Below are 60,948 nucleotides of genomic sequence, written 5' to 3'. Positions count from 1 at the left end.
TAGAGGAATGCCATTAGCCTGCTTCCTGTAATGTCTCCCTCAAATCCCGGTTAGCTCCTTGATCTCTTGCCAAATGTGCTCAGATATTTGACTTCATTCACATCATGGTCCAGACTCTTCTAGACACTGCTGGGGTATCTGTTGGTGACACAGTTACGATACAAAAGCACAGGGACAGCTAATCAAATTTTATCCTTATCATAGACATACAGAGCTGAAGATGAAAAATGGCAGAATGTTTCTTTAAAGGCATACATGCTTTGATGTGAGCATATTGGGAACTGGAACCCTGAGGGTGTGAGTGCCTGTGTGTGTGTGTGTGTGTGTGTGTGTGTGTGTGTGTGTGTGTGTGTGTGTGTGTGTGTGTGTGTGTGTGTGTGTGTGTGTGTGTGTGTGTGTGTGTCCCTGTCCCTGTCAGAGGTAAAGCTCATGTTCACATGATGACAAATTGTCTCTCTGGCAGACTGTGTGTCCATGCAGTGTCACTCATTTGTCTCCTACACACACACACACACACACACACACACACACACACACACACACACACACACACACACACACACACACACACACACACACACACACACACACTCACACACAATGTCAGGTCTCTGGACAGCCTTGACAGTGTTTGTGTGTCTCACTATAATGTAATGGCTTTATTGACCCGAGGCCCAAGGACACCACAGCACTCTCCACCTAAACCAAATGGTTGCTTAATGGACGACTGTCCTCCTCCTCCTCATTTCATCCCCTAGTTTTCCTGTCTGTCTCCTCCCATCTCATAGTCTCCATTTCCTCCTGATCCTTCCTCCTCTTCTTAATCTCCTCTATCTCTCTCCGGCTAATATCCCACTCTTCCTCAGTTCTACGTAAGTGAACAGGGAGGAGGAGTGGGATGAAAGTCAAAGAACTGTAATAACTCCTCAACATTATCCAAAACACACACTCGATACACTCCATTTCACTTAAAATGGAGTGTCTGTTGAAAGCCACCCTTCGTTTTGTCAGATGAAACAAGGGGACGCTTAGATATGTGTGTATGCATCCGTGTGTCAACCCTATAGAATTTGCGTGTGAGGTTGCAATCACATGCAAGTATATAAACCACATGTATGCATGCTTGGTTGTTTTTTTAATCAATCCCAAATTCAATTCTTTCACCTTTCAAGACAAACTTGCAGGTGACAATGAATATCCACAAATATGTCACATAGCAAATGTTGATTATAGGATGATGTGTGTGTTAAGTGCTTTTTGTGATTTGTAGTTTACTGTAATTTGCTGTTTTGTTTGCTTTTAATGTGATAATTTGAGAATTTTGTCCATGTATATTCTGTGGCGGTTCTATGCATGTCGATTTATTATGAAGAGGACTGTTTTTCTGGGTTTTTGGTTTCATGTATTGTTTGCCTCTGCTCTTCTACACACCTGCCCTGCATTAAGCCTCATTAGCCCTGCCCTGCGCTGTATTCTCCCCACCTGCACCTCATCTTCTCGTTAGTTCAGTTCGTATGTAAGTCCAGGTTTCAGTTCAGTCTTTGTTGAGTTATCTGCTCAATTTGCCAGTTTCGTCTTGCTTTTCAATAAATAGTTCTGTTTTTGATCCGGTCTGCCTACCATCTCCTGCATGTTGGTCCACCTGCTTCACTCTCCTTGTGACAGAAACAATGTTGTGCTTACAAGCCAAAACCAGAAGTATATCCACATATCTTATTCCAAGATGGCATGAGTGTTATTTCCGTTAAACCGAGAGCATAAATTATTAAATCGACAGCACAAATTAGTCATTCTTTTTCTCCATGGTCCCTCCCGGGCTCTGTACTCTACTAATTGCTGGGGCAACATTTTAATCTCCCTATTTAAATCACTTTTTACTTTGATCTCAGAATCCATGCCCCTGAATTTGAGTCGTTTTAATTATTTTAACATAGCCTTTATTGTTTTATATCATTTTTGTCATATCTGGTCTCTTTTTTAACCTCATTATGAATATTCTTGAACTGACTGTTGTCCTTGTTTGTCATCCTGCGTGTCCTTGCTTTGAGTTCTTAGACTCCACATACTTATTTTAATTTACAAGCACATCCATCCCTCTGCCAACAAATACTCACTACAGTTCTGTCACACACATAGGCATAGACAACTTATGATACAACAGGCTCCTGGGACAAATGTCTGAAAGTGACCTGATGGCATGTCAAAAGCCCTGTCACCACCAGGCATTAACATGCATCTTGGGTGATCTGATCATAAGTGGACAGCCGAGACACATTGCCATTCACACCAGTCTCTATTATGTGTCACAAGCTGACTACTAGTGTCTGGATCTTGTTGCTGCCTACGTCATTTCTGCTAGAAGACCAAAGGCCCTCATGCACAGTTATCACGTCAAGAAGCACCAGATTTGTTTTTAGTGCAGGTTAAAGAGCCTACAAAAAGATTTAAAGAATTAAAATATATGTACGGGCTATTCCAACTGTTCAGATTACTCAAAAAAAAAGCCACATTGATGACATATTTTCCTATTATGTCTTTGCCAGGGACACATCAGGACACATAAGCCTTTACACTTCAAAAGATATGTGATCAAATGCGTCCCAGACCATCTCAGCAAGTGGTATGAGTGATTGGATCACAATGCACAGTGGTCTTTTACACTTGTGATCAGATCACCCAAGATTAAACAGGACTAAAAGAGTCAGTATGCCCCAAAAAATGTGCTTGTCGGATGGTCAAACTGTTTCTGAAAATCAGGAGAGCACTACAGTCAACTCATCCTTAGGGGGAGAGTACTACATTTCATGTCAATCCATCCAATAGTTTTTGGGATATTTCAGAAATAAAATGTGAATCTCATGGAACACGAGGAATGGCCTGGGGATAACAAAAGTCATTAGGATTCATCCTGCTGTTCTTAGAAAATGATACCTAATAGTTGTTGAGACTTTTCAGTGTGGAAAAAAGACATTGCCTTTCCCAGAGCCCCGCAGCCAGTGCAGCTAAAATATATAATTACTGCTTTAAAAATATTTTTGAGTCATTAGCTTGTGTGTGTGTGTGGTTTTACACGTGTGTACTTGCATTTCACAGATAAAGTGTATGTTGGAAGTGTGTGTGACAGAGAATACCAGGCTTTGGCCACTTGCAGAAAGAAGTTCTCTCACCGCCATCAGTGTCTGGAGGAAAATCCCACCAGAGGAATATAGTCATCTGCTGTCTTCACAGGTTGTTAATTAATTTCAGGATGGGGTCTAATCACCAAAGTCTGCTGTGTAAATATTTCACTCCTCTGAAGTTTCAGTGACTCAATCAAACGTGTGAGAAATCCCAGAGGCAACCTCAGTCTTAAAGACAACACCACAGTATTTTACTTCCTGTGCTGCATTCAGTGTATATTCTCAACACAAAGACCTTCCAGAGACCTTGAAATCTGGGTCACACAGTCAGACAATAGTCCAAAGCAGTAACTGTAAGGAGGGAAGTGTTGTTTTTGTTCCAATAAATAACTTTTAGGCAATAACTTACCAGAAACTTACAAACTTGTTCTGTCAAATATTTGTCATAGGGAAGCAGGAGCAGATTGGTTTTAATGGATTTCATTTAGGCTCCATCATGAGCTGACTATCAATCAGGTGAAAACAGCAACCATCCTTCGCCCTGAATGTCAGAGGTTCTTAAAGACTGAGCTTCCAGTTTGATACGAATTGTCAAACCCACCACAGAGCAGCACGTCATCATCTGCCTTCCTTAATAAATGGTGATGAGACTCAAATAAACAGGCTGCACTGACTGCATGCCAACCTGGACGGCTGACAATTATGGAAATAAAGAGTTTTGTTGTCAATAGGCCAAGACTGTCGGTATTTAACCTGAGCTCCTCTAAAAGTACACATTGTGTTCAAATCAATGAGCCCTCCTTAGCTGCTGTTTGTTAGTCAGCTAAGGTTTGGCTCATCTTTATTTTAGCCCGTTTTCTCCTGAATCTATTCCAGTACAGCTCTCCATGACGTCTATCCTAGCCTGGTGTCTTAGAGGATAAGGCTGGTGATTTTCTATGTTTTCCTTACTGTCAACAAAAATGTGCAGAGCCAAACCAACAACAAACTGATCCTGCTTACAAACATTGTGTGTGTATCCAAAGCCTGTTCTATCTCATTCCTCAGTGCCGTACATGTCCTTTGTTGTCCAAAAACTATTGAAAACACGTCAATGAGTCACACTGGGTGGTATGCTCCTTATAGAACAGTTTGTTTCTTTAGAAATGGCTCTTTTTTCCCTTGCCTTTCTAATGAAGTTTTCTGAGAAAGGTACGATGTAGCACAAAGTCAAGAGCTTATGATATGTAGCACAACCAGCTAGTGAAGCTCAGTTAACAGAACCACGTTCGTGTTTGCCTTACACAGAAATACTCTCAAGATTAAAAACGTGATCGCTGTTATCAGTCTTTGGAGCTGTTTCTAAACAAACCAACATGCTCAAAATCTTGTGATGAAGGAACATGTCACCCAGTTGAACAATGTGACTCACTGACATGTTTTAATAGTGTTTGGACAACAATGTCAATGAGATGGCACAGTAGAATTAGAAATATTAGGTTTTAAACGAACATTATTTGTAGGTAAGATCATTTTATTGTTAGTTTGGCACATATAAAAAAATAAAAAAAAAATTTCCAGCCTTATGGAGTATGGAGGGACAAATAGTATACTGTGGTATCCACCTCTAACTGCCCTCTCCTGCTTCCAGTCTTGATCCTAAACTAGGCTAAACATGTCCTGGGCTTAATAAAGATAACTGATATTGATCCTCTCATCAGACTGTAGGATTGACGTCAAACAAATGTATTTTCCAAAATGTCACACTGACACTTTGACGACATCTGCCATATAAAAATAATTTACAATGTTAATGCCCTCTGACTCAACGGTAGCAATTTAGAGATTGCACTCTTCATCATGAACAAAGCCACAACCTGTTTTTTATTTTTTATTTGCTTTGGCAGCTGATGACTTAAATGACACAATGCGGCCCTTGACTGTATTCAATTCATGTTTCACGCTGAGCATTGATTCCACTGTAATAGTTTATCGACCGTGATGACATGGTATCGGCTTGGCATACGCAAGCTCCAGGAGCTCATATTGTCTTAGAAAAGATGGATTGCCAGGTGTGAAATCAGCCGGCATTGTAAGCGCTGTGCATTGTTCATTGAGTTTCAAGGACGTTGTAGGACACGGAAGTGTTTTCCACCCACAGAAGAAAAGGAAGGACGGATAAGGGATAAGCCAGCCACCTGAGACAGGAGAGGAGATTGTCATTCAGCAGGCGTCTGATAGCTGTCAGGCAGTTCTCCTCTACTGCAGATGTGACGCAAACGTACACTCCTCTTTCTGTTCTCTCCGCTGTGTCATCCTCCTCCCCGCTTTCACCTCCTCTACACTTTCCTTCATCTTTTTAATTTCCTTTCCTTGTCTTGCCTGCTGTTTTTCTCTCTCTGCATGCCTCTGCTCATACTCTGGGCATCTCTCTGTGTTTCTCTTTCTTCACTCTCTCTTTGCTGCTTTTATTTAAATAGCTCTCTGCCCTCCCACCTCGCTATTTTCCCCTTCTTTCTTCTTCTGTCTATCCTCTCAGCGGAGATGAGTGGGTGGAGTGGAGCATTGTGCCCTCGAGATTGTTGTGCCATCCGCTTTTTTAGACGGGCCGAGCCAAGTGCATTTGTGTGTGTGTGTGTGTGTGTGTGTGTGTGTGTGTGTGTGTGTGTGTGTGTGTACTTGTAGAGCCCACACAAAGCAAGAAAACATTGACACTCCCTTTTACATGGGCTTAAATAAATGATCTCAGTTATTGGTTCATCGCTGTTGTCCTGCAAATATATAAATCTTACTTAGAAAAATGACAGCTCATTTTCAGTTTCTCCGGCCTTGCTGCATTTCTTGATTTTTTTGTGTGCAGCCATTTTTCTTTCTTTTTTTTCTCCTTTTTCTCTCTGATTTTGATTCTTTTTCCTTCGTCATTTTTCTCTCCCTTATGACTTGTCCTCTTCTCCCCTTATTCCTTTCCATGTCAGCTCTGAGAGAAATGTATCCTCCTCCTCCTCTCTCCCTTCCCCCCTCCAAGTCTTTCTACACTGCCACGTATCTTCTCACTTACCCTGCTTTCGTCTCATCCCCTCCTCCTCCTCCTCCTCCTCCTCCTCCTCCTCCTCCTCCTCCTCCTCCTCCTCCTCCTCTTCCTCCTCTTTGGCCATTTTTAGACAGTAAATCCCATCCTCTCCTACAGTAAATCTCTGAGTGTGTATGTAAGTGTGTGATAGAGATAGAGAGGGATGCACATGCAGCGACACACAAGGTGAGCCACCAAGTTTGCCACCAATCACCTTTTAAACACACATAGTGAAAACACACTGACTATGACTGGATATGACACGTACATGCCACTGTGAGCCATATCGAAAAATATTTTGCCACATTGAATTCGATTTGCATTTACTGGAAAAGGGAAAGTGAAAGCAGTGATACTGATTCTCCAGCAGAATAATTGGTTTTGCACAGCAGTTGGCTCATTAGTCGAATGAAAAAAAAAAAGATGCATCAGTGGACAAATCAAGGCAGTTACTGAATAAATGAATGGAAATGTGACTTGATTAGTTCTGTGAAACTCATTTATGGTGTTTTTGAGGCTTTAAAAAAAAAAACCCTATGTCACACATTTCCCACGCTGTTATTCAAGTTGTTGTTTTTTTATTGCATGTAAAAGAAAAGGTAAGTGCGTTTTTTTCCCCCATTACTTTCTTTCTCTCTCAGCAAGGTGAACCACTGGGTTTGGGTTATAGAAAATCAAAGCTCATATTTTTCCTTCTGAAGCTACAAATAATTGATTTTTTTGTGTCTGTTTTTGAATATAATGTTCAAGGTTAAATTTGAAGCTTCTTCCATATAAACAATAGATCATCATGGGGCATTAAAAGGTGAACTCAAAGACCATGAGGAGCTTATATCCAACATTGAATTAAAGCCCAACAATCAGCCCGCTTTAAACCTGTGACTGGCTGTGTAGAGAACCTCTGTGTAGAGAGAGAGAGTGTCACTCTTGATCCTTTAATCAGTGAAAGGGCAGTAAATGTATGCTGCTGGGGTTTAATTATATATTATAATAAATCATTTTTTAATATTTATATATGCATACAGAAGCAGCCTTTTGTACACATGTAGACAGACAAGTCTGTAGGGGATAAAGCAAAAGTTGAAAGAAAAAAACCAACTCCCGAACACTGTCAGCACATTCTGTTAATTTATTGAACGGTAACATTTTGATCACATACAGTAACCCGTTTTTCACATTCTTTTTGTTTTCAATATTTATATTTAACCACACTGATTTATTTGTCTAATGATCTCTACTGAAGATGATCTCAGCTCACCTGACATGAAGTTATTATCAGCTGTTGCTTAAAGTAGCAAGGCACTGATCTGTCAGTCAATTATTAGCTTCCCACATCCCCAGGAAAACAGATGTTTGGAGCTTCCTGAGATCCAAACTCGCAGAATTAGCTACTAAAATGTAACAGATGAAACTGAACTTTAAAGCATAAGGCTTGTTTTTTTCTATAATTTTTTCATTACAACAAATCTCATGTGCAGAGTCCACGGCACAGAGTACTACAATTATCAATATGAATCAGGCTTTGGATATTCACTGTTGGTTTGGATCTGCACTTGACAGACAGAAAAACAGAGATAATCATTAGCCTTATCTTTTCATACTGGTGCTGCAGATTGTGCTTGTTTTTAAAATATGACAGCAGCTGAACTAAAGCACTATCACTACCATTAATATGGTCTGAAACCAGTGTAGGTGTTTTGACTATAGGAGATACAAAAAGTTTAGATTTACAGACTTGAAACTTTCATTTGTGGTTTGGAGGAACTATAATGGCTTACAAAGTAGAGCCCAACAGATGGGAGCGATGTCATAGACGAATAATTATCCTCCTCCTCTACTGTATGCATAGCATTATTTCCGCTTTAAGTGCTACTAATAGCATATGGCATGCTGCATTTATATTTATCAAAAAGAGACAAACAAATACTTCAGTGACTCATACATCCACTATCTCCCTGCAAATCTATATATAACACAAATATATGACTTCAAAAATAACCACTGACACTAACACACTCTAAAATATAATGATCGCCATCTGTATCTCCACTGGCCACACTCCAGCCGCCACCGACCATAAACCCGAGTCCAAACCAAATCAATCTGGCCCCAATCAGAGAGCACAGAACAGTCCATGATTAGAAATAGATTAACTGAGATGCATAGCAAACTCTAACTTCACTGAATGAATAACAGCATGGGCTCTACGCCCTGTGAGGTGATGAATGGAGTTTTTTATTTGAAATGGATGCCTTGCAGAAACCTGCTCCAGACTGTGAAGAAGAGTTCGACCTCTGTGTCTTGTCTGTGTCTGGAACGAGAAGCAGGCGACTGAAGTTAGACACAGAAAAGCAGGTTATCAGATGAATGACTCAAGCATTTTGAGACACAATTCCAGTGAAAAAGAAATGAATATAATATAAATTAACATACTAATTTCTTTGTTATTTTTGCTTCTAAATATCTCTATATTTAGAAGCTATATCTCTATATCTCACTGTGCATCCTAGAAGTAATCAACTATATCTAAAAAAAAAAAAAGAAGATCTGCATTATGGCTAAATTAAATACATATATAGTATATTCAAAGATGGATGTGACCACCCACTGATACGAGCTAAAGTTGATGAGATATTCTGAGATAGTCTTATTATTTGGAGGATTGCTTTGGCTGTGTTTCATAAATAAACATTGAAACCTAAACTATGTCTGCAGTAATCTCAATGGCCTTTCTTAATGGCAGGTGACGAGGGTGTGTGTGTGTGTGTGTGTGTGTGTGTGTGTGTGTGTGTGTGTGTGTGTGTGTGTGTGTGTGTGTGTGTGTGTGTGTGTGTGTGTGTGTGTGTGTGTGTGTGTGTGCCCTTTTCTCCACCCACCCATCCATCCCTCCATCAGGAGCCCTGACAAGTTCCATGTATCACTTAGCCCTTGGCTGTCAGGCCTTTCCCAAAAGCCATTGCTGCCTAGAAGATTAATGACTGTTTTAATCTCACACTTAGAGATGTCTAATAGGTGGACCTGAACACAGACAGGTCGCTCTCATATTTCAGAGGAAAAGAGATCCTCATTTGTTTTGTATGCTTCATCATTTGTTCACCTTCCTATGTAAACATCCAGTTTTGGGGGGATCACTCCCAAGTTTAGTCAGTTGATTCATGAGATGAGAAATGAACAAAATATGAATAAAACATAACATTTTATTTTACAGCTCCTTTAAAGGACAGGTTCACATGTTTCAAGTCTGTTTTAAAACAAGAGTCAGCTGCTCAGATGAACAATGAAGTTTCCTCTTTATTTCCATAATTGTCAGGTTTTTCTGGCCATAATTATTCATACTGACCATTAGAGGATCCCTTCATTATGCACTTTGAATGAAAGTGATAGAGTCCAAAATCCACAGACATCCTTCTGTGCAAAAATATATTTAAAATTTAATCTGAAGCTAATATGAAGTTTCAGTCACCAGAGTTCAACAGGGAAACACAAAGAGAGAATTCAATGCTTAAAAGGCTGTAAATGTGTCAGATATCCACTCGATATGACTAACTCAGACTGATGAAGCCTCATAGAACCTTCTGATAAACTTTTAAATGCATTTTCCTATAAAATGACAGTGTGGACACACTGTGGCCCCCATCACTTACACTAAAAGCTCAAATGTGCTTTTAATATTGAAATTAAAGTCAGTTACAATTGTGAACCTTTCTTTATGTTATAATAATTTCCTGGTTTGCAGTTATTTAACAGTGGATTTTTAGGGCAGGGTGGGGTAATTTGCTACAAATTATAAGAAAAAAACAGAAGAAAGTGTGAATGTTCGTTTATTTGATCATCACTGATTCATTATATTTTGGGTTCATACCAAGTTAGACATCTAACAATTCCTTAAAAGTAGGTTCTCCAAGTAAAAAAAATGTTACTGTACCTTTCAGCAACACATTCTAATTCCGTTTGTGAAATTATATCAAATTTACCAACAAAACGATTTTCCTCTAGTTACACTGTCAAATTTTCTGAATATGAGAGTATAAACTGAAGTGACCCCCATCACCTGATGTAGCTTCTTCATTACTGGTGACTTCAAACGTTTAAGTAAAAGTAGCAATACTGCAATGAATCACTTACAAGTAAAAGTACTGCAATCGAAATCTCACTTAAGTAAAAGTACATAATTGGACTAGAAGTAAGAAAAATAAAAGTCCCCCTAATGCAAAATGGATTAATTTAGAATGTTATATTTATCATATGTGTATATATTATTTGAACATTAAAACTGATTGATGTGTACATGTAAGCTGCATTTGAATGTTGTCAAGGTAAAGCCAAAGTTAACACCTTATACTGTTGGATAGTCTAATCTATAATAATGCATATGGGTCAATGACGTATAAGGATTTATTTAAAAATAATAAATATGGGAATATATATTGCAGTAATTCAAACATTAAGAAAGGTTGAGTACACATAAATACATATTAAAATAGTAAATTAGGTGTTTTATGTGTTTTTCCATCTCGATGAATTAGAACTGACCTTAAAAAAGTCATGTGGTGCGACCGTGATCTATCTTAAAATAAATGAATTTAAGTGTTTCGAAACAAATTATTTGCATGTCCTTTAAGTTTTTGTAAATAATAATCTCATATTTATGTTCTATTATGTCACAGTTGCCTTCTTAAATGTATGTAAGACTTATTTTTCCTGTAAATTGCTTAAAAATGATTGAAAAAATTTAAAAATACAATTCAGTTAAGCATACTGTATCAGTGATTAATATTAAAATTGATATTTTACTCTGAATTTAATACAGTTATTGGTTTTATTGGTCGCACCACATGATGTTTTGTCACTTTAAATAACAGAAAAATTACTAATAACTTGTGGTTTTTGAAAAGTTAAAGTGATTTCATATAAATGAAAGGTACTACATATATATGGTATTTTTTAAAATCAATTTAAACCTTTTTCTAACTGAAACAAATGCAGTTAGACTGAACATGTCATAGGCACGTCATTGACCCATATATGACAACCTGATCGTCTGTTTTACATATCAAATATTGATCTGAAAAATAACCATAGCTGTGAAATATCTGCTGTGGAGCCAAAATGGCAATGAATGTAGTGGAGTAGTAAGCATGGCGTAGCACAAAATGGAAATACTCAAGTAAAGTACAATTACTTCAACACTGCACTGAAGTAGATGTACTTAGCTACATTCTACCACTGGTTTTAACAGATTTAAACAGATTTGTGGTGAATGGAAAAATGACTAACCTGCTTTTTGCTTTCGTGATCATTTACAGAAGAGGAAACTGACTTTTAGAAGAGCTAAGACAAGGCAGTGACCAATTCATTCTAGTTTATGTTAATGGGAAGTGGTGACTTGGAGATAATCAATTAACGCCTCTGTAAAGCAATATAGTCAGCAACTTAATATTACTCTTGAGATGAATAATGAGTAACCAAACTATATGCATCAGCACAATAGCAAATGTTTCAAAAACTGTGTAGGTGTAGGTAAAAAAAGAAAGAAGGTGAGTGTGAATAACCTGGTCCCTCTTGAATACTGCTATAAATAACATTGCCTTCTCAGTCATTTGGCAATAATTACATAAATTGAAGCCACTTCCTAGTTTATGAGTATGCATTCATTGAATCTCCCATAAGGAATTTATAGAGGGAAAGCTGCCACTTAATGGTTGGATAAGGACCTATTAAGTGTGTTTGTAATGCTTTGTGGATCATACTCATTGTTATAAACCATAATCTGTACCATGTATGTGAGCGTCAATTACCAGGACATGAATGGGGATAATCATTCTGCCATTTCAGGTTGCTTTTTTCTCTCTGTGTTCTGCTTGAATGAGCTCAGATGTCAATTAAGTAGAAACATGTCGATGTATGTGTCCCTGTGTTTCAAAGAGCTGATGAGACACCACCTCAGGTATTTATTCTAACAAGGCAGCATATACATGATTTACTTCTCCTCGCCTGCCATTTAAAAGCACCACAAGGAGTTGTCTTACATTTCTCCAGCCTTATTCCTTCTTGTGCTGTGATTCTTGAGGCTCCGTCATGTTGGCTCAGCTGCCTAATCAGATGTCTAAACAGCACTTTCCTTTAAGACAAGATGACAGCAGCTCTTCTCTGCCTCTTTTAATAGAAACTCTTGTCACACAAGCACACTGAGAGATGTCTGATTCATGTTGTTCTTACACTGGGTTCAAGGTTTGCATATTTAGTGGGGAGCAGAGGGCAATTTATGGAAATAGCTATGATGTGGGAAAGATAAGGTGTCAAATCTGTTTTAAAAAAAGTGTAAATGTGATGTATATAATGTGATATAAACCATGAATGTGAACCCAAATGCAGACTACAGAGGCAAAAATCACAAATTGACCTCTGATGAGAGATGGAAATTGACTGTGCCGGTACGTTCATATTCCTGAAGCACTTGTAACAGAGGAGGGTTAAGTATTCATTTGATGGCTCTCAGATCTGAAAACCACCTCAATGTACAGTATCAGCACACTGATGAAAGTTTGTGTCACACTGAAAAAATGAACCAATGAAAAGTGTTTCAGGGTTCAACAAACACTTACTACCTGTGGACTGAAGATGCCCATGACTGACTTTTTATTAACTGATTAATACAATCTGATAATTTCATTGATTTATGGTTAAATTGAGAGAATTCTCATTGTCTTTTTGTCCAAGTGGAACAAGACGCATTTGAAACACATCTATACTTGTGTGGATTCTGATTTTAAAAAGACCAGTTCAGGTTTTTCTCCCACAAAAATTGATAAATTGTAGGGTTAGTGGTTCACACGTCTGAGTGTCCCAAATTGCTCCTCCATGTTAACTGCTTTTGTCATAACATTCAGCAAAACTAATGTAATGCAACAGTAATTTAACAGCAGTGTTCAAAAATCTGGTAAAACTAAATCTACATACTGCAGATGTTGCGTTTAGTCATTGAGGTTAAGGTAATTTATTGATTATCCTTCTTTGTATGATCTAGTTCATTTCACTCATTCTTTGATCTTTATACTTGGCTTTTTTAACCTTTTTGAGGATTTACTGATTAATGTGATCAAATTAAATTGCTGTTTGTTTTATTATGATATGGACCCCTGGAAGACTAGCAACCACTTTGTAGATGCTTATGGGGATCCAAATAAGGAATAAATGTATCAGAGATGAAGCACTTAGTAACACAAATGTGACATTTAATGATAGGAAAAACTGAAAAAAATAGGAGTTCATCCTGGTGACTGGATGGTAAATGTGTGTTTGTGTTTGTTTCACTGATGGATCTGAGACTGTCTCAAAAGTTCAGACTGGGCCCGAGGCTCGGTGTCTCACATCGAGAGTCATCAGACTGACAGTCTCTCACTCACACACAGTGTAAAAGACAGAGAGGAAGAGTGGCACAATGATATGTTTATTGAGAGGCTTTGGATAATAGAAAAGGTGGTGGCTGCTGCTGGAATGTCACAACCATCGACAAAAAACATGGAAATAAACTCCCTTATCTAAACACACACATGCTCGCACTTACACACACGCACACACACGCACTTACACACACACACTCCTCACCTCCACTCCCATCACTCCAAAGAGAGAAAAAACTTACGGCAATGCACGGGACAAGACGGTTTCACAGCTTCTACAAGTTCATTTCTACATGAAAAATTCACAGTTACACATATATGAGGGAGATTTTCTTAGGCACAGCAAAAGCAATAAGATGTGTATCTCAACAACAACAAAATTATGATAAAAATAAAACATTTTGCACATTTCATAAACCCATAGGGGCCCAGATGGACTGAATGTTTACACTAGATTTGAGGCGGAAACATCCTTTATTTGAAGCCAACACTTGCACCAAAAGGAGAAAATGGTATAGGAGTTATGTATTAAAGGTGAAAATGACAGGGAAAGTGTGTTTTCTCTCAAGGGAAACTGCTACCAGAGTAAGGACTCAGTTCATCTGGTTGCCCCTAGAATACATCTTTATATGTTCTCTCTTCCTATACATATACACATTTAGGATTTGCAGAACTTGGGACTGGAACATTTAATATAAATGTAATCCCAGGTCAGTCAGAAGAGTAGCTATTAGAGCATTTTTCAGTCTACATACAGCTCCACTGGTCCGTGTCCAGCAGCTTTGAAATGATGATATACGAGTAAATCACATTAAGACGAAATCACAGACAGTTACTTGAGCTGTTTTTTTTTTTGTTTTTTTTTGCTGTTTTTTCTATATTTGCAATTCAAGTTCAGAGAGTTCACTGTGTCGTTCTGTGCCGTCTGTGTGGAACACTTCAGGAGAGAGCTAAAATTTTAACAAGGTAATTATTGACAATTTAGCATCCCGTCTCTGCACACTGAGAAAACCAAGAACACCAAGAGAGACCCTTGTACTCCTCCTCACCTTGTCTTTGGAAAACCAATATATCTACCACAGAAGCTGGACTGTGAAAAACACAATAGCTCACACTGCAGCCTTGTACTTTTTAAATGGGCACTGCAGAGTAGGAAGCTGTTGTTTTCATTTGTGTAAAGGGGGAAGCAAACACTTTTTTTTTGTCTTTCTATCCAATGGGACTCGGTTTGGATGTTTGTTATTTAGTCAATACTTTAAAACAGCCTCAGGAAACCAACCAATCAAACAAGCAAGCACTGAGGTAATAAGCAGTGTTTGTTTCCGAGGAGCCTGACAACGCTGAGAAGAAGAAAAATGCAGAAAAAATATTGCTGTCATGCAGAGTCAAATCCAAAACAAGTGCTACAGTAGAAAAAACAACAAATGTGATGAGGTCTGCTTTAAATTAGAATTTGAAACAAGCCATTTAATTTCCTTTTCCAATATATTCAGGTTGGTATCATGATATTGTTGCTATGTATATTCCTCACGTAGTTTATGGTAGTTAAAGTAGCTGAATTGAATTCTAGTTCAAATACTACAATATAGCTTATGTGGGAAGATTTCAGTAATTCTACAATGGAGCCAAGACTAAGCTGTGATGTGTTTTCTATTGTCATATCAGAGTAATTAGAATTATTACTGTCTGGCTTGTAAATAGTGTCCACGTCACCATCCAAATAATCCAGTACTTATGATTGGAAAACTTAGCTGTAATTAGGTTGCCTGAAAACCATATAAACATGGCTGCCTCACATTATCTGAAGTCATTCAAGGTTAATTAAACCCTAATTTGAATTTCCGGGTGTAGTGCTGTATTTTCAGTTTGTTATTATTTTTAGTCCTCATGCAGCCAACTCTTGGAAAATGTGAGAATCTTCTCCATCACTACCATATTCTCCTTATGACAGTAATGTGTCATTAGTATAAAGATGGACCCTCCAGAGTCTGTATTTCATCTTAACAAGCCAATAAGGCCTGTCACATTTCAAAAGCTCCTCTACACATGGCCAAGAAACGCCGTCAGCTTTTACCCAAAATTTGGAGGTCCTCTGAATCCCACAATCTGTTCTGTGCAGGTCAACAGCATTCAGACAGTCTTTGCCAACTCATAAGTTCTGAGTAACATCACATCATTGTGACCTATTTAACCAGCCTTTTTATCATATCACATGACCAAGACCAACAAATAAATGTAAATAATGGAAGCCAGGCTTGAACTCCAGTATTTGCAGCATGGACATGTTAGTCACAGGGCGTTACAAATAAGTGGAAGTTATACAGATGTATTTATCATTCACTTGGCCCATCAGTTGTCGCAAATGTAACAGCTTGTACTGCAAATTTTGTTGGCTGTATGAGGAAAAAATCATTTAATGGGGACGTATCATGCATATTTCCTGTTCTATATTTATACTCTGGGGCTCTACTGGAATACTTTTTGCATGATTTATGGTTCCAAAAACTCCTGATTTATCTTATGACTCTTTATGCAACTCGTCAGTTCAAATCAAGTTCAGCCTCTGTCTCAAACAAGCCGTTTTAACGCCTGTCTCTTTAAGGCCTGCCCACTCTGTTCTGATTGGTCGGCTCCTGAAAGCTGCCCCTCGACAGACTTATGGCAGCTCAAAGACTACGTAAACAATCAGAAGTTTGCAAAAGTGGTGTTAAGAGAAGGCTGAACCTGGGCTTTTGATTCGCAGGGAGCATTTTTTCATATGTTCACCTCAAGTTTTGGCTCTCTGGCCACATTTAACAGAGACATCATAACAGCATGAAAATACCTAAAACCCTAGAAAGCACGATATGTCCCCTTTAACAAACTTGGAAAGTTACTTCATGAACTGATGAGGAGCGCCCAAACACACCACAGTCTAGACTCTCAAAGCAATGGCTTGATTCCAACAGTTGCACCTGTGTCGCTGTTCAGCTGTGACGTGGCCGCCAGAGCTGATAGCGGAGGCTCTAATGAATGCTTGTGATACCATCACACAGGCTGCAGCGTGTTTCAGAGGCACTGAAGAAGCAGCTCTCCGCTCCAATGAAAATACGCACCTAGTCTATTTTTAATGGAAGTCGCATCACGCTGCACACCGGTGGCACTGCGCCAGAGGTCATTGGGTCAGAAGGTCTAAGAGGACATTTGACACCATGGACGATGAAAGGTTCATCATTGAAGTAGAAAATCACAAGACTTTATATGATATGACAGGCACAAAAATCGAAGAAAAAATAACCAAACGTTGGACAGCTAAACTAATGTTGTTTATTGTTTTCTTTAGATATCCATGGTTGTTAAATAGATTATTGCATGATCTTGCAATTCTCACGTGATCTCATGAATCCAAGCTGCCTCCTAAAGTACAGGCAGTGCTCCACTACCCAGTGGGGTACGACGGAATAAAACAGCGTCGCAGCCAGTATGCGACACATCCAGTGAAATCAAGGCGTAACACGGTCGAGTGGCTCTTTCTCCCTCAGCCTGAACTTAAGAACCTCTGACTGACTTTTTTGAAAACACAATCTAAAATTTATCCAAATGTATGCTGATAATGAATTTGCTGAACATTTTTTCATGCATGTAGACAGAGAAATTTTGAAATCCTGATATTATGGGTGACTCAAAGCTGGTGTCTGTTTCATACGTATACGCACTAACTTTCACGCTCTTGGGCACTTTTCCTCTTCTGAATGTTTCGACTGTTCCACTGGCTGAGTTAGCTACCACAGTGATAATATTGCTTCACATACAGCAGAGAATAATGAATCCTGGATGCTCAATAGCATTATTCAAAGCAACATTATATGCACACACAGCGATGACTTGTTGGAAAGAGATTTTGGTTGAGGTTTTTTTTTTTCTTTTGGGATGGGGGGGGTTGGAGATAAAACTTCTCATTTTCACAGCAAAAATGGTTAATCACAGTGGTGATGGTATTATGGTGCGACGTGTGTGTGTGTGTGTGTGTGTGTATGCGTGTGTGTGAGCATGTGAGTGTGAGAGTATTTCCGTGCATGAGCAACAGACGTGTTTATTTGCTGTGTGCTTGTTTAGATAAGCCTGTGCCTGGATGTACTGCCTGCAATGTTTCTGAGTGACTGTGTGTGTCAGCTCAGCAGATGGAGTTTGATTCTCACCGCTGGGAAATCTCAATCCCACAATGCACTGGGAGCAGCGCCAAATGAAGAAGTGGCAGCAGCAGCAGCAGCAAAGGGAACCAATCAGAGCTTAAATATTGGAAAAAAAATAACAGCGTTTTCCCACTCTCTCTTCTTCCTGTCTTCACTCCTTCATGACTGGCCACTGTTGTGCTATCCATCAACATGAATTGGGTCTATAACGCGAGTTACGAATTAACTCACACATAAAACACACAGACATGTATCACAGACACAGTAAAACTGATTAACATGGATCACAAGGGAAAATGGGGACATAGTGAAGGAGCTGTTGTTTGCCACTCCTTCTCCTTTTTGTTTCTGAGCAAATACCATAAAAGAACAAAAGCAAACAGGAAATCGTCTGGAAATCCTGGATTCAGCAAGAAAATTCTCCACAACAAAACAGAATGTCACATAACTCCTTGGTCTACAGAGGGGATTACTTCAAATCTGGCCCAACCTTTACATGAGAACTGTTCCCAAACCCCTCTTCTTTCTTAGTAACGTCTTTTGTTGGATTTCTAAGCGGTGAAAAGAGACAGAGGAAAGAGGAGTTGGTGATGTTCTCTCAGCATCTTCATGAGTACGACAAGATGCACCTTTTCGAAACACAGCTTAACATACAAATATAAGGAGTTAAGATAAAAGATCAGAAGTAACCATTAAAAGCACACAAATGTACCAAAATAACACAAAGTGCTCCCAGTCAAACAGGTGGGATGGCAAGACGATCTGAGAGATCATAGTGATGCGTTAAAACATCCTGATGACATCACATTCCCTAGCCACGGCATTGTGGTTTCAGGTTTGAAAAACACATCGCTGTCATGGAATATGTGTGTGTGTGCTAGGGCTCGACCGACATGTGATTTTGACGCCAATACTCCAAAAATCTGCTTTTGAACTGAACTCTTTTCACACCCAGGAGCATTTTAGTTTGTCTAGAATTGTATTTTTAGGATGTAAAAGCCTTTGAAACAGCATCTAGTTCACTGAGGAACAATGAGACTCTTCACTGAAAGCCAGACTATTGACATTAAGGCAGAGTGAGGCAGGTTTCATAGCAGGTGTTTGAACACCTCACTGTGGAGTGACTTTTCTGGTCAGACATCAGAGGTTAGCTATGATCAGGGAATAAACTCAACTATATCAGAGATGGATGATAACTGATATCTGATTTATAATTAAACTGATTATTATCTATGGCAGCAAAATTAAATATCGGCACAACCCTAGAGTGTGTGTGCTGTATGTGTGCATGTTTGCTTGCTCACAGTGAAAAAAAAAAACGTCTTCCATCCCCTGTAGCCCTTCTTTGGCCGGTCTGGAACAAAAAGGGAAAATAATAACTAATCACAGTCCAGCGGTGGATTGTGAGATTGTCAACATAAATTGCTACGAAAACCTTGATGTGAGGTATGAAAGGAGAAAAGGAGAAAAAATAGGAAAGGGTGGCTGGTTGGCCCGAGTTAAGGGTCTATATCTGATGCTTTCATCTGGGGTTTAGCCCAGTTAGTCCTCCTTTAGTCCCGTGCTACTGCAGGACCAGCAACCTGCGGCTGGCTTCCCATAGGCTTAGCTGCAGCTGAAGGTCAAAGGTCGACGATGTTGTCATCTCCCTGTGACCATTGGCCCAGTAGCCTCCTCCACACTCCCCCTCCAGGGCTGGAGACAGAGCAGCGTACAGCACAGTGGCAGCGCCCTCTGCAGGAGTCTGGGAAAACACACACACACACACACACACACACACACACACACACACACACACACAGACACACACACACACACACACACACACACACACACACACACACACACACACACACACACACACACACACACACACACACACACACACAGACAGACAGACAGACAGACAGACAGACAGACAGACAGACAGACAGACAGACAGACAGACAGGTATCAACATTTTTTTAAAGAAAGCATACCAAAGATACATAAACATCAAAAAGAACTGAAGTGTCTGCAGGATGACAAGTTCAACAACAAGTACGGAAATAACAAAGAGCGAGTGTGTGAATGTGTGTGTGAATGCCAGAGGAAGCTTGGTGTCATTGTATGTCAGTATCAGTGAAAAGAAGGCTCAGGGTGTGTGTGTTTGTGTGTTTGTGTGTGTGTGGTGTGTGTATGTGTCTTCTTGGATAAGTGTGTGTGAGTGTTAGTGCTGAATTTTAACAATGATCTCGGTGTCATCTGGGAGACCAGGAGCAGGTTCCAGAGCGGAGAGAGCGGATCACATCCTGGGAGCATCAACACCACACTTGCATAGTTTGTGTGAGAAACATTGCATGTGTGTGTGTGTGTCTTTGTGTCTGTGTTTGTGTGTGCACGCTGTGCTTTTAATAGTTCTTTTAAATTAATTGTTTTGCTTGCAGGGAAACATTTTTCACTTTGAACAACGATACGGTCAAACACAACTTGTATTTCATTATTCATTTTGCAGTGCACAGTTTAAAGGCCTGTTCACACATGACAGGTTTTATAGTGGGGAGGGGGAAAAAAACAGTTTTATTGAAGATGAAAAAAAAAACTTGTTTCCATGACGACAACCACTCATTTTAGCTCACCTGTTGCTCTGTTGTATCTCACTTCACCTCTTTGCCTGTTAAGAATACTGCAGTTTTAAAACAATATGCACTAATTAAAATGAACAATTCCTCAAAATACTGATTTCACCGGCTGGTTGCATCGATTTTTTAAAGAGTGACAGAAGAAGACTGCTTTAAATCCACTTTGCTCTTTGTCAGTTCAGATAAACAATGCAGTGTGTGAACATCATAAGGCGGATTTTTTGCAAGTAAAATTTAAGTTTTCTTGTCAATGTATTGTTTAAATCACTCCACACCTTCATCATCTGTGTGTAAAATGAACTTTCCTTATTAAAAGGTGGCATTTGAATTCTGTGACTGAGTGTGTGTTTTTGAAGTGATGACGATGTTAGCTCACACGCTTTCCTGATTAGTGTTAAAGCCAGGACCGTTGTAGATTTGGTAATTTACAGCATATTGCCACGTGCTATCAATGTATACAATATGTTTAGAGTATTTAGAGTATGGTCCAAATCTTAGTTTGTTCAGTTTCTAGGTAAATATTTTGGTTTAGTATTATTCATGCTTCAGTTATTATTTATTTCCATCTTTCCCTTTTTTTTGTCCATGTTTATTTTGTGATTTTGGAGCACTTTTTCTACCTATCTGCTCTCATGGTTGTCCACATGTCTATCTTCTAGCCTTTGGCTCTGCATGCTCTTAAACATTCCTGCCGGAGATTAAAGGTGTTTTAACAGGCGAGAAACACAGTTTGTGCATTAGTGTGTTTTTGTGTGTGTGTTTGTTAATGATTACATGCATGAGTTTGTGTGATTAATGTGTTTGTGTATGTGGGCCGGAACCATCCCAGAGGTTGCGCTTGCAGGCAAATGCCTGTGACAATAGCATTTTGTGCTCAAACATGCACGCACGTCTTCTTCCATTAAATCCCAGGGACATTAACAGCAGCCTGGGGCCAGTGCTTTAAGCTATGCAAGAAGTGCTTTAAAATGTAACACGGAGTGAACAGCATGCCTTGATTTTTAGTAGCACTTCTATTTTCAGTGATGTGGATGAACTGTGTGTATGTGCATGCAAATGCATAGGTGTCTGTGTTTCATCTTGTGTTATAAAATCCTGAACAGTTAAGTTCATTGTTTCAGACTTTGGAAAAAAACACATTTAAATGCAACATTTACTCTTATGACATTTACATTGCAGTAAAAACCTAACAACTTAGACCAGGAGAACTACAGTTTGGGGATCAACGACATTACTTAGTGGCCTTAAAATACTCCTGTAACCATACAGAGATCAAATCAAGGTCAAGGGCTAGAGACCAAGGACTATGAAAACAGAGGGAGAATCACTCATTGTTAAATGAGAAGAAAAGTGAAGAAAATGTGCATTACTTATATTCCATGGGACTTTCCTACAAAACAAAACATTTTAACTATCAGGTGTAGTTGTCCAGTCAAAACGGCATTCAAGAGTACTAACTTCTGTATCGTGACATATTTCCAAGTGAAACAGAGATACAGGTGGGATAACGCTGAGAGAAATTTGATTTGAATGTTGAAAAGTGTTATAATGAATCTCATCTCTGTGCCACTAAAAGATTGCTAGGTGGATGTCATGATAATCTTGGTTGAAATTTGTTGGTTCAAGCCTACATAAGTGCATGTCATATTTTGTTTTACAGGAATAAAACATGTTTGGATTTTGATATTAGAATACAAAGAGTTTTTTTTGGTATTTTGTTGTATTGTTAAATAGGTGCACAATATGACCGCAAATGTGATCTAAAAGGGTTTAAAAAAGGCATTTTTCATTCAATCTTGACTATAATGAATTGTCTTATCACCAGTTTATACAATATCTGCTTTCTTGTCCTTCAGGATCAAACTCAGTCAGTGTATTACCCTGAAAAGCAGGCGAGCAAGAGCACTCTGTGCCAGGCGGAGGGGCGTCCAGAGATGTCGATAGAGAGCAGTATCCACCATGCCAGGATCTACAGCACATGAACTCACTGGAAAACCACCACCCTGCAGCTCTCGGTGGAGGTGGGAGCTAAATAACAGCTGGGCCAGCTTACTGTCACAATAAGCTCTGTAGGCTGAATAAAACTGGCTGAAGAGTAAAAAAGAAAGAAATGTTGTCAGACTTTTACAGCGCCGATAATCAAATGCGTCTCTGTTTGAATATGACAAGGACAAAACTCAGTTTTTCTGTAGTTCATTCCAATGAAATGCTGCCACAATAGCAAACAATTTTCCAGGTAAGAAGGGCTTTGCCTACTGAACAAAGTTCTTTTTACACAGGAAATATAACGAGACCTCTCTCAATCCTTAGGCTCAACAGGTAAATTTAGCATACAAGGACACACAGTGCCCTTGATGTGAAGCATCTGAAAGGCCCAGACAACATCATTCAGCTGTAGTGTGTGTGTGTGTGTGTGTGTGTGTGAGAGAGAGAGAGCCTTTTAGAGGATTTAAAGCTCATATTTTCAACCTGCAAAGTAATTTCAATATTACTTAGGTATTACTGAAATTAATTACATGTTGATTATTGTTTCAGTTGTTGGATTTACACAGATAACACATTGCTCCAGGACATCTCACACATCTGATGATCAGGTGTTAAACCCAAAAGGGAAACAAAACTAATCTCTTCCCTGACATCTGGAGAGACTCTGCTGCAGATGCAAAGTCTGTTTGATATTACAGTATAACTGATTTCATGTGAGAGCCCATATCACTGAAAAACACATCCAGGAAACTAGACACTGTGATGTTTTACAGCTACAATCTGAGTTGTATTTTATTTTTATTTTGTTTTTTGAATACTTAATAGCCACTTGAGGTAAGTGGTGCTCCATTTCATCAAGTATTTGATCTAACCGGTGGTACAAATAAAAAATATTAAGCAGATATATATAGAAAGAAAATTGCAGCAGCTGATACCTTCCTCCACCTCTTGCTGGTGACATGCCCAAATTGGCAGGTCTAATTTGCTGCTGCTTTAATTCTCCCTTTCTATATATGATAGTAACTTGACACCTAATAATCGGAATTTTTATAGCAGATTAGTTATTATAAAATATTTTCTCAGATAACTTTGATGACGACACAGAGGTACATAGATCTAAATGATCCTCAGTGACAGAGAAACAGAGAACAAAAACAAGATATCTTGTTGGAATAATGCGGCAATCCTCCATAATGTAACTATTATTATAAACTAAACTAAACTTTTCCCTTTTTCCTCTTGAGGTAATGTAACAAGACAATAAAGATGTCCAGGTTGCTAATGCCTGCAGACATCAGTGCTATTAGCTGGGACTATACTGAGCCAACAGTTGTCCACTACTGCCAAAAGAAACTAAGACACCTGTGTTGGTGATGCCAGCACAGAGGGAGAGAAGGTGACTGTGACAGTTGGAGACTTTTGTTGTAGAAGGCCAACTATCAGCTAAACTAGATATGTTTGTGACTGCTAAAATAATTATTTTTTGTTTATAGGAAACTGTTCCTTTAATATATACATATACTGTAAATGCATATGAGTGTGTTTGCTTGTGAACCTACCAGCTATTCAAGTCATTGAGTCTGATCTCGCCGATGCGGTGAGCAGAGGAGGAGACGTTAACCACACGGGAGGAATCACTAGATGTCCCGCTGTTTTTCAGTGTGTCCAGGAGCAGCCTTGTCAACAGGAAGTGGCCTAAGTAGTTCACACCAAAGTGCTGCTCAAATCCATCCTCAGTACGACCCTCGGGAACCAGCATGACACCCGCTTGACATGCACAAAAATGTAATGCACATAAATATACAATTCAGTTGTCTGAAATATTAAAATTCTCATTTAAGTCTGATGGCAGGGTAACAATACTGTTGTGTCTAATATATTCTCCAATATACTATTTAATTTGTCTGCAGTAGACTACTCTGTGATATTGTTTATTTAAATCTTGTGTCTATATATTCCTATAGAAACGTTTAACTGGCATGTTGCCTGTGTTTCAGTCTGGCTGCAGAGAGTAAGCAAACATAAAATAATAATTTGAATATATTAACATTGAATAGATTACTGCAAAGAGCATGATGTTACCAAAAATCCTCTGAAAGGCCACATTGCACATGCTACTTATCAAATAAACTAGATAGACTAAAAAAAACCAAATCTGTCCACTAATTGATAAGCCAACCTGATGAAGCATATAAAAAGCACTCCTTCTGCACCTCTTCTACTTACAAAAAATGCTTAAATATGTTGAAAGACTTTTCAGTGCTTCACATTTTGCCTGCGTTTGACAGCACCTGCCTGCATTTCAGTTGTGCAGAAGATTTCTATCTCTGAATGCAAAGACAGACTCTCTCTTTCTATATGTACATTATATGTATATACAGTGTTTCAATCACTCACCATTATTGACCAAAATGTTAAGCGGTAGATCCCGCTTTTTGAAGCTCTCGACAAACTGATGGACAGACTGCGAAGAGGCGAGGTCCAGTTTCTTAAACTCCACTAGGAAGGACACACACAGACAGACAAACACACACGGGAATACACATCAGAGCCATTGTAAATGGATTATTTCTCCTAGCCATTTCGGTGGTAAGACATCAAAGAGTGTATTAATCATTTCTTACAGCAGGCTTGGTGCGTTCTCACACTACAGTTCTGGCAGCGCTTTACTTCCCTTCCTTCAACACATTATAACACACCTAATACTACTTCCTGAGCTCAATCAAAGCCAATATATCAGGTCTAATGTATGATAAGACACAGGTAAGGAAGCAATGACCAGGAGCTGCTATCATCAGTGTGTGACAGTGACTTAAGTGTAAGTGTGAGTGTGTGTATGCATGCAGAGAATTACTTTGGGGATAAAGTAATGTGAGAAGAGTTGACAAAGCTTAAACTTAAAAACCTGGACCTCTTTTCTTGCAAGGGCATCTACTTAGCACACTGTAAAAAGTGTTCAGCACTATTATTGTAATACCTGCTAAGTTATAAGACAGATATCCATTGTCAACAATGGCCATTGAATGAAACATGATTACTTTATATTTTTAATTTATATAACTTGATCTGCCTCTCATGTCAGTCATGTAACTGATCCAACCAGTAGGAGTGTGTGTAAAAGTGGTATAAGTGACCAACACACTAAGCTGCTCTCTGATCTTGCACCATGTCTGTTTGAGGAAGCATGGATGTATCTACAGTATGTCCTCACAGTCTCCTCTTATAAGAGGATTTTCTCACCATCTTTAAAGCTTTGTATTTGGACCTGTTTTCCATATATCTTTGTGTCTGCTCCTTTATTTACTAATACAATAAATAAAAGGAAGAATGCTCATTTCCCCCTCGCACCTACAGGCTCTTAATTAAAATCTTATCTCTTTAAGAAATCCTCTTGTGCATGCACAATGCAGGCTTAAATTTCAACAACTAGCATTGCCTACTGGAGCGCACAATGCTTCATGTCCTACTTACATATGTCCTCTATTTCATCCTATATTTCATTTCATCCATATTTATTTTGCCCTGTATTTCTTGGTTTGGCAGAGAGGCCATCTAGACAGAGATGATATTTTCCTCTCTAAAAAACAGACTACATTGGCAGGCAACAGGGGTAATATTCTATATCCTCATAGTATTGGAGAGAGCAGTGACTCTGGGATCAACGGGTGAAACAGTGAGGATGTGAACAATAAGATTATAAAATGAAGAACCAGGAGGTCATCAGTAGTGACAGTTACTCTGCAAGCTACATGTAACCTCGGGATCACTCACTTGGTGGGACCCTTCTATTCTTTCCATCAACTGTGTCAAGTCAAGTCAAATTTATTTTAAAAACAAACCCAAATTTAAAAACAACCCATGTTGACCAAAGTGCTGTACAGACCAGAGCAGATAGCTAAAATCACAAATACAAGAAACAGACACATGAACAACAAGGCAAGCAGCTCACAGGCACAAATAGACACGTTTAAAACCCAAAACTGGGCATGTACCAAATATGTAAAATATTCTTGGTTTCTGTCGGGCTCAGGATGATAAATCGTTTCTGGATTAACTGCTGCCAAAGTACTAAAATATGAATGTATACAATAAGAAGACCACATACATCATCCAAAAAATTATATATTGTACCTCCATATAGTACATCTGCAGTACGCCTGTAGAGGGTCAAACATAATGGAGAAAGACAAGAAGAGGACTGAGAGGGAGAAGAGGGAAGGAGAGTTGATGAAGCCGATAACAAAAAAGGCCGCCGTGACAGATGAGAGTGCAGCGGTTCCCGATGAAGGTCTGATAGCAGCCTTATCTCCAAGCCTTGCCACTCACCTCCTGCGGACTGTGTGTTTGTGTGCATGGGTGAGAGAGAGAGAGAGAGAGAGAGAGAGAGAGAAAGAGAGAGAGAGAGAGAGAGAATGAAAGACAAAAGAAAATAAAAGACAGGAACAGAGAGAGCGAAAAGGAAAAGAAAGACACAAATAGAGAGAGAGAAAGTTTGTGAGTATATATTGGGTAACTCACTGTATATCAGTGTGTATGTGATGTGGATTTGAATTGTATCAGCAAGCAAATGCGTGTGTCTTCGTGCATTAGCCTGAGATCAGGTACGTGAGTGTGTGTGTGTGTGTGTGTGTGTGGGTGTATGTGTGTGTGCGTGCTGCCTGTCAGTCCACTCCTGTCCTCTTGAGTGGCCTCCCCTGGGGCCAGGCCCTTTCAGACTGGCCAGTCATATCTAGAAAGCCCACTGGGAGCAAAATGCCATCGATCGGACGTGGGCCGGCTGCTGCCAGCCCTCAATTAAGACCCCAGGATCCTCTCTAAAGCTCAGCCTCCTTGGCTCAATGGCCAAACACACGGACTATGCTTTCGTTACAAAGGAATTATTTGAAACTGACGACAGGAACTGGCTTTGGAGACACGCGTGTGCAGTGTTAAAGCCACCATGTCCATTCAGTCTTCATCTCTGTATAATCATTAATAATGATTTGTGTATCATATGGTTTTTCCACATTAAAGCTCAAGTATGTGAAGTTATCCCTGGAAAATATGAATATACAAATATTTATAAATTCAATTCAGAATACGAGATATATCCTTTTTCACTGAAAAGTCCTTTCTCAGTGTATGTGCAGTGGAGGTTTTGAGTTTTCACATCATACTTGTTGAATACTGGACCATGGTTACTTTGAGGAGGGTGGACAGTATAAAAGCATGTCAACTATTAAAATCATACATGTTGTAAAATGCGCAAATAATGTGTATTTTTTAAAGCACTTTCCAGGGTTGTAAATCAAATTTTTGAGTATTACAAACTATTAAGTGCAGTGTTTTGTTACATTTCATGTCTATATTTTCAATGTTTGCACAACATAGTTTTTTCTTTTTTTACTAAAACTTCCCTTGGCTGGTTGTTGAATTATCAGTTTTTTCTATGCTGGACTTTAAGTATACTTACATACATTTTAAATTATCTAAAACTATAATACCACTACTCCTTGAACACTGTATAAACACATTAAACTCTGCAATGATTGTGTTTTCAGTTTAATGACATGGCCACAATTATCTGAACTGAGTGAATGGCTGAGCACAAAAACAGTCAAACTATGAATCATTGGCTCCAACTTCCAGATGAAATGGCATGACCAGTCTCAATTTACAATATGTAAGAATACAGAGAAATTTGGTGCACAATCCTATTAAAACATTAGTGGGGAGGAATGACTCCTCAAGAGCACTCAATGCACTACTTTTGTAAAAGTGCCACAATTTGTCTGACTGAAATTGCTGCAACAGAAAGGACTTCATTTCTATAATGAATGGAGTTATTTCCACTCCTGTTCTTAATCGCTCGTTGGCTTGTTCATTAACCATGTTATTACAGACATTTTCATGTGTAACAATAGGAAAAGCACAGCTGCACATGATGAAATTAATCGTGGCTGAATTCCAGTTTAGTTTCTGTGTCCTGGTATTGTGCATGCTGGCTCGCTGTCAGACTAGCACCGAGCCATTGTTAATGTTATTAGTAACACCTGTGCTTTCCCTATTAAGACAAGTCAAACAGTCAGCTGTAAAAAGGGCCCGCCCATATTAGTTTACTATTGCTTAAAAATAACAGATTACTTCAAAACCAGGACACTTTAAAGCAATATTTCACAAGTATGACTCGTGAAGTCTTTGAAGGGGTTGAAAGTCAATCCATGGTTTCATAGAAGAGTAGAGAAGTCTAACTCTGCTTCCTTTTCCAATTTCCATTCACTCTGCTTACACATACAGCTCTGTCTTTGTCACCTTGACCTGTTTCTCTTGGTGTCTCTTCTTCCCAGACACACAGAAAAGCAGGTTTCACAATTGTGTCTGTAATTTTGAACACTAAATGTGATTATGAATGGTTTCTGCCACATCACTGTGCAATCAGAGCCTCTGAAGTGCCTGTGCCACTAAAAAAACACAAAAACAAAAACAGAATGTTCAGCTTCTTCCAACTGAAAATCTTTCCCAAACTGCAGCACTTTGTCAATCAAATGAAAATGCAATACAAAATATTTGCATTCCCTGATGGGAATTTGCGAAAGACTTAGTATATGTCCCTGAATAAAAGCCAGTAAAGTGGACAAAATATCACCAAACTTTATATTTGAGTTTTTCTGAAAGTGCAGACAGACAATCAGTTCATACAGGCAGTTTTTTTAACTAAATATTGCAGCTGGGATAACAGTACAGACACTGAATGGAAACGTCTTGTGTCACTTTGCAACCTTAATAATGTTAGACTGTTTCAGTAAACCTTCAGTTATAAGACGGCTTCTTTTTTTTCTGTAGTTAATCCAACTGCAGTAGGTTGGCTAAACTTTGAGTGGAATTTCCAGCTTTTATGTTAAGGCACCTTGTCTAATCTCTTTGGTGTTTACTCACATAAAAACAAATAACTTCACAAAAATCAATCAAATCAAAAATGATGAGGAAGGACTGCCTCCACTTAGCATAAATCCCCCCCATTTCCACCTGGCTTTAACATGCATCTTGTGTGCTGACTGTGACTACAGTAAATATGATTAAGCTGGATTACACCTAAATCTGATATTAAAATGCACTGCTGGTAAACGCATCAAATTTCTCCTCCGCTTGCCAAAAGACCGGAGATCTTCCATTACACAAATGCTTCAAAACTGACAGTAAACACATTGATATGCAATTATTTTTTTGGCAAATGCTTTACTATGAGAGCTCTCACGACTGGAAATACACAGTCTTAATGTGGTCAGATGTGACCGTCCATCTTGTGTTGGAGTGTTGAAGTGTTTAGATGATGAGTTTTATTCATCTTTGCTCTAAATACTACACAAATAAGACTGTCAAGTTATACATTTCCACAAATTAACATGCTTCTCTCTCTGTTGTGTTTGGATCAAACCCTTTTTCAGTTTCACTCATTCTCTACAATACTTACTAAATGTAGATTGAAACTACAAAAAGAATGAGTGAGCTGTCCCCTCTGGACAAAGGGTACCAGAAGAAGGGGGTCCAAGGGCCAATTGCATACAGTCAAATGCAAACAGTGTACATTGAGACCAATACAAATATTTCAGTTCTATTTGTTATGTTATGTTAAGTCTGTTTAAGCCATTACCTTAGCTATCAAAAGTTTTCAGCACCCTGTAGAAGACCAATGGGGATCACAAGAATGACGCACAGGAGCATTTTAATGATGTTTTATGGTGTGACAATACTGTGGATACGTTCTGGTTCGGTTTATGCACAAAACAACACTTGGTTAGGGTTAAGGAAAGATCATGGTTTGGACACCTGAGCCACAGCGACTCATGGTGTAAACACCGGTGAAATATACCACTTCTTGCGGGGGAAAAGCCAGCCCGAGACCGCAGCGATGCATGATGTCTTTCATAAGTATAAGATACTTGGTTGGAAATGGGAGGTGCAAGAGTTTATTTAGGTTAATGCAGGCTATGAATAACATTTTCATAACAGCATGTCATGTTGATTTGCGAAGGTTAAGCAGTAGGAAAGTAATGTTTTTTTCTGATTTATCATCAAATATGGAGTTGAGGCATGGCTGCTTATAACAGAAAGACATTGTTAACTTTCCTATTGCCTGCTTGCTGTTACTCAGAAGGGTTACTGTCTTGTAGACCTGTGGTTTTGGGTAACTGACAAAAAAGCTGGTATCTTATCCCACAAGCACTAGTTCGCTGCTTTGTGTTTGAAATTATACTGCCAACCTGTGGTTCAAGCTATAGTTACACCGTAAAAGTCGTTGTATCCGGTCTATTAACCACCACACACACTTTTTGGCCCCCACACTTCTGAAATGAATCCAGCACCTCTGCTCTAAACTCACCTCTTATGAGACCTAGACAAGAAAGTATAAATAGTTTAAGCTGTCTGATAAACACCACAGTGATATCCAAGAATATTAGGTCTGGGCAGAGTGCCAGTGTTAGCTCCTCCAAAACATTTTTTATTCAGCTCATGTAGGAGACAGGAGGCTGGCTGGTGCCCCAGTCAACCCCAGCATGTTGTGCTCGTGGAATGATAGTCTCCCAAGCTATAAATCTATGTATATTGTGAGGCTGTCCTTCATAAGTTGGCCTCCACTATGAAGAGACCCAAAACGGTCTTAGAAATGTTGTGCACAAGGCCAAATTTCTTTTTTTCCTCTTTTTATTAATCAATAGGCTATTAGTAAGAGGCAGGTATATCCTCATCTCTCCCTCTCCCAATCTGGTTATAGCACATTCATCACCACAGGTGCATCCCCTCAAGTGACAAGCTTATTAATGACATTGAAATAAATTGAATGAATTTAATCTTTAATCTAAAGTGAACTCATCTGTACCCATGTCAAGAGGCATTTTTGAAATTTACTTTGCCCCTCTGTGTGGTATTTTGGTGCCCAGTGCAGAGCGCACGGTGTACAGGTGGGAGGAGAGGAACACACAGATGGAACATTCATTATAATGAGGCAGCTCAAAGCTGGTATTTTGGTGGAAAAAATGGTCTAAGACATTGTGTCTCTGAATGTCTGTTTCTGGCACTGTTTCACTCTGCTGCTAATCTGGTGATTTTATCAACAAGAGCAAACTAAGCACTAATAATGCTTAATATATAAAACTAATAATGCTTAATATATGAATGAATATCTCCAACCAGTATGTTTCCCATATCAAAATATAATTGATGGTGAAAACATTTTGTCACATTTAAGGGTGTGATGTGCCAATTTACAACATGAAATGCAATAGAATTATGATAAAAAAAATCATAAAATAATCTGTCCTGGCACCACCTTTGATGTCTTTTGCACTATCACAAATAACCACACATATACATGTCTTACATACACGACGTCCAACCAATCAGACACCACACCTTTCCACAAATGCACACGACATGCTTATATATGCACACAAAAAAAACATCTGTGGAGGAATAAACACATGGCTACCCTGACAAGGTCAACCTTTCCACAACTTAAACTTTGGAGAGGTTGATTACTTTCATCAGGACTGAATATTTTAAAAACAAAGGTGACCAAAAATTATGTTAATTGGAGTGAGAGCGCTTAGGTAATGACAGTTTTTGTAGGAAGGGAGCAGCTGGGTTACCTGCGCTGAAAGAGAATTTAATATGTGTTAAGCAGACACACATACACACACACACACTCATATAGCCTTGTTTCACACTGTTAATCTAGGCCTATGGTTTGAGGCAGAATGTGTTACTTTCAAGTGCACCGTGACTAAAGTTAGTGGACAGACAGCTCAGCCTATGGCAAAAATACAGAAATACCCTGTATCTGCTTGTACCTATGTGTTTGTGTGTGTGTGTGTGTGTGTGTGTGTGTGTGTGTGTGTGTGTGTGTTTAAAATGCTTAAAGCCTCATTGACTAAAGCCCACTCACAGTCTAAAGTCATTAGCATATTTCTAAAGGAGAGTTGAGGTTTTCTAGGGACAGTAACTTTGTGAAACAAGGCCTTACACTGCAGCATGATACTAAACAGTGCCAAAAGCACTTTTATACAAAATGTTATATAAATATAAAAATACACGTACAAACTCAGATCTGGGGGGAGTATTTCAAATGAACTTCAACTTTATTTGTATAGCACCTTTCTAAACTAAGGTTTAAAAGGAGCCTCACAGGGTAAACACAACAACACCGTTAATTGAAAAAACAATAATAGCATTGTAAATTGAACCAGTAAATAAAATAAAGCAAGAAATAGACAGTAATAAAACATGAAAAAACAAAAACACCTGGTGTGGGACAGGTAAGATAGAAGGATCACAGGAAGCTAGACTATATAAAAGGGTGTTTTAAGAAGGGACTTAAAATGAAGAGATGGACTTTGTGCTCCAAATCTCCTCTTGAAGGTTTTTTTCAAAATCTGGAAAATCTGTCACCTTTGTGTTTTAGTCTGGATTTGGGAACCACCAGGAGAAGAGCATTTGAGGACTTTAGGGAGTGTGATGGTATATGGGGAGTTAACTGTTCCGAGGTTCAAAAGTGATGAGTAAGATTTTAAAATCAACTCTAAAACTAACATTCAGTCAGTGCAAAGATGAAAGGATATGTGTAACATGCTCTCATTTTATAAATCCTAACGGCTGCATTTTGAATTAATTGTAGTGAGACTTTTTGCTGCCGACATAGAAAAGAGAGTAGCAATAATCTATCCGCAATGAAATAAAAGCACGAATGACAAGGTTTTGGTAGACAGAAATGGTTTAAATATTTAAAAAATTCTAAGTTGAAAAAAGCGTTACTGTATAATAGATTTTATGTGGCTGTTCAAAGTGAAGTTGCTGTCAAATAACAGACCTAGGTTTCTACACTGCGGAGTCATAAAAAATGAGAGTACGAACCTAGTATGTTTTTAATTTTAGTGTTGGAGGAGTCAGTGCCAGGTAGAAATATCTCAGTCTTTTTTGATTGAGTTGAAGGAAATTCTGAGCCATCCATTTAGGAGAATCCTTGAGACAGTTCATAAGCGAAGACATTTCATTAATTGAAGTTAATGGGGTCTCAGGTGATTTAAAGTAGGGTATCGTCTGCATAAAAATGGAAACTGATGTTGTGTGAGCTTATGAGCATGTAATAGGTGAACAGAATCGGGCCAAGCACTGAACCCTGAAGAACCCCACAAAACATCATAGAAGTGAAAGACCTAGACTCAACAATACCAACACAGAAAGCCCTGTCTGTAAGGTATGATTTAAACCATTCAAGGGAAGTGCCACTGATGACAAACCATTGTTCTAAACAGGACAAGAAGAAATACAATCAACTATGTGTAACACTCTACTAAAATCTAGGACTACTTAAATGGAGGCATGTCCAGCATCAGCAGCTAAAAGCAAATCATTCATTACTTTAAGAAGGGCAGTTTCTGTACTACGATACAATTTCATTAAGGATGGAATCACATGTGAAATCTAATTTAGCTAGATGTTCATCCACTGATAATAAGGGCTCTGTCACACAAGGGATAGTGTTAAAAGCTTTAATACAAAAACTGAGATAGAATTAAAAACTGTAGATTGTGTAAACTTTGTATGTGAGCAGCTATAAAGAAGGAGGTAAAACAAAACATATACAATAGTGATCAGAAATGCAAAGATCAGAACAAGTCAAGTCAGATAATGTAAGACCTTAAGATGAAACAAGATCAAAAGTTTGGCCCTGAGAGTGAGTGTGTCCAGTCAGTGAGCAAGATAAAATAATCAATTAGGGATAACAAATTTGGCACTTCAGGCTATAGGTGCAGCAGACATGAATATTAAAATCACCTAGAATTAAAATTCTGTCATATCTGGGTAGGATTATAGATAAGAGTTCTGAAATGTCATTTATGAAGCCAGAAGAATATTTTGGAGGTCTGTATACTTGACGGCACAGACACTGGGTATTCCCCTTTAAATACAGATGTAAATGCCTCAAAGGATTTAAATTTAAATGTATTTCATTTAAATTATTTCTGAAGCAAAAGAAGGAGAAATATTAAATAGGAGTAAAATTCTCAGGCTGTACCCATGATACAGTTGTCATAAAAATGTCCAGATACAATGTCCAGATAAGAATGACTTATTTAACAGAGATCTTACACTGAGTAGCCCTGCCTTGAATATATTTGGTACGGGGCAGTGGAGCTGACATAGGCTGCCAGGGAATGTGAACAAGATTAAATGGAGTGACCATATGGAGAGAGAGATGGCTTACTGAACACCTGTTCCTTCTGTTACTGGCCACAAAGGGAATACTACTTTTAAAATCCCAGAAACGGCCAGCAGGACTTTCACTATTGTAAAACAGGCTTTAAAGTGAAGTCAAAGTGTAGACAGGGTCATGCTGAGGTGTTTGTCAGAGAGAATTAAAAGTTATAAAACTAGAAACTAGTTGCTTAGTTCCTTTTTTATTAGGGTGTAGGCTGTCCATTAAATCTTGTTTCAGAAATAATTGTTTTGAGCTGCAACAATTAGCAAGTTGATTAATGGATTACTATCTACTATTGAATTTTATCGCCAACTAATTTTGATAATCGATTAATCTTCTTTCTTTTTTTCTTTGATTCCAGCTTCTCACATGTGAGTATTTTCTGGTTTATTTGGTCTACAATACAATAAACAGAGTGTCTTTGGGTTGTGGACTGTTGCTTGAGACAACACAAGACATCTGAGGACGTTATCTTAGGCTTTGGGAAACAGTGATCTAGATTCCTCACCACTTTCTGACATTTCATGGACCATACAACGAATCGATTAACTGAGAAAATAATCAACCGATTAATCAATAATGAAAATAATTAGTAGTTGCTGTCACAGCTGGTGCAAGTAGGATAAAAGGAATACAGGGGAAAGACCAAAATGCAGGTGACTGAGGCAGACTGATACAGTTCAATGACTTAATGACAAAACTTGCGGTAAAAGGCTTATGGAGTACGTGAGGCAGGCAAGGGTATCGAAATGGGAGCAGGCAAGAATCCAAAATCCAATATTGAGGCAGGTCAAAACAGCCAGATTACAGGATTTCAGATTTCAAATAACAGATAAACAGATAACAGACTGGAGGCTAGAAAGCAAAAGCATGAAGCATGGCAACAATCTGGCAGAGAACAGTGGAAGTGGACCGCTCATGAGGGAGTGAGCTGCAGCAGATGAGTGGGCGGAGTAGGCCAGGTAACTGCAGGACTGATGAAAAGTGGGAACAGGTGTGTAGATGGGTAAAAGTAGGGAAAGTCCGAGGGCATCTGGTGGACAGTTTGAGGATGGCAAGTCTGGGGGAGTTGGAGGTAAGTAAATGGGCTGTGAGAAGACGAGAGAGTGTCGCTGTAGAGAGGGACTGAGGAGCAGACAGTTGCAGCCAAATTATGTTCAAATGCAGAAAGAAAATGTATCACAAACAATGTGGACAATTGATAAATTATTATGTTTTTTGGGGGGTTTTGGATGACATCACTTTGGGCTCCTGGAAACTTTGGGGGGTGTTTTTAAACTATTATCTGACATTTTGCAGCCCAAATTATTAATCAAGTAACTAACTGATTAATTAAAAAACAAAACGAATAGCCAGTTTTTACATTACCTACATATTTACTTTGACAACACTTTGAAATCCCTTACAGGACCCAAACGGATTCATCAGCAGGTCCCTCATTTCAGAGCTACCCATGCAGCCCACATGTATATTAGGAGCTGTCTCCCATTTCTCATAACAGACAAATGTGCAAACACTAGGAAGGATGCCAAAGGGCGTTTGGACAGAGATGTTTAAAGCTCCTGCCTCACATACTAATGAGAATCCATTACCATCTCATTCACACTCACACAAACACACACACATACATACATACACATACACATACGCACACATTCTCATTCAGTGCACAAGCATCTGGATACAGACGCCCCCCTCCCCTTGTCCCCTATGCCTCAGTGCCTGCCAATTACAAAAGAAGTAATCAATTCCACCATGGCCCCGTCCAGGGAAATCGACTTCAATGACACCAGCTACATGGTCGCTGTCTCTGTACCTGACAGCCACTTACACACAGGCAAGGACCCAGCCAGCCGTCTTTCTGCTGCCCTCCACTGCAAGCCTGCCTAAGACAAACCACAGATGTATAACCTGTGGTCAGCTCCGCCATTAACTCATCAGGTTTGCTAATTTCTTATGAGAGTTTTAATCAATAGACTTGGATTTTACAGATGTGTATTTAATTAAACAATGCATTATTGTATTTTGATTGCACAATAACCAAATGATTCCATTCAAAAAACAACTTTTTCATTCATACAAGGTTCAGTTAATGAAACCGAGTCATTCCTCTTGTGATCAGAGAATTGGTTCTTTTAGTTTCACTCAATACTCTCAAAATTTCAATAGAATTTTTTCACCAATAGTTTCCTGAATGCCAAGAATAACTGTGTATACATGATCTTTTTACTTGTGTGGTGTAGTTACTTTGGTTTGAATTTTTACATAAAATTTGTTTTTCTAGGCAGAGATTTTTGGTACTGACTGAAAATGTGGTTATTACAATTTCATTTGTTAAGTATCAATAATAAATAATATATTTTTTATCATTTCCAACAGTCTGACAAGCAGAGATCAGAAGGACACCAGTTGAGTTTGTCTGTCTGCTAACTGGACAAGGATTTTCTGCATTATTCATTGGCATGTTGTCTGTCATTCCTGCTATTAGTGTAAAGATTTACAGATTATGGGCCAGATTTGTCTGTGTGATGATGGCAGAGTAATTATATTTAAAGGAGGTCTTGACTAAAACAACATCCGCGAGGAAACACAAAAGGTTTTTCATTTTCGGTAACGCAAAAGTACTCTAACAAGTTACTTTTCTCAAAAGGTAATGCTGTAATCTAACAAGTTACTTTTTAATGGCAGTAATATTGTAATGTAATTTGTTACTTTTAAAAGTAACGTTCCCCAACACTGTTCATTGCAACATCTTGCCATTATGAAGTATTGTTTTCAAAAGACAGAGTCATTATTTGACAACATGTTGACATCATGAACAAGTATAATTTAATATACTGTTGTCACTTTAATACTATTATGTAAATGGTGTAAGGGATGTCAGTAGAGTGTGTGTGAAAATGCAAATATTAAAAAACAGGATGGTGTAGCTTGCCAAATATACAATAAAAAATGTATTGAGTCTGTATATTTGTACTTCGGTACTTTGCATTAAACAGAAGTATTTTGGTATGAAATACATGAACTTTGATCACCTAAGGTTTCTATGAACCTAAACTGCTTAAATTGACTGACAATTCAGTGAGTTATGTTGGCTGTAAGAGCAAATAGACCTCTTCTCACAATATACTTTCATGCATTTGGAGCAATGTGGCGGCTGCTTGACACATCGATACACTAGCTAGCAGCACCCAATGCTGTACCAACGTGTATATATGTGTACTGTCAAAATAGAATATAAACTTAGTACGATGGATCCTTCAAGATGATGAATGAAGAAAGAGGCAGCTTTAATTGGTAATGGTCAACAGATGTTTGGACAGCTGACAGAGAGTGTCCGAGCTCTCAGCCATCACTTAATGAATGTCAGAGGAAATGACAGATGCTGTTTGTACAAATATGTTCACAGCAGTTTTAAAAATGTAACATACATAGAAAAATGTTATGTAAGTATTATTATGTAAATATATTCTAACACAAAAAGTGAAATGAATTCAAATCTCAGTGTGACTTCAAAGTTTAAATCACCAGTTATTAAATCACATCAAGTGGTTTTTATAAATTCTTACACACCAAGCTGAGTTGAACAGCTTCTGACACGACTCCCAAGGTGTTAAAGACTCAAGGCTGTTTGGTACAGAAAAGAATAACTTATGAGGCTGCTTAGACGTGAGACTTCGGTGGAATTTATGGCACTGCAAAGGTCACCGAATCAATTTCTCAACATGGGAGTTAAAGAGAAAAGCTATAGTCAATGGAGTAATAAATCTCTTCAGGGCTACCATTTGTCTTCCCTCATCTCCATCACTTTTTCTTCTTCCATTCTCCTTCTACCTGCTTTCTATTTTTTTCCCCTATATTTCACAATATTTGTCTATTTGTCATTAATGTCCCTGTCTCTCAACCTCCCAACTCACAACGTGCCTGACTTATCTTCCCCTCTTCTACTTCGCATTGCTCCTTTCCCTTGTATCCTCCTCTTCCTCACAGTGCATCAACAGCACTCTTCTCATCGCACAGCCAGCATGGAAGCTGTGTATGTTCAACTGCAAGTGTGCAGTTATGTTTGTGTTTTTTAAGACTGTAAAAACAAGCCTCAGGGACACGCTGCTGCAGTTCTGCCCTTTATCTTCAAACGTTAAAAGTGCATGCGCGCACATGCATTTGTGTGTTTGTGCATGTGTTTACAGCCATGTTCGCAATGGTACCTTTGGCCTCTTTAAACTCTTCACAGATCCTTCTGATGGCTGCCAGACCCTCCTGTTCATCCCTCCCACCTGAAGGAAAAGAGACACACGACCCGGTTATTACAACGTCAGACAAGCCCTTCGAGGCTTTTCACAAAATAATAATGATGTTACAGTTTGTTTGTCAGTCCTGTGTCGTCATATAAACATATATTTCCAGGAAGGGTTCTTAAAATGAAAATTGATATAACCATTTAGCACTTCAGGGACATTTAAGAGATTTGAAGTTTCTGAGTAAATCCTTCTGCTTCAGTAAAGAGCCTGTCTGCAAATCTGGTTTTAAAGAATATATAGTAGGGCTGCAAGTATTTTCATTATTGATTAATGGGCCAATTATTTTCTTAATTAACAACCATTACCCTGGCATCCAGAGACAAACTAGCTGTGTGTAAAACATTATCCCACTTGTTAATGCTTTAGTCTTATAAGGAGGGGACCAAAGCATGCATACAGTGCTCAGTTACAATCCAAAACAGCATGGATTGACAAGAAATAGAAAGCATTTACTAGACTAAATATGAATGAATCAAAGGTAGAACTAACTTGTATTACACATATCCAAGTTATTTGAGTCATAGTGCTGCTACGTAAACAAGAAATACATCCATACAATTTATTATTATTAACAAAAAAGAAAAAGAAAAATCCCAACATATTTTTTTGAAATTAACAGGCAGGTTGAAACATGGGTCAGAACTTCTCAAAACACAAATTGTGTGTTACTTTAACATTACAGTAGATACAGTGCTACTAAAAGTACATTCAATATTTTCAACATGCACAGATGCCCCTGGTGAAAGATACAGTCATTGACTCTGACTCAGGAAGGACTTTCTGTTTACTGAGGCCGTCTGCATACAAATGAAGCTGGCTTCTATTAGAGGGAGAGGGAAATGTTTAGAAACAGAGGCTGAAAATATGAGAAAGACACATGGAAAAGAGAGAGACAGGAACACATACGCAGACAAACTCATACTCTCACTGCCTATGACAGCGCTGACAATTTGTCAATTAACTGATTAGAGAATTGACAAAACATTGACTGAGAAAACATTAGTTCGACATTAACTGGTGCCTACTTCTCAGATGTTCGGATTCTCTGCAACTGTCTTTTTGCACAGACTCACAAATAGCCAACATGCACACTCTCATTTTCTCTTTGCGCACACACACACACACACACACACACACACACACACAATCACACACACACTCTAATCTTGGATTATCACGCAGCCCTTTTCAAGGGCAGTGCATCATTTACCCTGATGCACTGCGGTTCAGGCTAGGCTGAAGGATGCAGCTTTTCTGGGTGATGTGTCACAAGGGTCACACACATACAGGACCTGTGCACATTGATCCCAAACAAATATGTTGCGTTTTTTTTTAGTTGTTGTAAATTGTTTCCCCTCAACAGACTTCTCTGCTTATGGACCAACAGTCACTGACAATGCTGCATATCATTTAAATACACATTTCCACATGCACAAGTGCTTTCGGTCAAAGCTCACCATTAAAATAGCCACTGATTAAAAATATGCCCTGTGGAAATAATTTGCCTACTAAACATTTTGAGCTAAGGGTTAAAAACGTAACCTAATTAATTTGCTAAAATAATTATGCTGCTTCCGAACAAATGGATAAACTGAGTGTGACATAGAGTAAAAAAGTCTCATTCAACTCCTCATACAGAGAAAATTACACTTATACTTGCACAAAGTTCAATATCTCTTGTCTGTGTGTTAAATAGTCAGTCTGTCTTATTCATATTATAAGTGTTGTTCATTTAACATGCAAATGAGAAGAAACTTAAGAACAACCATTTGTCATTTTAGGCTGAGTTGTACTCCATACAGTCTGGTTTTCCTAAACATATGGAGAAACCTACATTTATACACCATTTGTTTACTGATATATGTGCCTATCTTTAGATTTTGCAAATGTGTGTAATAAATCAACTTTTCATATCCATAACTAAAGGAAAACACCCAGATCTAAAAGGAACTTCACTGTTGCACAAATTATGTATGCAATAAATAAATTACTATAAATTATGGAAAAGAGAGTTTTCAATTTTTGGCTGCTAGCCCAGCGAAAATATGGTCCAGTTAAACTCTGATCTACCTGCCAAGTAGGTCAGTGAAGAAAAACGCTACTTGGACACTGTCACAAGTTTTGTTTTATACCAAACTTGGCAACTTCACTGTGACACAAAGACTTTGAGATGCTGCATGCAGTCACTGTGCTTGGCTTTTGTTGGCAAAGAAAAACCTCCAACATGTAACTCCCTCTACAACTGGTGTTATTATGTTTCTATTAAAGTGTTGGTTACACAAATGAGACACAACATGTTCATTTTTCAGTTTTAGAGGTGTTGGTAAGGTATTTGGACAAAGCCAGCCTAGTTATTTTCCCAGTAAACTGCAGAAATCCCAAAAGTGATGTGTGGAAATCCAAGTAACAACATTGCAGTTTAAAGCATCTCTGAATGCCTTTTATGGCACTGTATAAATAAATACATAAAAATGTATTAAAAGTTGGGACACATACAACAAACAACCAAACAGCCAACATTTAAAAATGCTGTGGTTCAGGAGGAAGATTCAAGAGCTTTATTGTCACATGAATAGCAACAGTGAAGACACTAAAATGTAGCTTCTTCTAGCTGTAGTTCAATTAAAGTACTGAGTAAAAAATTAACGAGAGAGGAGTAAATCAGGAGAGAGTCATATAAATGAGTGTTATATAAATTTAAATATCAAACTTTTTCCTGTATCAGCAGTCTAATATTTTCAGTTTTTGCATTAGACAACTGGCATGGGTTTTTTTATTGTTGCAAACAGCTGGACTTTCATATGAGCTGATGCTGATGCATGTTGGCAGAAGACGATTCCTCATCATATTCAAGAACGGGCTTATTGACATAAATGGATGTGCATATTTCCCCAGGCTAAGTTGATGGGACTACATAACACTCATCGGAGCGTCATGATTGACAGTTCATTGATACATTTCATCAAGTCTGATATAACAAATTTGTCCTCCTGAGACCTTTGCTTCCTGTGTAGCAAATGCAGTAATATGGATTTTCAGAAGATGATTTCCTTTGTTTGTTCAATTTATCAATCCCGCATATCACAATGTCTTATATAAACCTAATTTAACGGCACTTTTCAGAGTGAAGTAATGAAGTAATGTATTCAGTTATTATTCTCCATATTTGGACGGCTGAAACGGTCTTCTTCATTCATGATTCTATGAATGATTAAGAGACAAAAGGTTGTCCAGAACTCATTAATGCTAATCATTATTATAGTCATAACTACAAATACTAATAGACTTTTTAAGATATTTGAATTACAAATTATCTTGTGCAGAAATGAAAAGTCCAATTAGCCAAATGAAACACAGTCTTCCTTTGAACCATTGAAAAAGTATCATATGTAAAATTAAACCAGACTGATGCTTTATGTTACATCAGTTACGCTAGTTAAGTCCATGTTCATGTGTTCATGTGTGTCCAAAAACTAAAGCTTATTCTATTCAATAATGTATGTACAAGAATAACAGAATTACTCACATAATCACTGCACATATTTTCGTTTTACTTTCATTCTTTTTTCAGTTTGTCTTTCCACAACATGAATATGTGATGCAGTTTATTTGCAGTTATTCACACTAAGGCATTCAAGTATTCAACACAACCTCATTTATAATATGTATGTTACTTTCTGTCAAAAACATATTTTGTAGCTGCTAAGACGACATTTTTCAACAGGAATTTTAGTTCATATTGCATGTTCCTAGCTTAATAAAGATGTCATTTTAGTCAAAAATGTAACCAAAACTGCTTCAAATGCAATTGCACACTGTTTAATATCCAGCTGTGATATCTGACAGTGCAAACGCTCAATCCATAAACTCTCATCACACAAGCACTGTGCTCCCACTCCACCTGAAATATGCATGCCCACTCCATTACCTGAGACAAATCCACTTTACCATAAATATTCTCACTTCATGACTTATCTCGAGAGATGAAAATATATGAAACCGAGATACACTCACAGTCCTGTGAGATCAACTTCAGTACACGCAGGGTTGACTGAGACAACAGCAGACATTTAAAGTTCTTAATGTATTGATTTTGTTTGTGTAATCATACATTGCGCTCGGGTCTCATTTATGTTCTGCTCAGTCTCCAAGGATACTCTGACATTGACTCTGCGGTATACACACAGTGAATGAATAAAGCTTGTGTTTTCTTCAAAATCTTGATACTCGTGAACTGAATGAAAAATACAATCTTGCCTTGACAACATGTTGCTGTTCGTGGCGTCATGGAGCTGCAAGGTCCTGCACTTGAAGATGATTTTTATGTATGGAAAATAAAAGTAAATGTTTAACTGCGATTTTCCAATAATTTCATGGTACATTAACAGATTTTGAATGAATCCCTGTCAGTGTTCATCACTGCCACCTCAACTGCCTGTCACTTATTATGGTAATGGCCTAATTATAATGGATACCAGCATGATTCCTCCTCATATTCTATGCTGGCTGTCAGGATGTAGACTCTGCACAGACTACTCTGTACTACTACTACTACTAATACTTATATTACTATTTCTGCTGTTGCTACTACTACTACTACTACTACTACTTATATTACTACTGCTGCTACTACGTTCAGTCAATTGTCAGTTGGATTTCCCTTTCCTTAGCTTTATTAAAGGGTCATTTAGGATTTTAAAAGCTTCAAGCTGATTGTGTTATTTTAATAATGAACCACTACACAGAAATAAACATAACTGATACCAATCAATGAAGTCTTCATTAATATCATATCATATCATATCAAAATATAGTCATATCTTAGATCTTACTACCAGAACTGCTGTGTGAATATATGGAAAATACAAACATATACACTGTATGTTAACTTTTCACACCTGGTACAAAGCAAATTTTCCATTTCACAATGGAATTGAGAAATTGAGAGTAGAAGCAGCAGACAATAGTGAAGACAAAGGCAACATAGCAAATACTACAACCAGGCCTGAGCAATGTTTGCCAGGGATTTGATATACAGTATAAAATATAGTAATTTTGATTATCATTAGACTATGACATATTTAAACTGTATATGCTCTCTTCATGTCTGCTAGGCTACTGTATCATTTTTTATCATTAAGTGCAAAGTGCTTCGAAAGAAACAATGCTGTCAGATTAACAACCATCAAGTGATCAAAAATCAATCAAGGCAATCAAAAATTCAGATCACACATCTCTCAATATTAACAAATACACTTCTTCTACATATAAACTCTCTGTTTGATTCCTTCGTTTCTGAATATGACATGAATCTGAAGAATTTATCCAAGTGAGTCAATCTTCACGCAAACAAAAGCAACCCATGCAGGTTTTTGAGACTGTTGTGCACTGGTATGAAAGCTTTTATAACAAAAAATGTAATCATTTTCTTTCAAGATATGTGAGATTATTTCACAATAAGAAAGTTTTAAACTATATCAACTGCAGCTGCATTAAGTTGCTATGAATCACATAAATACACACTGTACTTTTGATTCAGATTCATATGTTTATTCATCTTCTGTGTTGACAATTCATGCCTGAAACCACTTCTGTTTTGCCCTTAGAAAGAAAAGCAAAGTAGATGAAAAGAAAAGCTTTTGTAAAAGCCATTATCTCGTGCCCAAAAGAATGATTGGTAATGGAGAATATAATGTGTGTTTGACCAATTGGGAGTTGCAATTACTGATAGCTTATTATGTTTCACCTGGGCACCTTGACCTATAACATAAATTAATTTAGTTTACTGTTTAATTTGGGAGGGACAGGCACAATTAAAAATTACTGCAACATTATCTTCAAGTTAATTTGCATCTGCCGTGCCTGGGCTGAACTAAAGCTCTCTGTAATTTATGATTTTGGTGATAAGCGGGTTTTTATACCGACTGTAAAATGTAAAATCCTTGTTTGGCTGTTCTTTGCTGTCAACAATTGACAGTCATCACTCTCCTCATGATGACTGCAAGACTTTTATAGCTCTGCGCTTGACTCTGATGACTACATGTTTAAGTTAAGGAGAAAACCAATCTCAGTGAAGGTGGACTACAAATTTGGGATGCAACCTTCAATCGGACATCAATCAAAACTTATTTTTTACGCCTGATCGGCTCAGACAGGAAACGGCAAGCTTTAGAGTCTCTCTGACTATAAAGCTGACTCTTATTAGCCGATCTGGCATCACACTTGTCACACATTTATCAGGTCAGTTTCCTGTACATGTACATTTTTTTAAATTAATTAACTTGTATATTTCGTGTAGGCTGTTATTTATATCAAACTAAAGAAAATCTGTATTGGAATTTAAGGCTTTTAAAGAAATTTGCGGTCAGAATCTTCCAAGAAAAATGCCATGGGTGCATCCTGACTACAAATACACAACAAAGAGTAAAACTCAATCTTGTTAGTTTAATGGAAGCAGCAGAAATGACATCAAGCCCCACAGGAGAGTGTACAATCGAGGAGATGCTAATGGCAGTTAGTTCAGCTGCCAGTTGTGGAGTATCGCTGAGAGAAATCTAAATGAAAAGCAAAATGCACTCCAGATCCCCATAGATCTCCAGCAAAAGCCTCCAGACAGAAGAACAAAGCGCAGCAATACAAGCAATTAAACAGGAAGCCATCTTACTGCTCCTGTGTCTCCACTGCAGAGAGGACTAAAGATGTACAATAACAGATGAGCCAATAAAGAGCACGTCAGCTTCTGTCTGGAAGACCAGCTGAATGATTGGTGTGCGCTTTAACCAGGCTTTGTCTGACAAATCACCCTTTTTTCTACCAAGATTGTTCCTGTAATAACATGTTTGTATTTACGTTTTTATGCACAAAACACAATAACATTTTGAACATGAATATTTTCTGCATAGACCCTTTTGCAAATACTAATACAGACTGTACGTAGTTAATCTGTATTTTTGTGTCTGTGCACAGTACAATTACACATCAATGCGAGTGGAGACCATATTCACCATTTCCTTTATGAGACTGTCGTACCTCAGTTATCTTCCAAAAGGAAATATTAATAAATAATATGGAACAATGCCAGACCTTGTTTCATGCAAAAAAAACCTATCCTAATCCTAAATTTGCATTTAACACCCAGTTTGACAACATCTTTTTAATCCCAGCTGAGCTCCACAAGACTTTACATCATCCCACACTGGAGCATCGCACATACTATATACTAATGATGAAAACAAACTGTTTTGATGTTATTCTGAACCTTAAGAGGGATCAACGGGGTGTTAAGAAGCGCCTGAATGCGCTATTGACCGCCTGATACTAATTAAGAATCTCTTGACAACGACAGGATTTTAAGTGGGCGCACACACAGAGGACACCTTCAATAGGACTGGCACTGCAGCGCTGTGGTTTTGCTTGCTGTACAATACACATTAATGTACATTATTACAAGAGGCTGATTCTCCTTAACCCAACCAACAACATGAGCCTGACTCCATTAAGCAATATTTGAAATTTTTCTCCCTCGTCCATTTTGGAAACAGTTTTCAAAGGTAAAAATACTGAAATCAATCCACAGTGGATTATCCTGTAATCTGTACCAGACTGTACCAGACCGTAAAAAACGTAAAAATAGTGAACTTTTGTGTTACTTTCTAAAGGTCATACCAACCTTTAGCTGTCATTGGTGTGTTATCTGTTTATTTGTCTGACAGATGGAGACTCGACTAATCACTGTCATGATTATTATTACTCCTCTGCGCAGCCTGACACAAGTCTTTTCAGTCCTCTTGGCATTACTGATGCACAACTTCAAACTACTCGCAACCTGTTTAGCAGTGTCCGAAGCGTTCTCAGCATCGTATGTGATGAGACAAGGTTATTCTGCCTTCAGTCTCACACCATGCAGCATGCAAGTGTTTTGACAGATTGCTTTGTCGTTTTTGCTGCCGTGGACATGTGACTCTGAAGTGGACACAGCTTGATGTTAATTCAAAATAATGAGCGTATCCTGCCTACTCTGTAAAACTGCACTTTATTTACCTTCTTCCCTCTCGTACCCAGGCATGTGCTGACCTCGGAGGACCACATCATTTTTTTTACTTAGAGCACTGTAGACGCTGTTTTCGTCAAACCAATAATTGCAATGTAACCGAAATGCTGAAATATCCCTTTAATTGGAAAGCTGGAGTGCTTCCACACAGATGTCACGCTTGACAAACCCCCCAATTTTAGGGCTGACACATAGTTGTCTCCTAAAACTGTCCATGCTGTGTTCATTCAATGCAGATGTGTAAGGTCAATTCTGACTCACATTTCTAAATGACGGCAAACAAGCAACAACAGAGAAATATGACCAAAATATCTAAAAAGGGTTCATGAGTCAGGAAAATTAGCTAGCCTACAGTTTGGAAAACAACACACTCGTCATCTACTTCTTTAAAAAAAAAAAAAACTTGTTTATACTCGCTTCATCTATCTTTCTTTTATTTATTTCCCACAGTATCTGGCCTTTGTTGACTATGTTGTTACTGTATATGTTTTATTGTTGTATGTTTTGTTATTGTGGCATTTTGTGTAAATTAATTGTAAAGCATGTCATCGTCATGCGGGGTATTACATAAATAAAGATTATTATTGACTGTGAGTGCACACACAGAGGCAATTGTTGAAATCTCTTCATCATAAACGTGTTCACCCTCTCGTCCCGTTTGTGTGTAAGTGGTGCCGTGTTTGATACTGTACCTATGATAACATGCGCCCCCAGCCTGGCCATGTGGCGGACTACCTCATAGCCGATTCCCCTGCCTCCTCCTGTCACTATGGCAACCTTGCCATCTTGTCTGGGCATCACTGGCAGAGGCAGAAGAGGACATAGAGATATCAAGGAGAATGTCATTTGATAAGCAATCTGATTACATCCTCCAATAAAAGCCGCTGTTTCGAGACATGAGAAGTCCTTGTAGTCAAACCTGTTGAATGTCAGCGAGTCTCAGATGGACTTTATCTAGGATTTAAATTCCTGTGATACTGTAAAATAATGCTCCTATTGAAGAATGTTGGCTCTTACACAGTTACTGAGTTGTTTGTAAGAGTATCTTGTTGAACAGGATTAATAAGCACAGACATCCCTTCATATGGGAATAGTGTTGAGTGAATTGTCATAGTCTCTGTAGTGTATCAGCATTCTGCTCACATCAGTCAGGAAAGTCAATGAATATGAATGAACTGGTAATATTTTTTTTGAAGTTGTTCAGTCAAAACTGAAGTAAAAAGGAGAATGTGAAACAAATGTCAGAAGCCAAACTTTGAGAAAGTGCACATCTAACGCTGCGTTTGATCATGGCTGCATAAACGGTTACTGTAATGTTTGAGACTGAGATTTACTGACATTAGCAAGGTTATTCACTCATTCAAATTCATATGTATTCAAATTCTATTTGAGTATTTATACTTCTGTTCATATCATATCATCCACATAGTCTTTATAATTATATTCATATTCTCCTTTTTTGTGTGTGTTAGTTTTATTGTGTGTACAGGCACATTGTCTATATCATGTTAATATGCATGCACATGTCCAAGACCCCACTACACGGGATCTTGGACATGTGGACCACATTGAATTCCTTGTATACTTGCAACTTGGTGAATAAATCTGATTCCTAAGACCAAAAAATTGAGAGATGAGGAGTGAATATGATGATTACAACTCAGTGTATTGTGAAAGTTTGCTTCACAATTCAGTGATGCAGTTCATTGGTGTGCCATTGTCGGCAAATTTTCATCAGTTTTATTAAACACAACAACAAAACAGAACCATTACGTACCCGTACACATTTAACTGCTGGTAATTACTGAGTGCACAACTGCAAAACATTTCTGAGTTGATGCACTGCACTTTTCTTGTAGCCATGTGCTGATTTTCATTGGCTGGTAGTTGTTGAACTGTCACTTAACGCTCATGAATTACCACACCAGTCCAAACTGCATTACAGAAAGTGGCAATTTAATCATACATAGCTTGTCAACATACATACTCACTTCTAAAAGAAATATTTTAGGATAATAGTAGACTTTAAGCTTTTCTGCTGAATTCGGCCAACATAATACATCAGTCAGCTCTGTATTTCATTCATGTTTACACCTCTGCCCTTATCTCTAACTAGCTAACATAAGTTAACGTAGTGTAAGAGTTACAGTAGTTAGCTGCACCGCCGACATGAATAATGGCTCCTAAATGCCCAAATTAACGCTAAGTTCGTTCTTAATGTGTGTGTACAAACCACAACGTAAGGACCATAACATTACTGACTAACCCTAACTCTAATGCTTACTGGATGTGACACCCAAGCTACACCTGTCAACGTAGCTAAATGAAGAGTAGCAACTTTTACGGGAAGTTGAACAGACCTGGCAACCTGGAAGTTTTGCTGAACAGCTGAACCAGCAGGACCTCCAAACCCAGCAGGTAGAGCTTGACAGCTGGAAGGAGATACGACTGAATATAAGACCACATCCCTGTTGGTTGTATGTCGGTAATGTTGAGGCAGAGAGCAGTGCAGGCTGTAGGGGAGGAGCTGCTCCGTCATTGGGACACGTACCAATAAGATGTGATGAAGCCTACATGCTCGCTTCCTTCCTTGTCGTGACTTTAAATTAACATTTGCCACAGAAACGTATTTAAACAGAGGTGTAAGAAGTATTCAGATCCTTTACTGAAGTGAATTACCAATTAAGCAATGTAAAAGTAATCCAGTACAAGCAAAAGTCCTGCATGAAAATCCCACAGTAAAAGTACATAAATATAAGCAGCAACATTTTAGAATATACTATAAGTAGTGGTTTAGTCTGACATATTATTTACAGTCTATAAAATCATAGATGCATCAGTGTTTAAACAACATTTTACTGTTGGAGCAAATTTGAACTAGTTTATAAAGCCTAATTTACAGTTAATCCAGTGGTTCCCAACCTACGGGTTCCAAAGGGTCACTAGATAAATCTGAGGGGTCGTAAGGTGATTGAAGCAGTTTAGGCTTGACACTGTAATGAGGGCACACAAATAAAATAAAACATTAAATAATAAGCTAGGTGGAAGTTCCTGGAGGCAGCATTGAACTTGAACAGAGTGAACTTGTTTTCCCTCGTTTCCCCCGAGCAAGGTTGTGCATGTTACAAATGACGTGAAGGCTCTGCAAGTTATCACAGCTTTTGAATTTTTGTTACTAGGTTCATGCTGCACTCCCACTGAATTTGGTATAGCTGGGATGGCTGTCCCATTTCATAAAACATGGAGACAAGCAACTTTAATAACAGTATACAAATGCAATGTCCGGTGTGTCTTTATAGCATGTGTTCTCTTTTACTTATTGACAGAAAATGACCACGCACCAAAACAGGGAAAAAATTTAATAATAACAACTCTCCATGTTGTGATACGCTGAGCAAAATAGACAAAGACCAGAAATAGTAACAAAGAACACTTGTTGACTAATTGTATATTCACAGAATATTTTGTTTGTACACCGCCTGGTGTTTTGGAGAATATTTCAACAAACAATGCTTTGAGCATAAATGCCTCTATGCATGATTGTAGCTTGCGTGCCTTCTGCAGAGGCCCTCACCACTGTGTCTCACATGAGTATAAAAAAGGCTTAATGGGAGAGGAAAGAAGAAAAAGCAAAGTTCTGATACACAAATCTGTTTTCAGTTTTTGTATTTTTTCTTTTAAAGTTTAGAGGGAAAAAATCACTACTTGGTGGAGCTGTTAACAACTCATAGACATCTGAAATGTGACCTGGCTACACACTGCTGTTTATAAGATGTCAAAAGCCAAAAAGGTTGTAAACCACTGGTTTCATTTTTAACAATCTGTTTTATATATATATAGGGAAATACTGTACTTTTCTACTTCACACACACACTTTTCAGATGAAGATCTGATACAATGAGTAATATAACAAGCTTATATATATATATATATATATATATATATATATATATATATATATATATATATATATAGACCACATATAAGCTTGTTATATTACTCATTGTATCAGATCTTCATCTGAAAAGTGTGTGTGTGAAGTAGAAAAGTACAGTATTTCCCTCTGAAATATGGTTGCGTGCAAGTATAAAGTAGAATACATTTTTAAAATACTTAAGTAAGGTACCTGAAAAGGGTACTAAAGTACAGTGCTTGAGTAAAATGTTCTTAGTTACTTCACACCACTGTTTTAAACCTGTTCACACCGAATCCTAATTTAAATAATTTATTTTCTTGAGATTACCGAACTGACTAATTGTTCTGGTGCCCTATTGTCACTGACTAGCTAACCTTGAAAAAAAGGGATCTGCAGCAGCCATCCATCATATCTGTAGCTGTAACTGCGGAGGCAGAATCAGTGCGTGATGGAGAGGACTCGTGCCTGCTGCTTGGCTGCTTGATGTTCCGTATGATCCCTCTCTGTAGATCCAGCATATTGCTCTCTTCAGCTCACAGACTATCTCATTAACAGCTGCCAGAGAGGTCACACACGATAGTAGCAACAGAGGGATGACACACAAGTTTGATCTATAATTTCCCAGATAGACATAAAGAGCATGTTTCTGGAGCAGCACAGCGCCCGTATGCAGTAATGTTGCTCCTCTTACAGTATGAGGAGCAAGTGGCTGGATGTTAGATTTTCTTCTCTTGAGTTCACCACTCTACTCTTATTACAGGCTACTCTACCCACGCTGCTGTGATAATTATCCAAATGGGACCTCAGCTGTGAAAATCATAACTTTTACACCACCTGAACACTGATTCAATAATATAATCAGCACTAAATTTTCCTTCAATACATACACAGAGAAAAGACAAAATAATGGATTTCAAATGACAAGTAAGTACAAGTAAAATATACTGTAACTCAGGTTTGTTACACAGAATTAAATGATTAAAAATATTATCTGTATTTATATACATACATAAGGTTTGATTTAGTAAATATATTTTCAAGTAAAAGGCCTAGCTGGTATCATAACAGTGCTGATCACAGCGATGATTTCCACTTCCACAGATAAGCTACTGACACTCCACGTCACTCACTGTAACTTCCAGTCTGCATGCAGTAGATACTGAACACCTTAGACCATATCAGGGACTAAAAGATTCACATGTCAAGTTGACATTTCTAATCATTTTATAATTTTATCTTCAGTTTTCCCCATTTTCTGAAGCCGAGTTTGTTGAGAACACTCTCACACTTGAGAACAACTCTGAGTTGTTTCAATGCCACAGTGCTCACATGTTGTCAAGATTCAATTGAATTTTATATAGCGCAAAATCTTAACAAAAGTTATCTCAAGGCATTTTCACACAGAGCAGGTCTAGACCGTATTCATTAATTAAATTTAAAGAGACCCAGCATTTCCCCATGAGTGAGCACATGGTGAAAGCGGCACGGAAAAGCTCCCCTTTAACAGGAGATTAGATGCTAAAAGACTTGTTGCATGCACCTGTTTATGAATGGAAATGTTTCATTACTATATCAAATAAAGCATGTCTTTATTCATGAAAGCTTCCCTGTAAATATATGCTTATTGGTTGGCTTTTTACAAAAACGATGCAATTTATTTATCCATCTTTTTGTGAGAAAGGCCTCCTACACACAAGCTTAGCTGGAGGGAGTTACATTGTGTTAATGTGTGTAATTGATGACTGTGAAGCTGTCAGGGATTGATTAAAAGAGCAAAGTTGTTATTTAATCCTTCCATGTTGGATGATTGTTTATTTCACCCTCTTGGAGTGCTGTGAGAGGACAGCAGGCGTCACTGAGTCACCTCCCTGTAATGGCAATCACTAAATCATTTGAAGTAGCAAGACCTTTATGAGATTGGTGGTTGACTGATTGATGGTTTTTTTTTGTAATGAAGGAGGCCATTCTGTTTGAATTGTAAAATAAGAATGATTTCAGTTGTACTGTATAATATGCTATCAGTGGTGGGAAGAAATTAAGTACATTTACTCACATCTGCACCTAAGTTCAAATTTGAGGTATACTTCACTTGAGTATTTCCTTTTTATGCCAATTTCTCCATGTACACGACTACATTTCAGCTGTAGATATTTTACTTTTTAGTCCATGAAGATTTTACATTAAGAAACACACAGTGACACGATAAGCTTATAAAATACAAAGAATTATGAAAGACAAAACCAGTGACTCCAAACCTTTTTTACTTGTGACCCCTTCACAAAAAACTGTATTTAATTGGGTCTTCTTCCCTCTCAATGTCTCCAAGTTGGTAGTAGCTCCATCAGTCTTCCCCTCTAATCTTTAAATAACTGTGTGAGACCCAAAGAAGTAAAATCCTATTAAAAGTCCAAAAAACAAGAACAATTTGTATCCCATTGCTCATGTCACAGTTTATCTTACGACCATGAACTGGAAATCACTGTACTGAATACTGAACTGTATAAACTAGTTAAAGCATAGGTTCACATTTTTTTTCAAGTGTTAATGAAATACTCAAACTCCAAAATGAGTTGTTTTCAGTGCAGACTCCTGCTTTGTGTTGCTGTTCCTGCACCACATAGCTCAACAAGGAAACACTAATTTAGACTGCAGAAGCCTTTAGACTGAAGATAGATAGAAAGTATACAGATGACAGGAAGGTTGTATCAGGTACCTAAGCTACAGGGAAACTGTGGGTCAGAAAGACCACTTTCACTTTTGATTAGTGCATTTTTCTGACAACATTCATTTTTTTTATATAGGATCTTGATGGATTTAAGTGGAAGCCGCAATGGTTGAACAGACAAAGAAAAAGCATCACAGCTAACACTTAATCAACAGAAAATCCAAGAAAGACAAACACAGGATAGGCCACACCGTTTGATCGACAGGCAATTGGCACACACCGCAGGACCGAACACTTGGCACAAAACAGGCTGAAATCATAACATCATTAACAGACAATATTTTAAGCATAATGCAGAAGTTTTGTCATAGACTAAAACATTATCAGACAGCCTGCTGCCATGATGGATTGCGTTTGGCTAGCAGGGCAGGAGCCAGCTGAATTATCACTGGCACACAAAGTAGGGCAACCAAACTCTCCAAGTCCCTCGTTTCAACTAAATTACAGTCATTTCTGTTAAAGACAGGTCTGGAGCATTCACAATCACTTCGCTTTTTCCTCTTGGCAGAGGAATCATTAGTATTGGTTTGGTCTTGCTCACTATCCGATAGTTAAGGTCAGGTCAGAACAGCAGCACTGACAAGCAGCTGGCCCCAGTTATTAAAGTCTGCTTAGAAGGCAGTTAAGTGAGCAGCAACAGTAAGGGACTGTGTCATCACCACCGCCCTGATGGAGGCTGAGCTGTGGGGGCTGAGTGTGTATTTGTAAGTGTTCTTGTATACTGCTGTTAATGCAAGCTGAAAGAATGTGTGTGTGTGTGTGTGTGTGTGTGTGTGTGTGTGTGTGTGTGTGTGTGTGTGTGTGTGTGTGTGTGTGTGTGTGTGTGTGTGTGTGTGTGTGTGTGTGTGTGTGTGTGTGTGTGTATGAGAGTTTGTTCTGCAGTATCCTGAGAGGTCGGGGGTCAGTGAGGCGAGCTGGCCTGCTATTGTTTAAAGGAAATCGCATCTCACGCATGACTGTGAGATGATTATTTGGGATGATGGGACATCAGGGAGACAGTCCTCCATACACAGGCACACAAACACACACACACACACACACACACACACACACACACACACACACACACACACACACACACACACACACACACAGAGACATGCTGGGAACAGGACATGACAGGAGGGTGTGTGATGTAAACAACATGTGAACAGCATCAAAATAGCTCCAACCAACAGTCACCTAGTCTTATATGACAACCACTGGCTGGCTTGTCTCATTTTGTAAATCCAAGCTGACAACGTCTGTCTGTCTGTCTGTGTGTGTGTGTGTGTGTGTGTGTGTGTGTGTGTGTGTGTGTGTGTGTGTGTGTGTGTGTGTGTGTGTGTGTGTGTGTGTGTGTGTGTGTGTGTGTGTGTGTGTGTGTGTGTGCTGACCGTGTAAAATGTAATCTTTACTCCATGTTTCACATAGACTTATTCCTGCTGAGAAATAAGGTGGATGATATGGGTATTTTTAGCAGAAAACGGCACTAACTGTGACACTTGAAATAGGACGGTTTTTAACACACTGTTTCTTAGCCCTTTACTGCCGCTTGTTTTTGTTACTGATCAACTGACACCCAGAGGAGATGGCAGTTGAAGTGTCATATTGTGAAGAAATGGAATTTTCCAGGTGTGTCATGGGCAATTTGGGCTCCAAAGTGCAACAGCTTGTGAGAATTTAGTTTTTTGTTTTTTTTTTGAGCTGTTCCTTGGAGAGCTTTTCCTCAGATGCCTCAGACATCTAAGAGGCAGACAATCAAGGATGGACTTAAAGCTCAGAGACTCAGCCAGAGCTGCAGGCTATGCTGTGTCCAGCCCCTAATGAGACAGCACGTGTGCATGCATATGTAGGAAAGAAAAACTCCACAGGGAAATGCTTTATTTTGCAGTCTGATGCAATCTGAGGTTTGTCTGTCCCTATCGCTGTTCATGTAAATAGCAGCAGGTGAGTGCAGATCTGTTGGGGTACGTGTGTCATTTTGGTTGTCATTTTTTAAAGAGGTGAATCTGTTACCCCAGTGTTATAAATAAATAAGACAGTACACTTGTTCAAGTACTAAGTAGACCTACATGTTTAAGGTTTTTCCATTATACAGTAGTTTATATATTACACTACTTTACTTCTTATGACAGTTTCTTTTTTTGTGTTGCAATGTTATATTAATGCCAATGTATTCTGAAAAGGGCCATTTTGGGAAATGTGTATGTTTGCTTTTGAGAAGTCGATGAGAAGATCAACACCACTCTCATCTTTGTAAATATAAAGCTCAGCCCAGGAAGTGATTAGCTTCGCTTAGCATCAAAACTGGAAACAGGGCGAAACAGCTAGCCTTGGTTTGTCTAAAGCAGTGGTCTCCAACCCTGCTCCTGGAGAGCTACTGCCCTGCATGTTTTAGGTATCTCCTCACTCTAACTCGTTATCAAGCAGCTGAGGCTCGTCAAAGGGCTTGATAACGAGTTGATTATTAGAATCAGGTGTGTTAGAGTGAGGAGATACCTAAAACATGCAGGGCAGTAGCTCTCCAGGAGCAGGGTTGGAGACCACTGGTCTAAAGTCTATAAAAAAAAAACACAATTTTGTGTAAAGGTCACTTGCACCGTATATTATATATTTTTTATCTATAAACAAACTGACATGTAAAAGCAACAAGTTGTGGTTTTTAAAAGAAGTTACATGCTGGAACTACCTAAAGTTGTACATTTTACAATTTGTGTACAGATTAAACTGATGAGATATAACATGTTAATTGGATTTATTTTTTATTTTTTTATTTTTTTATTTTTCTAAACTTTGGACAGCTGTTTCCATTTGCTCCAAGTGTTTCTGTTAAGATAAGCTAATCATCTTCTGGCCCCAGCTTCATATTTAGTGTACAAGCATGAGAGTGGTATTTATCTACTCATCTAACTCTCAACAAGAAGGTAATTCAACAAATGTCAAACTGTTCCTTCAAGTTCAACTTGCTGCAAAGAATCACTTTTGCTTGAGTAAATTAGGAATGCAGTCCTTTTACTTATAATAAAGTTTGTTTAATCAAGATATTATTACTTTTACTGAGTATTTATTTCAAGTACTTCCAACATTTTCAGTACAGTCAAGTCTATCTGTGTTGTCCCGTTTAATGGACAGTTTCTCAAAGTGTTATCGGCCCTCAACAGCCCTGGTTCCAATCCAAGCTATCTGGAAAGGTGAGGAGAAACACCTGAAAACAAACAGTAACACTTGGCTTGAAGGTAAAAAGAAAATAAATAGAGGAAACATCAGGAGAGGCAATTCACCCTCTGCGGATGCCTGGATGTGCACTAGGAGCTGTAGGTGGAAAAAGGCAGTGGACTGTACGTGGACAGATTTGGTAATAGTCATGTCGCCTCAGCTGCAGCCATCACATGCTATCCATGGGGAAAGAAGCCAAAGGCCAGCTTGTAAAAATGAAACCTGAGATTTTTGCATGTGTTTGCAGTGGGCAACTGCACACACACCATATAACAACATCCTAGAGTCACATCGGGTCTGGGACTTTTGCCCTTTCTTTGACTTACGGGGATTTCTGTGTTTCCAATGGGACTAAAAAGAAGTTGTACACCTTTATTATTGGGAGTTGGAAGTTACCATGAGTGCAGCAAAAAGTATTTTCTATGATTGCTTCTTGATTAGTTACAGCTAAATGTTTTGTAAATCCTGGAGCACAAGGTTCAAATAAATGAACCTGAGAGTTAAACAGCTGTACTTTAAAAGTGTGAGATCCTCTGTAGAGTTTCATTAACCTACTATAATGTCAAATTTGTTTTCAAATAGCTAACCTGTTTTCATCTGCCAAATACCAATATCCAAATTTCCACACAGCGTCACACTCATTAACGCCCTTCTTCGTGACCACTTGAACACACAATTCCTTGAACTGTGATGCTTCTAATATTTAAGCTTGAAAAACACAACATCTACTCTGGAAATGCAAAAAATATCTCAGAAACCTTCCAACAAAATCAGGTTCCGAATCATATTTGAGGCAAGGAATAAGCAGGTGCACAACCATGCTTCATTTTCTATCTATAGTATCTGGTTTTGAAGGCAGAACCAGGTGATGCATCACAATATCATCTAAAAATGAGCTAGTTTCATCATTCATCTGATTATACATTTTAGATACAAATCCTGGAGCAAAACCTGAGCTTGTAGTCTTGAGTTAGGAGTACTAACTACTGGTTTATATGTATGTAAAAGTGCGTTTCTCTCTGTGTGTGTGTGTGTGTGTGTGTGTGTGTGTGTGTGTGTGTGTGTGTGTGTGTGTGTGTGTGTGTGTGTGTGTGTGTGTGTGTGTGTGTGTGTGTGAGAGAGAGTCTATTACTGCATGTAGTAGCTCCTGGAAGAAACATTTTCCTTATGCCTACAGCTATTTTCACGTGTCTGTAGACGTATACGTGTGAATATAGTTATTTTTATGTATGGGAGTTGAGTGTGTGCCATTTATTCATCACATTATCGGAACAAACATCAGTGTGTGCGTGTGTGCGTGCGCGCGTGTGTGTGTGTGTGTGTGTGTGTGTGCCTCATACTCATCAAATACATCCTAACACCGTTTTTCCTCGCTGTCTTCGGGGAGTGGATGTCTCCCCATTAGTAGATGTAGAATGAGGAGCAGTGGGAGGGATATTTGCTTGCACCAATTAAGCCTGTCATTAACGCTATGCAACACACACACATACATGCGCGCACACACACAGTATTTGACACATTTAATTTAACAGTCTGTGAGTCAGTGTGTGCGCTTCTGTTTCTGTCTGAAACCTGTTGTCACTGAGACGATACTGGGGGAAGACTCTTTCATCTCTAGCTATCTCTCTTGTCTCTTTTTCTGTCTCTCACTTCAGGGCTGCATGAACACAGATAGCCTCGCAGTTGGTGTGTGTGTGTGTGTGTGTGTGTGTGTGTGTGTGTTGTTTTCTCAGCTTCAAGCTCTTCACCTACCCCTCCATTTAACCCAACATTACCCATGCCTCGTGCATTCACACAAACACACACACACACTTATTTGTTTTGGGTGTGTCAAAGAAAATTAAATCTGATATCAGGCTTCAGAATGTGATGTGATGTGATGATTATTTGTGTTGTGACAGTGAAATCATTACAGCATTTCATTTTAAGTGCTGAGACTTCTGTAATATAACCTTCATACTCCTCAAGTCACATTAGATGAGGGCTGGACAAGCGAGGGTTATTGGATGGCATATTGCACTTTGGACTGAATTTAAAACCTTTAAATGTGTCCATTTTCCCCAGTTATTTAAAAAGACTTTGTACATTAACATATCCCAAAGAATTTCATTCTAGTGAGGATGGAAAAGCCTCTCAACCAGCATTAAGAGCACCACGGGACAATAAAATTCTCTGTTGAAACCGCGGTTAATAAGGGCGGAAACATATTTGCATGGAAGATGATTCATTATAATTAATACATGTAATGGTCTCCCCAGAGGAAAACTGCACAGATGATAAATATATAATCAAACACACTACATCACATCTGTTTTATGAGAGGATACAAACAGAACCAGATCGGACGATTATTAAATCAACAGCATCAACAAGCTAAGGTATCAGTCTAGCTGTGGAGTCAAGCGCTGGGTTGCCCATGTTTACCAGTATTGATTGAACTGTCCACCTGGCCAGAGGGGTGGCGGATGTGATTCATGTCTAACGGGGTGTTTCCCTCCTAGTCAGTGCTGAAATGCTAATAACATACACTGTTTGGGCTGGAGGGAGTCCATTACGCTGACTGTATCACATCTTCGTCCATCGGGGAAGGCACACTGGGGAATGTAGAATAAGAACAGGGAAGGGAAGGAAGAATGAGAGAGGCTTGCATGCATTTTCTGGGAAATGCGTGCATGTGTGTGAATGTTAATGTGTGTTTTGAAGCTCGGACACAGCAGACACGTGTCACATCAGCTCCAGTGCCGTCAAGCTAAACTGACATAAACAGCCCCAGGCGGCCCTATCAGAGATGGACTTTACATAACGGCTGAGTCACTCACAATCTATTTTTATGGCTTTGAGGTGTGTGCGCGTGAGTGCGTGTTCCAGGACTTCTATCTTTCTGAGAACCAATTTAAGTTTTAGACCTTCACAGACTTTGGGTCATCCTGACAATGCTCCAATACTTTAAGGGGCTGTGTGAAGGCTAGGACTTAGTTTTGGGGTTAAGGATGGAATAGGGATTAGGTTAAGATATTTGAGGCATGTAGTGCTTTTTTGCCTTTATGAGAGATGATGTGCAACTAAAGTGCGCACCTGGACAGGAAGCAGGGACATTTCGATTATACAGTTAGCAACTTAAGCCTTTATGCCACCAGGAGAGCCCCAGAAAGTAGTGCAGATGGCAGAAAATGAGTTGAGTTGAGTAATTTATAAAAAATATTTTAAAAGTGTGTGTTCCAGAGAGAAAATCTGAGCGCTTAACATGAAAAATAAAAATCAGTTATTGAAGTATTATTTTGGTAATGTATTTTGGAGTTTAATGATAGCCTATATAGATATATATCATTTTTTTCTTATTTTCATATATTTATTTACTCTACATAAATGCATTGCAGAAACACACATTTTTGATTGGGATCACTTAAACTTGGTTACTGAGTGGATATGGTGTAAATGTGCTCTCTCTTACAAACAGACAACAGACAAACAAAGAAATGGGACAAAGCTTGAGATGCATAAATGTAAATTCAATTCACTTCAATGACCACACAGCTTTGAGGTCAGGAGTGGGATGTATGAGAATGAATTATATCACTGAAGGGTCTTTCAGAAAGAGATACACACACGCAAACTGAACCCAAAAATGTGCTGTGGGTTTTTCTGGTCTACTAATGGTTAAGGTTCATACCACATAACCACAATGTCCATGTTTCAATTCCCACCCAGAGGATCTTTGTTGCATGTCACACCTCTCTCTCTCTCTCTCTCTCTCTCTCTCTCTCTCTCTCTCTCTCTCTCTCTCTCTCTCTCTCTCTCTCTCTCTCTCTCTCTCTCTCTCTCTCTCTCTCTCTCTCTCTCTCTCTCTCTCTCTCTCTCTCACTTACACACACTCATTCGTTAATAAATTTAAGGCAAAACTGCCAAAAAAAAACCTTTCAATAACATGTACTTTATTTGCATTTTGGATTCAATCTAGCATTTCACAAAGCACCCCATTATTCATTTATTAAGATGAATTTGTATGTACAGAACACCATTAACACAAAACCATTCATTAAAGCCACATTAAAGTCCCTTTATCAGTATTCTCTCCTGAAGAGTCCTTGAGCAAGACACTGACATTACCAGCTCAAGCAATATTGTTATGTAGTTGGCCTCAACCTTTGACATCTCAACAAGAAAAAAGCTTAT

General features: G+C 38.5%; 1 protein-coding gene across 1 annotated transcript; it reads right to left on the bottom strand.

Moving 5' to 3' along the window:
- Positions 1-18,913: 18,913 nt before the first annotated feature.
- LOC133993115 (dehydrogenase/reductase SDR family member on chromosome X-like) lies at positions 18,914-49,443 on the bottom strand. The gene is made up of 7 exons (XM_062431977.1): positions 49,297-49,443; positions 47,629-47,736; positions 38,794-38,862; positions 24,748-24,849; positions 23,910-24,117; positions 22,245-22,452; positions 18,914-19,487 (listed from the first exon to the last, which is right to left on the bottom strand). Exons 1-7 carry the CDS (start codon positions 49,400-49,402, stop codon positions 19,308-19,310), a joined length of 981 nt encoding a protein of 326 aa, XP_062287961.1. The 5' UTR covers positions 49,403-49,443; the 3' UTR covers positions 18,914-19,307.
- Between the last annotated feature and the right edge of the window lie 11,505 nt (positions 49,444-60,948).

Source organism: Scomber scombrus, chromosome 13 (genome assembly GCF_963691925.1).
Source record: "Scomber scombrus chromosome 13, fScoSco1.1, whole genome shotgun sequence".
NCBI classification, from domain to species: Eukaryota; Metazoa; Chordata; class Actinopteri; order Scombriformes; family Scombridae; genus Scomber; species Scomber scombrus.
The sequence above is the reverse complement of the archived record's forward strand: the minus strand, read 5'-3'. Positions and strand labels throughout refer to the sequence as shown.

Coding starts and splice junctions, on each gene's coding strand:
- LOC133993115 (XM_062431977.1), bottom strand. CDS start 49,402: ATGTGGTCTTATATTCAGTCGTATCTCCTTCCAGCTGTCAAGCTCTAC. Junction 22,453..23,909: donor CTCAATGACTTGAATAGCTG/GTAGGTTCACAA, acceptor TTTACTCTTCAG/CCAGTTTTATTCAGCCTACA. Junction 19,488..22,244: donor TTGCTCGCCTGCTTTTCAGG/GTAATACACTGA, acceptor GTGTTTTCCCAG/ACTCCTGCAGAGGGCGCTGC.